The sequence below is a fragment of the Microtus oregoni genome, unplaced genomic scaffold, assembly GCF_018167655.1.
Source record: "Microtus oregoni isolate MIOR12 unplaced genomic scaffold, Mior012 000040F_ref0000088, whole genome shotgun sequence".
In the NCBI taxonomy this organism is placed as follows: domain Eukaryota; kingdom Metazoa; phylum Chordata; class Mammalia; order Rodentia; family Cricetidae; genus Microtus; species Microtus oregoni.
The window spans coordinates 17,661,269-17,711,797 of NW_024543207.1; the positions used below are offsets into that span (position 1 = coordinate 17,661,269).

The 50,529-nt window shown below is 41.7% G+C and overlaps 3 protein-coding genes and 1 long non-coding RNA gene across 6 annotated transcripts in view; 2 read left to right on the top strand and 2 right to left on the bottom strand.

Annotated features, from left to right (window-relative positions):
- Window positions 1-5,125, top strand: part of LOC121433589 (zinc finger protein 58-like) — a 10,720-nt gene extending 5,595 nt beyond the window's left edge. For both annotated transcript variants that reach the window (XM_041632072.1, XM_041632073.1), the window contains exons 3-4: window positions 362-457; window positions 3,543-5,125. In XM_041632072.1, coding sequence (XP_041488006.1) covers window positions 362-457; window positions 3,543-4,960 — 1,514 coding nt within the window. In that variant the 3' untranslated portion in view covers window positions 4,961-5,125. The remainder of the gene's footprint in view (window positions 1-361; window positions 458-3,542) is intronic.
- Window positions 5,126-18,766: 13,641 nt separating this feature from the next.
- On the top strand, window positions 18,767-30,907 carry LOC121433597 (zinc finger protein 58-like). Of its 2 annotated transcripts, none has more exons than XM_041632084.1 (4): window positions 18,767-18,858; window positions 25,145-25,271; window positions 26,504-26,599; window positions 28,607-30,907. In XM_041632084.1, the coding sequence occupies exons 2-4, from the start codon at window positions 25,148-25,150 to the stop codon at window positions 29,773-29,775; spliced, it is 1,389 nt and encodes a 462-aa protein (XP_041488018.1). In that variant the 5' UTR covers window positions 18,767-18,858; window positions 25,145-25,147; the 3' UTR covers window positions 29,776-30,907. The 2 variants fall into 2 exon arrangements, with proteins under 2 accessions (XP_041488018.1, XP_041488017.1); XM_041632083.1 differs by having other exon boundaries at window positions 18,841-18,877.
- Window positions 30,908-35,651: 4,744 nt separating this feature from the next.
- On the bottom strand, window positions 35,652-38,407 carry LOC121433628 (zinc finger protein 85-like). Its single transcript, XM_041632099.1, has one exon. The coding sequence runs from the start codon at window positions 38,405-38,407 to the stop codon at window positions 37,193-37,195; it is 1,215 nt and encodes a 404-aa protein (XP_041488033.1). The 3' UTR covers window positions 35,652-37,192.
- A 5,826-nt stretch (window positions 38,408-44,233) lies between these two features.
- LOC121433602 lies at window positions 44,234-48,942 on the bottom strand. The gene is made up of 3 exons (XR_005972337.1): window positions 48,831-48,942; window positions 45,000-45,126; window positions 44,234-44,323 (listed from the first exon to the last, which is right to left on the bottom strand). It is a non-coding gene; the product is annotated as an uncharacterized LOC121433602 (long non-coding RNA).
- Between the last annotated feature and the right edge of the window lie 1,587 nt (window positions 48,943-50,529).

The following is a 50,529-nucleotide window of genomic DNA, read 5'->3' on the forward strand; positions in this document are numbered from 1 at the left end:
AAGATCCCTTACTGTTCTCCGCATTGATTCTCCATGATCAAAGTACATCTAGAAAGCAAATATTCATTCTAAAGTTTACCCTACATGCAGTGAAAAGTATTCATCCTAATGTCTACCCCAGATATAGTGACTCTGCAAAATTCCTACAAATTTTAATCTTTTCCCCTTTCAATGAGACTCAAAATCTGGAAATTGTACATTCCTTCGTGTGCTGTAGTGGTCCTGGGAGGAAACGTGTATGGAACTGATTGTCTGTAGTCATTTATTTCATATCTCTTTCCTTATAGAATGTACTGGAAGGGCCATGTCAGTTTCCAGTACAAGAACACTCCAACAATCTTGTTCCCTTTTCTACAAACAGGTCTTGTCCTCTCTAAGCCACACCTGGTGACATTTCTGGAGCAAACACAAGGACCTGGGGATGGGAAGATACAAGCAACAGCCACTGTGCACCCAGGTGTGTAGGAATGAGATGGTTCAGGGAGCTAAAAAGCAGGTTTTCCCATGTGTGTTGAAAGAAGGTGTTGTTGTGGAGATAATCTCTCCGTCACGTCTTTGTTATCAAAGGAAGATGTCTCAGACATTCATGGTGGTTTAGTTCTCCTAAGCTTTGTAATTCCCCCATCGTGGGCTGTGTATGTTTTTCTGCAAATCTCCAAGGTTTTTTATTTTTTAAATCTACATTGTAATGAAGACTCAGGGAAATGCTGTTCTATGCAGAAGACTCATGTATTTGCTGGGCTTGTGAGCAGACTCATGCCAGAAAGATGTCTAAACCAAAGTGAGAATGATTGAGTTTTTAAAGTCAAACCCACAATTCCATCAAACAGAGGCAGGCAGTGACAGAGGCTGGACAGTATCAGTTCTGTTGATTAGAACACGTTGGGGGTGCGGAGCAATTGGATAAAATTCAGACAAGCACGAGTCAATTTGGACAGTCCGTTCCCTGCTTAACTTTGACAACACGTACAGAGGATTGTATAATTGAAGGCTGTATAAATTTTTCTCTCCCTCTAATATTGTCTCTGTACATGAATTACATTTGTACTGACTATGACTATAAACACAATTTTGGGAAGACTAAGTATGTTTAATCTCTCAGTAGGTGACTCAATAACTCTTAGTTCTCAATTGTCTTCGTTCTAACATCTTACTGTAAATTAGTGAATTTTATCAGATTAGGATATGCTAAATGGAAATAACTTATCTCTGTTAAAAATTTCAGCCCTAGAATTTCCAGTTACTGAACTGAAGCTGTCTTATACTGAAATAAACTTTAAATATGAATACAGTCCGTGGAGGCTCTGGGAACTTCACTCTCCCCAGCTCTTTATATCGTCGCTGCATAAAAGCTAAATCAGTGCCCCTGACCTACGTTCAGAAGCTTGATAAATCAGAAGGAATACAGTTAGAGGAGATGAGGAAGCCTGGCCTTTTTAAGGGAAACCTGTAAGAATAAAAAGATGGACAATTAGTTGTTCTTGTCATGACTCAGTTTCTCCAAGTGGGTGCAGTTTAACAAAGTTAACAAAGACATAAGTGACTAGATAGTATTCTTTAATTCAGTGTTTTTCTTCAACATGAATAAAACTTTATAACCTTAGGGATGATAAATTTCGATCACTAAGTATATTATCTTTAAGTCTCCTCTCCATAACTGTCTTACACAGACAGGCCTAAAGTGACTTCCTTCAAGCTTTAAAGGTTTTGCCTTTTATTTATATAATTAATCTAAATAATTTAACCCATTTATCAGAGATATAACCTCAGTTATATCTTCGGTATCTTTTTAAATGATTTCACTGATCCACACAGTCCCTTTGGGAATTTCAATAACAGACTCTGTACTATTTTCTAAACATCAGAAAAAATGCACGCCTTTCTAAATGTCTAGGTGTGAAACCATTGTAAAAAACTAAGTTCACATATTTCTTTCAAGTCACTTACACTCATGTTGAGGAAAGTGATTCCCATCAGAGTTCTTAGTCTTTGATGAAGATATTTTCTAAATTGTTCTTTATCATACATTCAGTAATAAGGATTTAGAATGTATGCCCTTTGTAGAAATATATTTGAAGATTAAAACTGTCTGTAGCCAGGAGGATCTAAGCTTTCAAACTTTTGTGGGTTCAAAATTTTTCTTTACTTTGCAGTTTGATTTTTTTTGTATTATTTTGGAGGTGTGTATAGCCTAATATCATTTGTTATACATTCCCTATATATTTTGGTGGATGGATAAAACACATTGATAAAGCACAGGGTGAAGGACAGTGTAGGATTATAAAGTATCCATGATCTCTGCTTTGTGAATTTCTACTTCATGGGTAAACACAAGTCTCCTGTTTTCATACATTGTTCATTGTCTCTCTCACTTAGGGCCTAATATCTGTTCATTCTTGTAAATGAATAAATCTTACAAATACATAAATTTATTGCTTGGGCATGGTGGTCTACTCCACTGGTCCCAGAACTTGCAGCCAGAGGAAGATGAATCTCTGAGTTTGAGCCAGCCTGGTTTAGAAAATCAGTTCCAGGATAACAAGATCTACACAGAGAAACCTTATGTTGAAAAAGCAAATTTAAACAAAAGAGGAAATAACTCATTTTTTTCATCTATTAGTTGACAAATATATTGTCTCAGCAAAACTACTCTAATTCACAGGTGAGCCTGAAGCTTTTTTTTCTTTTTATCATGACTTGATATGTTTCAGATATATATTTTCCTGTCCTCCAAATAAAACATAAAATCTTGTCCTGAATTTTTGAGCTATATTATTTCATCTTGTGGACTGTGGTGCCTGTACCACCTGGAACCAGAGTTGGCAAGGGCCTAGGGATTAAAGAACACCAGCAACATGGGTCACTCTTGAAGCAAGAATGCCAATTTTATTAAGTTCCAAGGCAGCTTATATAGTGCCCTCCTTGACTAGTAGCCACACCCTAGCTCTCAGGATTTTCACTGCAAGTCCACCGGAAACCACATCCTTGTTATCAGGAACTCATGAGGGTTCTGTGCTCAGAGCAGCTATAAGCATAAAAAAACAAGATGTTTACCTCCAGCAGCCAAAAGGTCATAGAAAGTTCAGGGTTTGTGGGTCTGCAGCTCTCAGCAGTGGACTTTTTGTACAGCATATCCTTTCAAAATAAAACTCTATGTGGATGATAAAAATTTTGTATTTTGATGATGACTCAGAATCACACAATCACAATTAACTTTGTTTAAGGCTTGAATACTTTATAATTTCATAAACAGATAATATCTCTATTGTTTAATAGGCTTATTTATGCTAGTAAAATGCTCTTACAACTTAGTTAGCAATTTTGCCTGTGCTCTATTTTGTTGTGCCTATTATCCTACTATGAGTATAAATTATTTCTAGCTACGATATTTTATCCTTCATCCTCACTGCCTATTGGTTTGAAATATACTGTAGTTTGTCACTGCTGTTTCAATATGTATGAATAAATCTCTCCATATAAAAGTACTGTAAGTATGATGAATATTTCCTAGCTTTTCTTCATATCTCAACTTTGCTTAACAGGAACAACATCCAATGTTGATTATAACTCACTACATAGTCACTGCCAGAGACTTCATACAAGGGAGAAACCCTACAAGTGTGAAGAATGTGGTAAGGCCCTTAGTTCTTATAAAGCACTTTCCATACACCAGAGACTTCACACTGGAGGAAAACCCTACACGTGTAAAGAATGTCACAAGGCCTTCAATACTCACTCATCACTTTTTATACACCAGAAAGATCATACTGATGAAAAAACCTACAAGTGTGGAGAATGTGGCAGATCATTTTACTATCTTTCAATGCTGAAACAACATCAAAGGATTCATTCTGGGGAGAAACCCTACAAGTGTGAAGAATGTAGCAAATCCTTTTGCTATCCCTCATTCCTTAAGCAACATCAAAGAACTCATTGTGGAGAAAATCCCTACAAATGTGAAGATTGTGGAAGAAGTTTTTCTTGTTCTCTACGACTTCAGGTGCATCAAATAATTCATTCTGGAGAAAAAACATACAAGTGTGAAGAATGTCACAAAGCCTTTCGTTATCACTCATCCTATTGGAGACACATGAAAGTTCATCTTGCAGAGAAGTCATACCAGTGTGAACTGAATGGAAAAGGATTTACTAAGCCTGCCTTTCTCTTTGGGAACAAGGCAGCTCATACTGCAGAGAAAGCCTACAAGTGTGAAGAGTGTGGCAAGTATTTTTGTTCATCTTCATCCCTTAGACGACATCAAACAATCCATTCTGAAGACAATCCCTACAAGTGTGCAGAGTGTGGCAAAAAGTTTTCCTACTTTGCACACCTTCAAGAACATCAGACAGTTCATACTGGAGAGAAACCATACAAGTGTGAGGAGTGTGGCAAATGTTTTTCCTCATCTTCATCCCTTAGACGACATCAAACAATCCATTCTGAAGACAGTCCCTATAAGTGTGTAGAATGTGGCAAATGGTTTTCCTGTTCCAGGAGTCTTCGGGAACATCATGCAATTCATACTGGAGAGAAACCATACAAATGTGAAGAATGTCACAAAACCTTTCGTAAATACTCAACCTTTTGGAAACACAAGAGAGTTCATACTGCAGAGAAATCCTACGAGTGTAAAAAGTGTGGGAGCTGTTTTTTCTCATCTTCAACCCTCAGACGGCATCAGGCAGTTCACTCGGAAGACTATCCCTACAAGTGTGAAGAGTGTGGCAGCTGTTTTTACTCATCCTTGTTCTTCAGACGCCATCAAATAATCCATTCTGAAGACAGTCCTTATAAATGCGGAGAATGTGGAAAACGCTTTTCCTGTTCCAGGAGTCTTCGGGGACATCAAGCAATTCACACTGGAGAGAAACCTTACAAGTGTGAACAGTGTCATGAAGCCTTTCGTAATAGCTCATCCCTTTGGAGACACAAGAAAGTTCATACTGCAGAGAAATCATAGCATTGTGAAGAGTGTGGCAAATGGTTTTCTTCCTTTTCATGCCTTAGATGACATCAAACACTCCATTCTGAAGCTAACCCCTCCAAGTGTGCTGAGTGTGGAAATGCTTTTCTACTTTACACACCTTCAAGAACTTCAGACAGCACACTGGAGAGAAACCATCAAGGGTGAAGAGCTGGTAAATGATTTTACTCATCTTCATCCCTTAGGCAACAAAGAGAGAGAGAGAGAGAGAGAGAGAGAGAGAGAGAGAGAATTCATTCTGAGCACAGTCTCTAAAAGTATGGGGAATGTGGCAAAGACTGTTAATCTTTATAAGCTTATTGGACACATGATAGTTCATACTGGAGAGAAATCCTACAAATGTCTTAAAAGTTTACCCTTCTTCAGCCCATAAAACGCATCAAATGAATCATTCTGACTAGAAATTCTGTGAGGGCCGGGAGAAACAAGGGCAGAAAGAGGAGTCATGAGGAGAGGCCAGCCAGCCAACAAGGAAGCAGGATGTGTAGAAAATGAGATAATAAGCCATGAGCCACATGACAAAGCATAGATAAGGAATATGGGTTGATTTAAAAGCAAGAGTTCTGGGGGACTATCTCCTAATTCCCAGCGGGTCTGATGACCTGGAACGGGTGTGTAAAGTCAGCTCAGTGACAAAACTCTGACCTTCTGTTTCAAACAAGTGGCCCAGAGAGCCTGCACCATTTTTATTTTTACAGTTTCAATAGTTTGCCTAAACATTTTTTCAATCTTATTTATTCTCTTAAGTTTCTAATAATAATTACAATACCTGCCAACTTTTTCCCTCACCTCATTCCCTTTCCAGCCCCAACCTTCCCACTGCTAATCATTACCTATATGATTCATAGCTTTAATATTAGAAGCACAAGCGATCTAGCAAACAACAGAGGACGTTTTCTAACTAGGCACACATACTGATAGAACAGTGTGTTTAGCTGGCTGCATTTGTGGTTACAGAAAGATAATTTTGCCCCTAGCGGTTATGTTTCACTCTGGTCAAATCTATACTCATCATAATCAACTCATCAGCTGAGGTTGGACCAATTCGTTCTTCATTCTGTACTCTAATATCTCCTATAGGGAATATACCAGGAGTTTTCCTATCATCTTGTAAGCTACATAACTAAAAAGCTTACTCTTTATAGCTGGCACCGCTTATCTCTTATTCTCATGTGTTTCTCCTCCCAACTTTCTACAGTATTGGCACAGCTATTAAAGATGAGAGCATTGTGGGTTTCTGTGATTCTGCCTCATTCCCTGTTCCTAGACTGCTCCATTAACCCTTGATATCATCTATTTATTAACATTTCTCTAAGATTCTTGTGGTTAAAATCATTCTATCTACAACAGTTATGCAAATTTGTAATATTGTCCTGAACTCCTGTGACGCTTTCAGGATAGTCACAAGGTGCATTTAACATCCTGTTCTTAAGAAGCCTGAATTCATGTTCACACCTGAAACATCAAAGACTTTAGGGGCTAACTCAAATGCACTCTGTATTTTTAACAACATCCCTTCTGGTTCACCCAGAGGAGAGTCTTCAGGGGGAAGGTTTTCCTTTTGTAAATAGCCATTTCATCCATAGCTCTAAGAAAGTGAAGCTCAAATTAACCAGCAATAATTTGTATAAAAGAAGCAAGAAGAGTGCTCCTGGGGTCATAGCCATGGGCCTTGCCAAAAATGGGTCAGATTCTCGAGCGCCTTGCAACAAGCAGAGTTTGTTCAGGCTGTTCTCAGGAACCCCCAAGAAATCCACATGGCTCCCAGCATCTTTTTTGTTTTTAAATTGAAGTTCATGAACATCACGAAGGACTATGAGACAGGCAAGTCTTAATTTATGCAGAGGACTGGAAAGAGAATGATTAAAATAAAAAATAAACCAAGAGCAACAACCAAATTAATGATAAATGTCCAAAAATGTTTTATAGTTAAAAAGAGGTAATTGAATTTAAAAAAATCATTTCCCAAATCATACATTACTTGAAAACAGGAGAGAAAATCTCAAGTTTATTGTGCCTATTTTAATGTTTCCTTGAATCCCATATCAACAGAAGATAGGGAAGATTTATACATTACTTGAGAAAATACTTCCTTAGTCCTCAAGGGAGCTAAAGGTGCTGGGGCAGTTCTAAAAATATTAGCAGTAGTTGGACTTACCAAGATAAGATACATAATGGAGTATTTTCTCTGAATTTGTCAAATGCTAATGGATTCACATTGTTAATGTGATTACTGCCTATATATATATATATTTGTGTATAGTTATTGTACTTATTGTATATAGTTTTTCTATGTTAAATAAAACCTTTGCTTTTTGTTTAGACGAAAATGTAAAAGTGTTCTATATATTGTTTGTGTCCTGACAAATAAAGCTCACCTTGAGATCAGGGGGTTGAGCTAGCCACTATTTAACCACAGAGGCCAGGCAGTGGTACATAGACCTTTGATCCCATCACTTAGGATCCTATGTCTTTGATCCTAACACATGGGAGACTCATGCCTTTGACCTCAGCACTTGAGAGGCACATGCCTTTAATCCCAGCACTAGGGAAGTGGTGACAGGAATATAAGGCCTGTGGTGGTGTGGGAATTCCTTCTATATATGTGTTGCTTTTTTAGGTAATGAATAAAGAAGCTGCTTTGGCCCATGATAGGGCAGAATAGAGCTAGGTGGGAAAACTAAACAGAATGCTGGGAGAAAGTTGGATGAGTCATTGAGATGCTATGTAGCCACCAAAGGAGAAAGACATGAGCAGGCAGCCAGAATCTTGCTGGTAGGCCACAAGCCTCATAGTAAAATAGAAAATAATAGAAATGGGTTAATTTAAAATGTAAGAGCTTTCTAGGAATACATTAGAGTCATTGGCCAAGCAGTGTTGTAATTAATAGGGTTTGTGTTTGAATATTTCAGGTCAGGGTGGCTGGGAATGAATGAGCAACCTCTGACAACACAGTAGAGACTGGATCTTAGGCCCATTCATTGTGAGGTTTCACAGAGACAGGACCATCCCCCCTATTTTCAGTCTTAGGATTTGGTGAGACAGGATTCCCCCATTCAGTGTAAGGATCACCCCCTTTCGGTCTGGGGATTCGGAGAGGTAAGAAGTGTGGCCGCTCTTTTGCCTCTCTGATCTTTCAGCTTTTGCCCTGATATCTGACTCCAGGTTTTTCTTGATAGGATCACGTTTCACACCGTGACAAGTTTGGGGAGAAAAGGCTTTAATTGGCAGAGGGTCCCACAATGCTTTTCATCATCCAAGGGAGTCAGAACAGGAGTCCAAACTGGGTAGGAACTTGGAGGCCAGAACTGCTGTAGAGAGTGGGGGTGCTGCTGACTGGTTTGTTCTCTGAGAGTGCTCGGGCGGCTTTCTTACGGCATGCCAGATGGACTGGGCCATCCCACATCAATCATTAAGAAGTTGCCCTGTAGTCTTGTCTACAACCAGATCTTAGAGAAACATTCTCCCAAATTGAGGTTCCCATCTCTTAAATGACTGTAGCCTGCTTCAGGTTGACATAAAACTAGCCATCATGGCTTTTAACAAGACTGGCCATGACAGCTCGCTGGACTGACCTCTGAATGAAAAGTTTACTAGCGGTCTGCGAGCTGCCCAACCAGCACGGAGGCCTGATCTTTCGGCGCCAGGAGACCCGGCATTGGGGTGAGTTTCTGGCCCACGGCGCCAGCCTGGGACGGGGAGCTCGGGGGTTTCTTGGCCCCCTGTCCTGCTTGGGCTCTCTGCAGGGCCTCTACTCCCCGGGTGCTGCCTCTTTCTTCCTGGCCCACCCAGCTTCCGTCCAGAGCCCTCCCCACTTCGCCCCCACTGCCCTCTTTTGGCGCGTGGCATCACCCAGCGCAGCCTATCTGGGCGCTGGGTCCGAGTACCCGGGGCTCCCAGGCGGGCAGCAGTTCCTTTGTTTCTGTGGCCTGCCTGCACCAAGCGGGGTAGGCGCTTTGTCTGCGAGCTGCCCAACCAGCACGGAGGCCTGATCTTTCGGCGCCAGGAGACCCAGCATTGGGGTGAGTTTCTGGCCCACGGCGCCAGCCTGGGACGGGGAGCTCGGGGGTTTCTTGGCCCCCTGTCCTGCTTGGGCTCTCTGCTGCCTCTTTCTTCCTGGCCCACCCAGCTTCCGTCCAGAGCCCTCCCCACTTCGCCCCCACTGCCCTCTTTTGGCGCGTGGCATCGCCCAGCGCAGCCTATCTGGGCGCTGGGTCCGAGTACCCGGGGCTCCCGGGCGGGCAGCAGTTCCTTTGTTTCTGTGGCCTGCCTGCACCAAGCGGGGTAGGCGCTTTGTCTGCGAGCTGCCCAACCAGCACGGAGGCCTGATCTTTCGGCGCCAGGAGACCCAGCATTGGGCGGGGTAGGCGCTTTGTCTGCGAGCTGCCCAACCAGCACGGAGGCCTGATCTTTCGGCGCCAGGAGACCCAGCATTGGGGAGACCCAGCATTGGGAGAGCCAACATTGGGGAGAGACAGCGTTTGGAAGGCAAGGAGACCTAATCCGGTAAAAGAAGATCCATAGGGAGCATTTGAAAGAAGAGATGGGCCGACGTCAAGGCAAGAATTCGCCCAACAAGCTGAAAAGCAACATGAAGCTACCAGAAACAAGCGACCTCTCAACGGGAGGACAAGAACCCCTTAATCAAGAGGAAGGAGAAAAGATTGACTTCATGAAAGTGATTGACACCCTTAAACAGCATGTAAAAAACGCCCTTATAGAAATGGATGAGAAATATAACAGAAAGTTTGAAGAATTGAATAAATCAGTGAATGATACCCTAGAAAACCAAGGAAAAACAATCAAACAGATAATGGAAACAGTTCAAGACCTGAAAACTGAAATAGAGGCAAAGAAGAAAACACAAACAGAGGGCCGTCTGGACATGGAAAATCTAGGTAAACGAATAGAGACTACAGAAACAAGCATAACCAGCAGAATACAAGAGATAGAAGAAAGACTCTCGGATTCTGAAGATACCATAGAGAAAATAAACACACTGATCAAAGAAAACAGCAAGTCCAACAAACTCTCATCACAAAACATTCAGGAAATATGGGACACAATAAAAAGACCAAACCTAAGAATAATAGGAGTAGAAGAAGGAGAAGAAGGGCAGCTCAATGGTCCAGAAAATCTATTTAATAAAATTATAGAAGAAAACTTTCCCAACCTAAGGAAAGATTTTCCTATGAAGGTGCAAGAAGCATACAGAACACCGAATAGGCTGGATCAAAAAAAAACATCCCCTCGCCATATAATTATCAAAACACAAAGCATACAGAATAAGGAAAGAATATTAAGAGCTGCAAAGGAAAAAGGCCAAATTACTTATAAAGGTAAACCTATCAGACTTACACCTGACTTCTCCATGGAAACCATGAAAGCCAGAAGGTCCTGGATAGATGTACTGCAGAAACTGAGAGACCATGGGTGCAAGCCCAGATTACTATACCCAGCCAAGCTTTCATTCACTATAAATGGAGAAAATAAAATTTTCCAGGATAAAAACAAATTTAAACAATACGCAGCCACAAATCCAGCCTTACAGAAAGTAATTGAAGGAAAATCACTAACCAAGGAGTCCAACAATGACCACAATAACTCAGACATCTAGAGACCCTTCACCAACACAAAACAAAGAAGGGAAACACACAAACTCTACGACTAAAAAAAAATGACCGGAGTTAACAACCACTGGTCATTAATATCACTTAATGTCAATGGACTCAACTCACCTATAAAAAGGCACAGGCTAAGAGATTGGATAAGAAAACAGGATCCAACATTCTGCTGTTTACAAGAAACACACCTCAACCACAAAGACAGGCACCTACTCAGAGTAAAGGGCTGGGAAAAGGCCTATCAAGCAAATGGACCTAAGAAACAGGCAGGTGTGGCCATACTAATCTCTAACAAAGTTGACTTTAAACTTAAATCAATCAGAAGAGATGGAGAGGGGCATTTTATACTCATAACAGGAACAGTTCATCAGGATGAAGTCTCAATCCTGAACATCTATGCCCCTAATATAAAAGCACCCACGTACATAAAAGAAACATTGCTAAAATTCAAGGCAGCCATCAAACCGCACACACTAATAGTAGGAGACTTCAACACTCCTCTCTCACCAATGGACAGGTCAATCAGACAGGAACCTAACAGAGAAATAAGAGAATTAGTGGAGGTAATGAATCAAATGGACTTAACAGACATCTATAGAACATTCCATCCAAATAGGAAAGAATATACCTTCTTCTCTGCAGCTCATGGAACCTTCTCGAAAATCGACCACATAGTCGGTAACAAAGCAAACATCCACAGTTACAAAAAAATATTAGTAACCACCTGTGTCTTATCAGATCACCATGGATTAAAGTTAGAATTCAACAATAATGCTACCCCCAGAAAGCATACAAAGTCATGGAAACTGAACAGTCAACTATTGAACCATAGCTGGATTAAGGAAGAAATAAAGAAAGAAATTAAAGTCTTCCTGGAATTCAATGAAAATAAAGAAACAACATACTCAAACTTATGGGACACTATGAAAGCAGTCCTAAGAGGAAAGTTCATAGCACTAAGTGCCCACTTAAAGAAAACAGAGAAAGCTCACATTGGAGACTTAACAGCCCACCTGAAAGCTCTAGAAAAAAAAGAAGCAGACTCACCTAGGAGGAGTAGAAGACTGGAAATAATCAAAATGAGGGCTGAAATCAACAAAATAGAAACACAGAAAACAATACAAAAAATCAATGAAACAAAAAGCTGGTTCCTGGAGAAAATCAACAAGATTGACAAACCACTATCCAAGCTAATCAAACGGCAGAGAGAGAATTTGCAAATTAATAAGATCAGAAATGAAAAGGGGGACATAACCACAGACACAGAGGAAATTCAGAGAATCATTAGATCTTACTACAAAAGCCTATATGCCACAAAATTGGAAAATGTAAAGGAAATGGATACTTTTTTAGATAAATATCATATACCAAAGTTAAATCAGGACCTGGTGAACAATCTAAATAGACCTGTTAGTCGCGAAGAATTAGAAGAGGTTATCAAAAACCTCCCTACCAAAAAAAGCCCAGGACCAGATGGTTTCAATGCGGAATTCTACCAGATCTTCCAAGAAGATCTAATACCTATACTCCTTAATGTATTCCACAAGATAGAAACAGAAGGGTCATTACCAAACTCCTTTTATGAAGCCACAATTACTCTGATACCAAAACCACTCAAAGACTCAACCAGGAAAGAGAACTACAGGCCAATCTCACTCATGAATATCGACGCAAAAATCCTCAACAAAATACTGGCAAATCGAATCCAAGAACACATCCGAAAAATTATCCATTATGATCAAGTAGGCTTCATTCCTGAGATGCAGGGCTGGTTCAACATACGAAAATCTATCAATGTAATCCAGCATATAAATAAACTGAAAGAAAAAAACCATATGATCATTTCATTAGATGCTGAAAAAGCATTTGACAAAATTCAACATCCATTTATGTTAAAAGTCTTGGAGAGATTAGGGATACAAGGGTCATACCTAAATATAATAAAAGCTATATACAGCAAGCCGACAGCTAACATCAAATTAAACGGAGAGAAACTCAAAGCCATCCCACTTAACTCAGGAACACGGCAAGGCTGTCCACTCTCGCCATACCTCTTCAATATAGTGCTTGAAGTTCTAGCAATAGCAATAAGACAACATAATGGAATCAAGGGGATTCGAATTGGAAAGGAAGAAGTTAAACTTTCGTTATTTGCAGATGATATGATAGTGTACATAAGCGACCCCAAAAACTCCACCAAAGAACTCCTACAGCTGATAAACAGCTTTAGTAATGTGGCAGGATACAAGATCAACTCCAAAAAATCAGTCGCCCTCTTATACACAAAGGATATGGAAGCAGAGAGGGAAATCAGAGAAGCTTCACCATTCACAATAGCCAAAAACAGCATAAAATATCTTGGGGTACATCTAACCAAGGAAGTGAAAGATCTATTTGACAAGAACTTTAAGGCATTGAAGAAAGAAATTGAAGAGGATACCAAAAAATGGATGGACCTCCCTTGCTCTTGGATTGGGAGGATCAACATAGTAAAAATGGCAATTCTACCAAAGGCTATTTATAGATTCAATGCAATCCCCATCAAGATCCCATCAAAATTCTTCACAGATCTGGAGAGGACAATAATCAACTTTATATGGAAAAACAAAAAACCCAGGATAGCCAAAACAATCCTATACAATAAAGGATCTTCTGGAGGCATTACCATCCCTGACTTCAAACTCTATTACAGAGCTACAGTAATGAAAACAGTGTGGTACTGGCATAAAAACAGAGAAGTCGACCAATGGAATCGTATAGAAGACCCGGATTTTATCCCACAAACCTATGAACACCTGATTTTCGATAAAGGAGCTAAAAGTATAAAATGGAAGAAAGAAAGCATCTTCAACAAATGGTGCTGGCACAACTGGATGTCATCTTGTAGAAGAATGAAAATAGACCCTTATCTATCACCGTGCACAAAACTCAAGTCCAAATGGATTAAAGACCTCAATATCAGCCCGAACACACTGAACCTGATAGAAGAGAAAGTGGGAAGTACCCTACAGGAGCTGGGCACAGGAGATCGCTTCCTATGTATAACCCCAGAAGCACAGACATTAAGGGCAACATTGAATAAATGGGACCTACTTAAACTGAGAAGCTTCTGTAAAGCAAAGGACATAGTCAATAAGACACAAAGGCAACCTACTGATTGGGAGAAGATCTTCACCAACCCCACAACAGACAAAAATCTGATCTCCAAAATATATAAAGAACTCAAGAAACTAGACTTTAAAATGCTAATTAACCCAATTAAAAAATGGGGCACTGAACTGAACAGAGAATTCTCAGCAGAGGAAGTTCAAATGGCCAAAAGACACTTAAAGTCGTGCTCAACTTCCTTAGCAATCAGGGAAATGCAAATCAAAACAACTTTGAGATATCATCTTACACCTGTCAGAATGGCTAAAGTCAAAAACACCAAGGATAACCTTTGCTGGAGAGGCTGTGGAGGAACGGGTACCCTCATCCATTGCTGGTGGGAATGCCATCTTGTGCAACCACTGTGGAAGTCAGTGTTTCGGTTTCTCAGGAAATTCGGGATCAACTTACCCCTGGACCCAGCAATACCACTCCTGGGAATATACCCAAGAGATGCTCTATCATATGACAAAAGCATTTGTTCAACTATGTTCATAGCAGTATTATTTGTAATATCCAGAACCTGGAAACAACCTAGATGCCCTTCAATGGAAGAATGGATGAAGAAAGTATGGAATATATACACGCTAGAGTACTACGCTGCGGTAAAAAACAATGACTTCTCGAATTTTGCAGGCAAATGGATGGAAATAGAAAACACTATCCTGAGTGAGGTGTCCGAGACCCAAAAAGATGAACATGGGATGTACTCGTTCATAATTGGTTTCTAGCCATAAATTAGGGCCACGGAGTCTACAATAGGTGAACCTAAAGAAGCTAAGTAAGAAGGTGAACCCAAGGAAAAACATATAGTTATCCTCTTGGCTAAGGGAAGTAGACCCAATTGCCGGGGAGAAAATTAGGATCTTGGGGGTGGGGTGGGATGGGGGTAAGGGGAGATGGGGAGAGAAAAGGTAGAAGGGAAGGAGGGGGGATTTGGGGAATCAGGAGAATTGGGATAAAGGAAAGGTGGATAGGGGAGCACGGAACCACAATTCTTAGTTAAGGGAACCACTTTAGGGTGAGCAAGAGATTTGACCCTAGAGGGGCTCCCAAGTGCCCAACATGAGGTTCCCAGTTAGTTCCTTGGGTAGCTGAGGATTGGGAACCTGAAATGACCCTATCCGAGAGCAATACTGACGAATATCTTGCATATCATCATAGAACCTTCATCTGGTGATGGATGGAGACAGAGACAGAGACCCACACTGGAGCACTGGACTGAGCTCCCAAGGTCCCAATGAGGAGCAGAAGGAGGGAGAACATGAGCAAAGAAGTCGGGACCACGAGGCGTGCACCCACCCACTGAGACAGTGGAGCTGATCTACTGGGAGCTCACCAAGGCCAGCTGGACTGTGACCGAAAAAGCATGGGATAAAACCGGACTCTCTGAACATGGCGAACAATGAGGGCTGATGAGACGCCAAGGACAATGGCACGGGGTTTTGATCCTACTTAATGTGCTGGCTTTGTGGAAGCCTAGCCAGTTTGGATGTTCACCTTCCTAGATATGGACGGAGGGGGGAGGACCTAGGACTTACCACAGGGCAGGGAACCTGGACTGCTCTGTGGACTGGAGAGGGAGGGGGAGAGGAGTGGGGGGAGGGGTACAAGGGTGGGAGGAGGGGGAGAAGGGTGGGAGGAGGGGGAGGGAAATGGGAGGCTGGGAGGAGGTGGAAACTTGTTTTTTGTTTATGTTTTTTTCTTCTTTTCTTAATAAAAAAAATTATTAAAAAAAAAAAAAGTTTACTAGCCCTGGCCTAATGGTCAGGCCCTGTATAATTAACTGGTTGTTAAATTTTGACAATTGAAAGATAGCCTGAGTAGAAATGGTTTCAAGGGCAAGAAACTACACCTCCATTGAAATCGGAGATTTTAAAGTAAATAAAACAAATAGGGAATAAAATGGCGTAGGAGAGGCTAGGTTAGTCTGACACCGTACCTCCTCCACTCTGGAAACTTCATTCAAGTAAATTGCATCTCCGTTGTTCATAAAAAGGATTCTTCAGCACTGGAAGAGGACCTCAATCAGTGATTCTCAGCCTGTGGGTTGGGACCCCTTTGGCTAACCTCTATCTTCAAAAATATTTACATTACAATTTATAACAGTAGCAAAGTTACAATTATGAAGCAGCACCTCTCCACGCCCCCCTGGAAATAGGTAGAGAATAACTCACAGACTCACAGTTAGTCAGAGTGCAGAGAATAATAGCCTGTGGAGGCCCTAATCCAAAGGTGACACCTACATCACACATTGTAAGGGAGTCCCTTACACACTTCTAACTCCAAAAGTCAAGGACGCATGAGGGAGAAGTGGAAAGAACGTCCAAGTCAGATGTAGTGAGTATCTGCTAGAAACGTCAGTACCAGCTCACGCACGGACATGCTGTGGCTAATACTACCTGGACAACCCTTACACAAGCTAAACCCAGCCTTGCAACAAGCATGGCTGCATAAGGGTCTCGTTATGTCTCACCCTGAGTGGAGAAGCAATGGCTCCTGAGGGAAAGAGTCAATCTGAGAGTCTTCCAGGGTCCAGTTGGCTGCCCTTCACCCCCACACATGGAGGGGGCACTAAGTGGAATGAAGGAACTAAGAAAGAAGCTCACAAAGTTGGCAGAGTCACGTAGCTTTTTTGTTTTTATTTTGGTTTTTGGTTTTTTTGAGACAGGGTTTCTCTGTAGCCTTGGAGCTTGTCCTGGAACTAGCTCTTGTAGACCAGGCTGGTCTCAAACTCAGAGATCCGCTTGCCTCTGCCTCCTGAGTGCTGGGATTAAGGGCGTGCGCCGTTTTAAGGGTAAGAAGTAATAGGTTAAGGGATGTGGAGATTTGAGTAAAACATGTAATATTCACCGCAGACTGAGAGACCAGCTCCCAGATTTGCTCGAGGGTAGTAAATATTCCTCAGAGTAGCGAGGGCTTAGGAAAACTTTCTTGTGTCTCTAAAAATGTCTTTAAGAAGAAATCCAGTCTCATATGCTCTGAAGGTAATTTTCTTTATTACTGCAACCTGAAAAATACTCTCACACAGGATGAAAAAACTCTAGCTTATATAAGAGCTGCATATATTTCTTAAACAACAGCAGAGGAAGTGCCAGTCTATAAACACATAAGAAATCACATTTTTTTTTTTCTTTCAGGCTTGAAAAAGTCACACTGATCATAGCCAGGGCAATGTTTGGGTGTGAGCCAGATACCCTGAGTTTAGTATGTAAAGCAGGCAGGAAAGCACCAGGCTTCCTCATCAGAGGGGCTCCCTGGAAGCCATACACTGAGCTGAAGGCATTCAACTTTCCCGAGTTCTTACCCAGAGTCCACTCAGATGTTCAGTACTGCTGACGTTTCTCCTTTGAATCGTGTGTGCTCCTATTCTAATCCCTCATCCACACTTCTGCCTGCCATCTCAGTAGTAAACTCACTGACTCATGAAGATAGAGATGTTAGTGGAATCTTGGCTCTCTCTGTTAGATGCCAATATCATTCTAAACCACACTGACTTTAAAGTAATAGACAATGTAAAATCTCCAGGAACTGTATGAGAGATTCACTCGAATATCGGGAATCCTGGCACTTTGTACAGAGCGTACATTAATTTGCTCTGAGCCAAGAGCACATCCATGGACGTCTCTGTCTTGCGGAAGTGGAATTTCATTGGAAAGGCAGAGGCCCATTGTAGCGGCTTGGTGCTCAAAACTATACTTCTAGGAAAGCCCCCAAAAGAAGGAAAATGTGCTATGGGGCCGGACACTGTCCCAAGATGGAAGTGGAACCTGACAGCACTGCCACACCAAGGTCGGATGTGCAGTGCCATGTGCCGCACTGTTAAAGAACCGTAAAGAGAACCGCTCCGCCATATCACTGGTCAGATGTTCAGTGTCCCTCCTAACAGTCCCCGTGGGGTCACACTTCATGGAACATGCCTGTGACAGCTAAGTGGAATTGGAACTGAAGCATATACCCATGGCAGAAATATAGAAAATTCTAGACTGGGGCTGTCCGCGTCTCAGTCCCGAGTCCGTGATCCAGGACCAGGGTCCCTTCACTTGGAAGGTGAGCACGAGCTCCTAGTGCATCGGGTGGTGAATATTGATCTGACTTTGTGAACAACAGTGGAGACTATGGTAAAATTCTAGTAGCGCTCTCACAAAAACGAAATTGCTTACATAGATTATTAGTTGAAATTTTCAAGGGACAGAAGGACAGGTGGCAAATTCCTGAGATGGATTATGGGAGATCTTTGCAAGTAATTGTCAGCGAGTCAGACGTTTAACTTTGTTCAGTGGTTATTCCGGCTCTTTCCCTCACCAGTCCTCTACGCTGCAGAGATAGCAATGTTCACACAACACTGTTTTACAACTGTGGAGTCAGATCCATGGAAGGCTCACACAGAGTGTCAGCACAGAGGAATGAGGATTATTTATTTGTTTATTTGTGGGGCTGCATATTAAGTCAAAGTCGACATTATACTCAACTGCTTCAACCCGTGTTTGTTTCATTCTGTTTTGCGTTGCCATTTCCTTTTTACTTAGATACAAGGTCTCTTTGAATTTTTCAGTCCAGCCTTCTTCCCAGGTCCATTTGTCCCGTAACCGCTGAGCAGCAAGGAGCACGGTCAGACATACCACGGCTGGCTTCAAAATCATCTTTAAAAGATACTTCTCAGTCTCACAATAGTGTATTGCTTCGTTATTTTAAAGTAAAACTGAGTCAACGTGATATTTAAACGCTCTAGTAATATTAAAATCATAATATATGGACCAGAAAACTCACAAGGCGAATATTACTGTCAAAGACTCGACTCACATTCACAATCTCGTGTTGAGGATCTGGAGATGAACACCAGCGTCATTGCACATAGCGGTCCTGCTCACTGTGCTTCTTCCTTCCACCCTCTACGGCAGGCAGCCAGACACACGTCCAAGACCTTAAAACTCTCCCAGCCTGGGTTCCGGGGATTCTTTCGCACAGACTTCTGGGAAATGTAGTTTGCAGCGCTGTAACACCACTGGGAGCAGTCCAGGAAACCCCTTTCCGGCTTTTGGTCTCTTACAAGTGCGTCTTCCCCAAAGTTGGGCGACAGTCCGGTCCTATTGTGGTTTCCAGGTGCGTCTCTGTCATGAAGGTTGGTCCAGGGTGCAGCGCTGCCTTAGGCTCACTGCGGAGTGTGGGTCCGTCTTGGAGGGAGCTGACCTGGGCTGGGTAAGAGGGCGGGAGAAGCTGCCTTGGAGGTGCTGTGCTCAACTGGCTGGGTCACCTGAGGTTGCAGGTCAGGGCTGGGATGAGGGCGATAGGGACTGTTCCCTGAGCAATGGTTTCCTTGGGTTGCTGCATGCAGCCCCAGTCCGCCTTGGGCTTCTGGGACAGAAGAGCTGCACGGAGTAGATGACAGTACTGGGTCCCGGATCAAGCTAAGGATGGTCAGCTGACTGCCTGTTCCTGAGGGGGAGCTGGGAGCTCACTTCACTGTGCAGCTTTGGTGGGGAAGCCTGCTTCACTTCTGACCCATTCTCACAGGGATGCTGTCAGATTTCTCAGTATCTGCAGAGCAAAGGGATTTCTGGTCCTTCCTGCCCTCTTTAACTGGCCTAGGGTACTGATTGTGTTCTTTTTGTCAGCCAGTTAAAGAATTAAAAGAGGAAAAATCTGAGGCAAAACAAAAGTCTCAGTTGGGAAATTCTGGAACACAGCAGACACATCTGCCAGGACCAGCTGCTATAGAAAGCTGTGACTAGAGTGGAGAGAACACACGTACAGCCCACACACAGAGGGCCCTCTGCAGGAAGAAGGAACTGGAGACGCTGACTCCAGGCTGCACATTGAGGTCTGGGTTCCCTTAAAGCCTTGAAAGCTCCCCCATCCCTCATGTAAGGCGGACTAACTGTGAAAACGACAGGATGTCTGCTTGGCCCACAATGGTTCTGTCAACGTCTTGATGTGGCCTTGAGCTTGTTGAGCTGGTCCAGAAGCAGGGTCCCTAGGAACAGGTGAAAAGCTCTCATGGTCTTGTGTTACAGTGCCAGGCTTTTGTGTCAGGTTAGCAGGTGAGGAGAACTCCCAGACCTGTGTGTATTCCTGGGATTTTAGTAACCAGACCTGTGATAGAAAAGAAACGTCAGTCTCCTCTGAGGCACATCCCTGTCATCTCTGCGTTTGTGAGGGGGAGGCAGGGCCCTCTGGTCCTCCCCTGCTTCACAGCAAATTCAAGGCCTGTGTAGGCTACTTGAGTCTGTGACAGAAAACATCTGAACATATTTCATAGATATGATACTTTGTATGGCTCATTTCTTGTTTCTTACAGTGAACACCAGGGCAAATCCATATAATCCCCCACTTTGCCGACTTAAGAGCTATTTCTCCTTAACTTCTGTTAACCTATTCTGGGTGTAATTTAAATATTTTTACTAACATACTTTTGTTAAAGACATTAAATTTTGGTGTTCAGACAATCATTTGTGTTTACTCTATGAAGAAGAATTCTCTTTGCTTTGCTTGAAGATTCCTATGTGCAGTGAATGTTCATTCTTTTTGCATATTAATCTGTGTTAGTTGCTGTCATGACCTGATGCAGCTTTCTTCTGGTTTTCTCTGGTTTCTTACAGTTTGCTTCTTTCAGTTCATTCTGAGACTCGGCTGCTATGATTTCATTCCTGGGTCTTTTTCTGCAGCTGCAGCTGGGATGTCTTCCCCTGTCCTTACAGCAGAGGTTGCACTGTGAGCAGATGCTTCTTACAGTTAGCCAGAACAAAACCACTTCCTGCACTGTCCTTCACATGGGGCACTGCATATCCATCCAGTAAAGCAAACTGCTAAAGGCGGGTCCTGCTCTTCCACAGGTCCAGTCCAGTTCCCCTTGCTGACAGTCCTGTGTCTTTCCTGCCAGGCTTCTTTCACTGTGCTCTGTGTCAGTGTGAGGGAAGGAGTTACCTGTGTTTACAGCTCATGTGTAACCGTGCTGTGTTAGACATGTCATCTCTGGGAAACCCTGGAGTGGAGGTGCTGGGTGATGACATTCAGTTCCTGCCAATTGATCTATGTGATTATGTCAGAGGCCATGAAGAGAACTTGCAAATGACCTGAGCAGGGTTAAACACATGCAAGGAATAAACCTGAGCAGCACAGATTTTCATCACGTTGTCAGTTCGGGTTATAGGAGAGTCTGCCATGGTGTCCTCCATAGTCGTTATCAAATGCAGCGACATATTTTGAGTTGAAAGGTGCATGTGGTTGCATGGCTACCTTCTTCAATATCTGCTTTCTGTTGTTCTCTCCATTCTGCAGTCTCTATATGAAATTAAGTCAGGTCTATGAGAGTGCATGGCCCAAATCTGTATTGGACATACTCCACACAGTGTTGCTTTAAGAAGACTCAGAAACAATGTATGAACTATTAAAATCCACAAATATATCTAGACATCTAATGTAAGATGCAAAGTGATAATCTTTTGAAATTAAAATTATAATTATTGCAATTAGTGTTTCCAAAGCAGATACTGCATTTGGCCTTCCATATTTTTTCATGGTTTATTTCACTTTCTGAGTCATGCGGGGGGCTTAAAGCAAAACTAAATGGCTCTTTCATTCCTCACTTACGGTATAGAGCTGAGACAAAGACCCAGGAACTGTTCCTTCATGATGTATGTAGTGTGTATTTTAAGCCTTGTGGCATGTAATCAGTAGTTAGGTTGTTTTGATTGGTGGTTCACTACTGTTAGGATCCTGACCATAAATCCAGTCTTCTCAGTGCATCTGGCTTTGACTTCCCACCAATCTGCTAGTCTTCAGTCTTGTCTGACTCTCTGAAAAGATATCTCTGAGGGACACCGGCAGGAGATGAAAGAGTTCTTAACATATCTACCCTGTCCATTCTGTTGTTCTAGGCTTGAATCTAAGAGGAGCCTCCACTCATGTGGAGTATATTGACCTCCCAATAATAGTGCGAATATGTAGCAATGTTAATGAATGACAGTTTGGCCAACACAGGTGAGACATTTGCATTTCTTCCCCATAGAAAGTTCATTTCACCAGGCTGAAATTCCCTTGAAACAGTTGCCATTAATTGTATTGGCTAAGATTTTTCTTAAATGCTATCGTGTTTCCAGACACACTGCCCTCCACCTACAGCATCTCATAGATTGGCTTCATGACAGCCGATATGCCTCTCATGTGGAATAGGGGGAGCCAGGCCTGGGCGACTTAGGGAGTGGTCCTTGCAGTTAGTTCTTCCTTGAGGACCTGCTCTATTTCTCTCACAGAAACATGTTTGCATCTGCACTCAGCTCTTGGCTCTTTCAACTCCCCGTGGCGATCCCTTGCTCTTGGTTATCATACAGTTAGAATGGGTGGCATCCGTGATTTCCTCCCCTTTCTTTGCAAAGGCAGGAATGTGCTCTGGTAGGAATGAGACACAAGACACAGAGGATTGGAGCTGGGCCTGACCCCAAGGTCTCCTGCCTAAGGGTGAGCTTTAGTCCTGCTTAGCTGTTATGCCCGTGAACCACATCCATGAGCAGTATGACATTGAATCCCTAAAGGTGCCCCTGTGTCTCCCACATCTCGGCATTAGCAGCAGTTGTCTCTGATGACTTCTTAGTTCTTAAGTTACAGAGGAGAACATATTGGAGCACTAAAGCATCACAGTTGCTAACTGCATTCCAGATGCTTTTCCTTAGACCTACACGGAAGTGTAGCTGTCACTGCCTGTTAAAGACACTGCTCACTGCAGCACAGAGAGCATTACAGAAAACTAAAACGTTCAAATCTAGAAAACTATTGTCTTGTGATGCCCTGACCCAGTAGATACACCACATCACAATTCCTGTGCAGAAGGCTCAGGGAATATCTCTGGAGAAGGGTCATATTGATTATGAGAGTCAGGAGCTCCGGAACTCTGTTGTGAGGTTGTGCCTTCCAGAAAGGGAAGGGAAGCTGCACCCATGACACCCCAACAATATGATTGCTTGAACAAGCCCTGAACAGTGGCATTGGCTCTCGATCCTATGCAGGGCACAATCTGCTGGCTAACAGAGAAGTATAGGCACATAAGAATCACTAAGAGAGGGAGAATTAGTCTCCCACAGCGATAAGCCCACTCACTATTCACCCAGTAACAAGTGATCTGTCCTCAAAACATGCGCACAAGTAACACTGAACAGAATTGGCCATTCATATTGATATAGCTATGTGTATGTGTGTGTATATATATAGTGTGTGTGTGTGCGCGCTCTGTGTAACAATAATAATTAGAGAACAATACTTCATACATTCAAGATGGACTGTTGGGGGACATGAGAGAAGTTGCAGTGAGGAGGCAGAAGGGAAAATGATGCACTTATATAGTTTAATTCAATAATTTTCAGGGAAAATAAAGTCTTGTCAACTGTGACAATGTTGGTGACACTAGAAATTATTTTCAGGCAGACAAGCCTAAATAATATATGATCTCATCGATATGTTAACTATAAAAAACTGTATCTCACACAAGTTGGAGACTTATTAGTTGTTCATCAATAAACCAAGGCTTGGGGACTTTCTAAGAAAGTGGGTGCTGTGGAACAGTGAGATAGGAGAAGCCCCAGGTACTGTTGCCCTGACTACGGGTGTGTGTGAGCGTTATGTAGTGCACTTTTCAGGAGCGTTGAAGATTGCGTTTGAGGAGGTGACCATACCGTAACTGAGAAAAACAATCCAAATCCTACCTATGAATTTACTAGACAATAACACGTCAATGCATGTATTGCCGATTATTTTAGTGCGTCAGTAAAAAGGTAAAATAAGGGATGACTATTTTTATAGGTCATTCTGGGACTTTACTCAATAAGATATTAACAACATAAATTCTTAATTTAGAAAATTTGAAATGTGAGAATAGCATCAGTTGTATTTCTCAGCTATGCACACTGATGCTCAGGTGTCATATGTGCAAAAACTTGCTTTATGAATACCACAAACCCCCTTCATCTGTACCTGTCAGAGAAAAGGTAGAAAGGGAAAATGATGAGAAGATCCAGTGGCGTGTATTCTATTTTAAATGCTCAGTTGTTGGTCCTTCTCTTGCAGTTTAGAAAACAAAGTTCAACAACTTAGATGGTATTTAGTCCAGGAGGTCTTCCTTATTATTCTACCTTTTGCCTGCTCTTCTCATGTCCCATGTCCCTGTCATCTGCATCATTACTGAACTCTGCAGAAATCCTGAGCCCACAGCACAGCCAGAGCTGCTGCAGCAGACGCTGTATTTTCATTCCACTTCACTGTCATGATTGTGCGCATGAACTGTTGAGAAATCCCTTCTCCCTCACCATGACTTTCTCCTGTGAGGAATACATACGTGTGTGGTGTGTAGCAGCACATAGCACTACATGCATGTGCTGTGGGTGCATTCATTTTGCATTTCATCTGTCTCAAATAGATCATGTCCAACTGAGCTTATAGGATCTTTTTCCTTGTCTTTCCTTTTGATGGTTAGTGTGAGATCATGTGACCACTTCAGACATGTCTGAGGAATATTACTACCTATGTAAGAGACATTTCTAGCTCTCTTTCATCCTGGGATAAATCTGCAGACGTGTGATATCTGTGTTAGGGTTTCTGTTGTTGTCATAAAGACCATGATGAAAGACATCTTAGATAAGAACGAGTTTTGCTGTGGGATAACCTTTTGTACACTGTAAAGATTTATCACTTGAATTGGTATAATAAAGTATTGAATGGCCAGTAGTCAGGCAGAAAGTATAGGCAGGATGACCAAAATAAGGATGATGGGAAGGAGAAGGGTGGAGGCTGAGGAGCCGCCAGTAGACGCAGAGGGAGCAGGAGATGTGTCATGCTGCTAAAGGTACCGCCATGTGGCAAAAGGTAAATATGGAATGTGGGTTAAATTAAAATGTGAGTGCTAATTAGTAATAAGCCTGAGCTGTCGGCTGATCACTTATAATTCATATTCAGCCTCTAAGTTGGTTCTGTAGACTGGGCGGTTGGGACAGGAAATGTCTATTTACAAGGTTTATTTTAGACTCCAACTTCAGGTCACAGTCCATCTCTGAGGACAGTCAAGGCAGGAACCTGAGGCAAGTACTGGAGCAGAGGCCACAGAAGAACACTGCTTACTGACTTGCCATGCCTGCTCCCCTGTACCATAAAGGACTGTGCTCAGGGTGGGCACCACCCCTAGTGGACTGTGCTGTCTCATCAATCACTAGTTAAGAAAATGTCCCTGAAACTTGACTACAGGACAGTCTTAAGGAGGCATTTTCTCTATTGTTTCTCTCTTCTCAAATGGCCCATGTCAAGTTGACAGGAGAAGTATCCATCCCAATGACTCTTGATATTTATATTATAATTAATGATTTTAATTAATTTAAAGTGTGATATCATTTATTTGTCTGTATTTCAGGAAATGCTGTCCTTCTGGGATGTGGCCATTGATTTCTCTCCAGAAGAGTGGGAATGCCTGCAGCCTGCTCAGTGGAATCTGTACAGGGATGTGATGTTGGAGAATTACAGCCACCTTGAATTCCTGGGTGAGCATCTCCTCTATTCTTATTTCACCTCAATGTGTAACTTATTCACTTTGTATGGTATCTCATGGAAGCATTTCAACAGTGATTTTCACATCCTTCGATTTCAGAAAAATTAGGGAGGTTGCTCCATAGCTAAAAGCATTCCACTGTAGAGGCATTTCATTTGTATTTTAATAAATAAAACTTGCCTGAAGACTAGAAAAGCAAAGCAGCCAGCCACTGGCTCTTACCTTGATGTCAGTCTGAAAATGGTGATCCTGCCTCCAGGAAACCTCAGAATGAGACCAAGAGCTGTCTCCCTGTTTTATAATCTTCTCTCATTCTGGGATTAAGGGCATGCACCACTACTTCCTGGTTTCTATGGCAATCTAGTGTAGCCACTGGGATTAAAGGTGTGTGTCATTGTTGCCTCGTCTGTAAGGTGGGCCAGTGTGGCTGTCTTACTTTTCTGATCTTCAGGCAAGATTTATTTATTAAAATAAAAATGAAATGCCACTGCATTCCAATATTTGAACTGTCAGCGTTGAATGTGTATTTCATCCAGCAATCACTCTGGTGGGACTGTTAGAAATTCAGTGGTATGAACTGTATTTCATCCAGCAGTCACTCTGGTGGGACTGTTAGAGATTCAGTGGTGTGAATTGTATTTCATCCAGCAGTCACTGTAGTGGGACTGTTAGAGATTCAGTGGTGTGAATTGTATTTCATACAGCAGTCACTGTGGTGAGATTGTTAGAGATTCAGTGGTGTGAATGTGTGTTTCATCCAGCAGTTACTCTGGTGGGACTGTTAGAAATTCAGTGGTGCGAACTGTATTTCATCCAGCAGTCACTCTGGTGGGATTGTTAGAGATTCAGTGGTGTGAATGTGTGTTTCATCCAGCAGTCACTGTAGTGGGATTGTTAGAGATTCAGTGGTGTGAATGTGTGTTTCATCCAGCAGTCACTCTGGTGGGATTGTTAGAGATTCAGTGGTGTGAAGCATGGAACACACTTCTTAATGAAAGTGTTTCACAACTCAGATTTAATGGTGTTCCTTTTCAATGAGACTCAGAATCTGGACATTGTACATTCCTTCATGTGCTGTAGTGGTCCTGGCAGGAAACATGTAAGGAGCTGACAGTCTGCAGTAATTTCTTTCATCATCTCTTTTCTTATAAACAGTGTACTGGAAGGGCCATGTCAGTTCTCAGTAGAAGAACACTTAATCTTGTTCCCTTTTCATGCAAACAGGTCTTGCCAGTTCTAAGCCCTTCCTGGTGACATTTCTGGAGCAAAGACAAGGGCCTTGGGATGTAAAGATACAAGCAGCAGCCCCCGTGCATTCAGGTGGGTAGGGAAGAGGGGGTCAGGGGCAGCATTGAAGTCTAAATATTTCAACAAAAAGGCAGGCTTTCGCATGTGCATTGAAACCTATGTTGTTGTGGAGATAATTCTTTTTTTTTTTTTTTTTTTTTTTTTTTTTGCTTTTTCGAGACAGGGTTTCTCTGTGGCTTTGGAGCCTGTCCTGGAACTAGCTCTGTAGACCATGCTGGTCTCGAACTCACAGAGATCCACCTGGCTCTGCCTCCCGAGTGCTGGGATTGAAGGCGTGCGCCACCATCGCCCAGCGTGGAGATAATTCTTTTGGTCTCTCCTTGGTTTTGTTGTCAAAGGACATCTCTCAGACGTTTGTGAGGTTTTCAGACTCTGAAGCTTTGTAACTCCCCAGTGACGAGCTGTGTATTTCCAGAGACTTTCGTGGTTTTTTGTTTTTGTTGGTGTTGAGTCTACACTGTAACGTTAACAATGCCTGAACGCCTGTACACTGTCCTACAGTCTGAGGTGTGGAGGAGCCGTTGTAGTCCAGTCGGTCCACACAGAAGTTTCTTTTTGATCACTCACACCCATTTTAATGAGTGGTGTCTCATCAGAGTTCTTTGTGAGTGATGAGAGTTTTCTAAAGTTTTTCCTGTTACATTGTCAACAGTAAGGATTTAAAATGCATGCCATGTGGATATATATTCAAAGAATAAAACTGTCTGCAACTAGAAGAATGGGTTTAGTAGCTCATCAATAAGCTTTCAGAATTTTCTGGGTTTGCAGTTTTTTTGTTTTTATTTTTTTACTTTGTAATCTGCTACGCTGTTTTGTTACTTAGAAGTGTGTGTTGCGTCTAATTATTTGTTTTCTGTACTCTATGGATTTTGGTAGGAGGATGAAGCACATTGATCAAACACACCAGGACAGTGTAAGATAAAAATATCTAGTGCTCTGGTTGTGAACTTTCTTTTCCCAGGGAAACAAGGATTTGTCTCTCTCCACTCACTGCTATGTGGTTATTTAGTCTTATAAATGAATGGATCTTAAAAAGAGGTAATTTTGTTACCAGACCTGGTGTCCCGCTCCATTATCCCAGCACGTGGGAGTCAGAGCCAGGTGGATCTCTGAGTTCAAGGTTAGCCTCATCTACATAACAATTTCCATGATAGGCATGGGTACACAGAGAAACCCTGTCTCAAAAAAACCAAAACCAAGCCAGGCGATGGTGGCTCACGCCTTTAATCCCAGCACTCGGGAGGCAAAGGCAGGCAGATCTCTGCAGCCTGGACTACAAGAGCTCGTTCCAGGACAGGCTCCAAAGCCACAGAGAAACCTTGTCTCGAAAAAACCAAAAAAAAAAAAAAAAAAAACCAAAGAAATAGGTAATTTTATTACCTGTTCATTGACAAAATCCTCAACAAATTTCTGTTCTCCACCAGTGAACCTGAAGTTTTCTGTTGATATCTTTCAGGTGTTTATTTTCTAGACGTCAATAATAAAACATAAAATATTGTCATAAATCTTTAGGCTATATTATTTAATCTTGTTGTGGACAGTCTACGAGTATGCAATATATCTTTTGTATCTTCCAAAATAAAACTCTATACTTACAATAAAAAACAATTGTATGTTTTGATGTTGATCCAGTCTCACACAATCACAGTTAGCTTTCTCTTTTCCAGGCCTGGCTACTTTATAATTTCATGGATGTTTAGGCATTTAACATCTATATTGATTAATGGGCTTATTTCTGTTAGTAAAATACCCTTACAACGTATGTAGCTATTTAACTTTGAATAATATGGCATATGTCTATGTCCTGTTTGCTTGTTCTCTTACTTCAGTAGAAGTATAGACTGTTCCACCTACTCTGTTTTGTGAATTATGCTCAGTGTTGGTAAGTGTTAAAATATACTATAGTTTCTCGTTGATGCTTCAATATGTAAATGTAGATATCTCTAATTTAAATATAAGTCATGTAAGTATGAAGAATATTTCCTAGCTTTTGTTCATATCTCAACTTTTGCTCAACAGGAACAATACCCAATGATTGTAACAATTACAACAGGGCCATTGATTGTAAGTCACTCCTTATTCAACGCCAGAGAATTCATACAGGGGAGAAACCCTACAAATGTGAAGAATGTGGTAAGGCCCTTAGTTCTTATAAAACCCTTTCCATACACCAGAGACTTCACACTGGACAAAAACCCTACACGTGTAAAGAATGTCACAAGGCTTTCAATACTCGCTCATCACTTTTTATACACCAGAAAAATCATACTGATGAAAAAACCTACAAGTGTGAAGAATGTGGCAAATCCTTTTACTATCCTTCAATGCTGAAACAGCATCAGAGAATTCATTCTGGAGAGAAACCCTACAAGTGTGAAGAATGTGGCAAATCCTTTTGCTATCCCTCATTCCTTAAGCAACATCAAAGAACTCATTGTGGAGAAAATCCCTACAAGAATGAAGAATGTGGCAAAAGATTTTCCAGTTCTGCACGCTTTCGGGAGTATCAAACAATTCACACTGCAGAGGAACCCTACAAGTGTGAAGAATGTCACAAAGTCTTTCGTTATCACTCTGCTCTTAGGGTACATAAGACAGTTCACACTGGAGAGAAAGCCTACAAGTGTGAAGAGTGTGGCAAAGGTTTTTCCTCACCTTCATGCCTTAGACGACATCAAACAATTCACTCTGAAGACAATCCCTACAAGTGTGAAGTGTGTGGCAGATGTTTTTGCTCGTCTTCTTCCCTTAGACGACATCAAACATTCCATTCTGAAGATAATCCCTATAAGTGTGTAGAGTGTGGCAAAAGGTTTTCCTGTTCTGCAAGCCTTCAGGAACATCAAACAATTCACACTGGAGAAAAACCGTACCAGTGTGAAGAATGTCACAAAGCCTTTCGTTATCACTCAGCTCTTAGGAGACACAAGAGAGTTCATACTAGAGAGAAGTCCTACCGGTGTGAAGAGTGTGGCAAATGTTTCTCCTCCTCTTCATGCCTTGGACGACATCAAGCAATTCACACTGCAGACAACCCCTATAAGTGTGTGCAGTGTGGCAAGGTTTTTGTCAATCTTTATAGCCTTACTCGACACATGATAGTTCATACGGGAGAGAAATCCTACAAATGTCTTAAAAAATTTACTTCTTCAGACCTTAAGACACATCAAGTGACTTATTCTGAATAAAACTCTGTGAGTGCGTGGGGTGTGATAAAATCTTTGCTAATCATTTAGATCTTATCCAACTCTAACGAATTCATAGTGGAGAATATTAGGTTAATCATTTTGAATATCGACATGAGCATCTAATTTCCAGGAGCACAAATGTTAAGCATGTCATCAGACGACAGTACAGACTTCCCTTTGCTGTGATCTCCACACCAGTTTGTTCAAGCAGTGTGTTTGAAACTTGCCTTGATGAGTTTCTTTCTTCTGTATCTATAAATGTGCCATGAAACTGTTACCATGTCATAACTTTGTCTGTCAGGTGCCCTAAATCTGAGATGTGGGCTGTGCTGTGGCAGAGTTACTGTTATGTTTCCCGGGGAGGTGGGGGGGTCACACAAGCTCCTGTAATAACGTCTCCCCAGGGTGTGTAAGAATCTCCATAGACCCATATTTCTCACTAAGTTGGAATCTGGTGAGATGGTCTACACTGATGCCGATCTGGGCTGAATGGGCATTTCCATTTGTCTTCCCAGGAAATGCTAGCAGACCACATTATCAATCATATTTGATTCTAGGATAAAGAATTCCTTATTTTCTTTAAGTTGCTAACACCATTTCTCATGTGACTCCAACTGTCATGTCAAAGAAACCTTGACCCATATTGAAATAAGGACCAGAGTCAATTGCACTCACTCAGCAGAAAGGATGCATTTGATTACTGGCTAAGGGATCATCAAGTACGAGACACTGTAGGTGCAGATCTTACTTTGCTGTTGGTGCAGACCCGAAAAGTCACCTCAGTCTTGAGTTTACTAAGTTACTGTAAACTGTTATGGGCAATTAAAACCTTGAAGATAATAGGAACTCACCTTCTGAATGAATAAATGTCTGTAGTGTGCCCAGAATTGTGTTTCTAGTGATGCTAAGTCCAGATGAAATTTATTTACAGATATGAGATTGGAAGAAGAGGCTAATTTATGTCTCTCATTCTATAGCCTTCTGCTTATGCTACTGTATATTCCAAAACATGTACCTCGAAACAAATTTAAACATAGTTTGTTTAATATGACATACAATTAAAAACCAAGTATAATTATACTTTAAAAACTCCTGCTGTGAGAAATAGAATGCTAGTCCTTTTACAATACTCTTAGATGACAGCGCCCCAGGCTCGAGCAGCACCATCCCCTTGTAACGGCCACAGGCCCTACCAGAGCAATTTACATGTTCACCCCGTGACATCACAAGGATGTAAGACTGTCTGCTGCTTCTATCTCTCCTGCTATGTCTGCTTGAGTAACCAGGCCCTGCAGGGTGTTAAGCTTGGTCAAATGATGGGCTGCCTCAAGATAAATAATTCTACGGGCCCAGTATCTGCCCTTCATAAAAGTCAAAGAGTTGAAAGGCACTAAAAGAAGTGGTACATGAAGGAACTTAGGCCTTGTCGGGCCATCCTGGCTATACTGCGTCTGCTCTGGAGCCTCTACAGGGAAATCAATTTGTGATGTTGCCCACACACAGAAGACAATTGTTTTCTATAGTGTAAAGGCAGAAACATAAGCAAGAGTAGTCGTCAGGCTCGTTGGGGCAGAAAGCCCAGCAGATCACAGTCATAGGGCAAAGGAATCTCAAGGACAGAGGGAATATCCTCCCACAGTTAGAGGAAGAAGACTTGGGGACCTACTAGAAAGAGCTGACATTAGGGACCAGAGTGGCTTCTCTAGCTGGAGAGCCACACCGCTAAGGAGCCCTCCAGCATAGCAAAAGGGGTCCCACACCCCACAGCCACTGTGAGTTGGGCCTGGCATCCCTGGCTGCTCAGTCTGCTGGATGATTGAGGTTTCAGAAGGATAACCAGAGACTTTAAAAGGTTTAGCAAAGCCTTGTGACCTCATGCCTAGAGGTATCTGGGATAACTGAGTGCATACTGGCATCAGTTAGAGTCGAAGGGACATAGAGAGCGGATTTCTTTTCCTAGGAAGAGATGAACGTGGAACTCCGAGGCTGCCAGAGGAGAGGTTATTGTGTATAGGAAGGTATTTGGTTGCCAAATTTCAATAAGATTATTTGATACTTCTAATATCTTTGTATTTTATAAATCATTTCTGTGTCCTGATTTTGAGAAGCTGAGGTAAGTTCGAGGCAGATGCCCTGACTTTCAAAATTCTCTCACGTGAGAATTTCAGTATTAGAGAAGGAACGGAAAGTGAACATACAACAGACCAAACCTGCAGACGGAATTCCAACAGTGGATGATAGGTGAGCTGTCATTACACACACCAGTTGGAGCCAGGAGCTGTGTCCCTCCCGTTGGGATGGGAGCAGGGGCGGCAAGCATGAGCTCACAGCAGTGTATATGAACCTGAGTTTGTGAAAAACCAGGTGGATCCTGATAAGATCCTGGTAGGGCTCACACTAAAGCTGAATTTTTTATATATGTTAACATCTGAGTTTTACAAAGGACTTAATGGTGGGTGGGAACTCCTGCGATGGCCAATGGGAGTTCTTTGTCAATAAACGTTATGGTGTTATGTTTAACTTTCTTCAGGGCTTTATATTCGCTCTGTGCCCCTGACCATATACTTCAGTATTTGGGTTCCAAAGTTCTCACAAAAACTATTTTTCAAGCTGCAGAGTCTGTTCATGTATGACCCACACAGAGGTTCAATACAGAGGAACCAGGATTATTTTTTTTTCTAGTAATGCATATTAAAACAAAGTCTACATTACAGTCGAGTGCGTTAACGTTGGCTCACTACTGAAGTAACGAAAACAGCAAGTGTCAGGTACAAATTCAAGAAGAATGGTGGCGGGGGTGGGGGTGGGGGGAACGCGGGGATCACATACTACATACTAGGCTTCCAAGAAGATGCTTGCACAGAATTTTGGGATATGTAGTCCGTGTGCTTGTGACATCACAAGAAGCCCTCCAGGAAATTCCAATTGAGCTTTTGTTTTGCTACAGGTGCGTTTTGCTCAAAGATGGGCGAGAGCCCCCTGCTGTGCTTTCCAGTTGCATCTCTGACACAGAGGTTGTCCTGACCCTACTGGGATCTTATTGCGCTTGAATGTGCCAGTGAGATTATATGGCTCGAACCCAGCAACAAAAGGAGCCCTTTGGGGGCTATAGGACTAGGTTTAGGGTCCTCTCTGTCATTCTGGCCATAAGCATCCAACCCATCTCATGATCTGTGTATAGGCCCATATTTTTACATGGTATGGCGACCACAATCTCAGGTCACAGTTTGCACCTGCTGCACAGACAGGCTGTCTCCAGGGTCAGGATATACTGGTGTTGTTCTGCTCCTTCGTTGTAATTTGGAGGATGCCTGAGGTAGAGATGCTAGTTCGGCCTACGTGACAGAGCTGGCATACAGAGCAGGAAGTTGGGACGAAGAGAGGGCATAGAAAGATGTGAACATGACTAATGTCATTCACCTGGTTACCTAGGAAACAAAATATTAATAAATTTACCCTCAATTTATGTTTTGGTATAAAGGCTGTTTGGAGTATAAACACATAAAATTTCCAGGATGTAAACTCAGGATTTCATGAGGGATCACTAAAAAAATCCCTCCCGACAAAGCCATGTGAGTTGTGTCAATATTTCCCATGTCTCCTCGGCTGGTCCAAAAATTAATTTATGGTTTGGGCTAACTAAACGCTGAATATTTACCTCCTGAAGAGGCCAAATTGGATGCCAAGATTCTGGTGCAATTATTGTGACATCTGCGCCTGTTCTATAAGATCTTCAATGACAATATCATTTGTTTGTACCTTTAATTTTGGTCTTTTTTCATTTATAAAGTCTGAAAAAAATATTTGATTTATCATTTCTCCTTAAATATTTCTTCTCTCCTCTATAGCTTTTATATCATCGAAAGCAGTATGGTTTCTGATAATAGACACTAGGTTCTTTAACTGCACTGGGAAGCTGTTTCCTCCATGGCTATAGGAATGACTGAACCAAATTTGACATGGGGACCTGAGAGAGACCCCTCAAGGAGTTTCCCAATGACAAAGGGTTACCTTGACTGTCCCTTGATGACCTACATTCATTTGTCCAACATCTGCCTTTGTCACACCTTCTGCATAATCCAGAAGGAAGGGACATTCTGTTTGAATTATGCTTAGAAAAAATTGTTTCTTGGAATACTTTGTTTACAATCCCTTTTTAGGTGATTGTGGTTACCGTAATTGAAATACTTGAGAGTTTAATTTTTTTTCAAACCTCTGGAAATCACCTCTTATCCATACATCATTGTGGTCATGAGATTCAATATTGATTGTATCTCAGATTTATTCCTTCAAGGGTGCTGATCTTGCCTTTACCAGCCCAATTACCCTTTTGCATTGTGCATTATCATTTCAGGTAATGAAAAGCCAGAGTTTCAATTATTATTTGTCTAGCTTCTGAATTTGTTATTATTCTATTTACTAATGAAGTCAGTCTTTGTAAGAAATCCATAAAGGCTTCCTTTGGGCCTGTATAACTTTAGTAAATGACTCAATTTTCTTTCCTACTTCTCCATTTCTATCCCAAGCATTCAAAGCTGCTGTGTGGCTTAAATCCAGGGTGTGGTCATCCTATAGAGATTATTTTTGTAAATCGGCATAATCTCCCTTTTCAAGAAATTGGACGCCGGGCGGTGTTGGCGCACGCCTTTAATCCCAGCACTCGGGAGGCAGAGGCAGGCGGATCTCTGTGAGTTCGAGACCAGCCTGGTCTACAGAGCTAGTTCCAGGACAGGCTCCAAAGCCACAGAGAAACCCTGTCTCGAAAAAACCAAAAAAAAAAAAAAAAAAAAAAGAAATTGGTCTAGGGAGGTTTCCATACCTCTAGCAGTACTTCATTGCTCAATGGTCTTAGCCTCATCTTCCCAAAAGATCTTCCATTGTAATTGAGGGCTAGGCTCCAAGACTGCTTTAACCAAGTCTTTGTAGTCTTTCGGGATAATTGTACTACAAGTTGACCATGAGTTTAACATTTGCTTCACAAAAAGTAAATACATGCCATATCAAACTATCACTTCCTTGAATCTCCTTAAAGGTAACATTTCCACAGGAGTCCAATTAACTCTTACACAGCCATAGGGATGTCTTTTGGCAGTTGTTCTTGTAAGATGACTGGAAAAATTAAAGTTGGTTGTTTGAAAACTTCAGGCTGTTCCTCTCTAATCTTTTTTTTTTAAATATTTATTTATTATGGATACAATATTCTGTTTGCATATATGCCTACAGGCTAGAAGAGGGCACCAGACCCCATTGCAGATGGTTGTGAGCCACCATGTGGTTGCTGGGAATCGAACTCGGGTCCTTTGGAAGAGCATGCAATGCTCTTAACCGCTGAGCCATCTCTCCAGCCCTGTTCCTCTCTAATCTTACAATGCAACACTGAAATCTTTTCTCCATGAAATCCCTCTGTCTGATCGGAATATCTCTCTATTATGTTTTATTAAGTTTTTCTAAAACTTGTATCTTAGCACTCATATTAACCAACTTCTTTAGTGATAACATAAAAATGATAAAACTGATAATATTTATAATTGACATTACATAAGTCCCATCAAAATTAGTTTTCCTCTCATTTAATTGTTCTATTTTCAAACCATTCAGCTTATTATCATACAGAGACCTAAGTCCCTCCACTGTAGTAGTGGTTCCCATTTTTTAATGTGGGAAAAAAACTTCCTCTCTTTTTAAAACTAATCCCTCCTTTAAGAATTCCCAATCACCACCTATTTACTTCTCCCTACACAGTCATCTCAGTTTGTCTGTCTGTCCAGACTTCCAGACCTCTCTGGTTAGCTAGTGGATGTCTCCACATCCTGATCTTCAGGCAAGCTTCATTTGTTAGAGTATAAACAAGATATCACCACACCTATGTTCAGGAATCAATGAGTTTATTACTGAGATTGCAGACAGAAGTATGGATGAGGGATTAGAATAGGAACACACTTTAGTAACATTTATTTTATAACTGTGGGTGCCCTTGTATTTGGGGTATAGATGTTCCGAACTGAGACTTCATCTTGATGGATTTTTCCTGTGATGAATATGAATGTCCTCCATCTCTTTCGAATAATTTCAGTTTGAAGCCCATTTTGTTAGCTATTAGGATAGCTACACCATCTTGTTTTTCAGGCCCATTTGATTGGAAAGTCTTTTCCTAATCCATTACTGTGAAGTAATGTCTGTCTTGGAAGTTGAGTTGTGTTTATTGTATGCAGCAGAATGGGTCCCATTTTCATATCCATTCTATTAACCTTTGTCTAAGTGAATTGAGTCCATTAGATATTAAGAGATATTAATGATCAGTGATTGTTAATTCCTCCTATTTTTGGTTTTGTTGGTGGTGATGTGTGTGTGTGTGTGTGTGTGTTTCCATTCTTTGGGGTTTGTTGGTGTTAGGTTATCTGTTGCCTGTGTTTTTTGTGGGTACAGCTAACCTCCTTTGATTGGTGTATTCCTTCTAGTACTTTCTGTGGGACTAGATTTGTAGATAAGTATTGTTTAAAGCTGATTTTATCATGGAATATCTTGTTTTCTCCATCTATGGTGATTAAAAGCTTTGCTGTGCATTGTAGTCTGGACTGGCATCCATGGTCTCTTAATGTCTGCAGAATATCTATCGAGGACCTTCTGACTTTCAGGGTTTCCATTGAGAAGCTGGGTGTAATCCTGATAGGCCTTTGTATGTTACTTGGCCTTTTTCCTTTACAGCTCTGTCTCTGTCCTTTATTTACCAGTAAGGATTCCAGAGCCAGACGCTGGGTGGACACCTGCTAGCTCAGAGAGGCGGAGCTTTTTACACACCAAGGGGATGTTACAGGAGCTCAGATGACTCCACTGGGAAAAACAACAGTAACTATGCCACAGCCCAGATCTCAGATTCTGGGTGACCAAAGGACAAAGCTAGGACATGGGAAAGGTTTCATGGAGCATTTATGGTTACAGAAGATAGAGATTCATTCATTAAGGCAAGTTTCAAACACATTGCTTGAACAAACTGTTGTGAGCAAAGAGAAGTCTCTGCTGTTCTCTGATGACATTCTTAGCATTTGAGTTGTTCTATGTTAGATGTTCATATTGACATCCAAAATGATTAACTTAATATTCTCCACCATGGATTCATTGGAGTTGGGTAAGATCTGAATTGTTAGCAAAGATTTTTACTACACTTTACACAATCATGGAGTAATTGTGAATCATTTGATGTGTTTTAAGGGTTGATGAAGTAAACTTTTAAGGCATTTGTAGGATTTCTCTTCTGTATGAACTATATCATGTGTTGAGTAAGGCTATAAAGATTCGCAAAGTCTTTGCTACATTCCCCACACTTTTACGAATTGTCTTCAGAATGAATTTTTGTTTTTGTTTTATGTCGTCTAAGTGTGGAAGATGAGGAAAACCTTCTGTCACAGTCTTTACACTTCTAGAGGTTCTCTCCAGTATGAAGTCTCTTGTGTTTCCTAAAGGAGGTGTGATAACGAAAGGCTTTGTGACATTCCTCACACTTGTAGGGTTTCTTTCCAGTATGAATTGATTGATGTTCCTGAAAATCCCTAGAACAGTAATACCGTTTGCCACACTCTGCACACTTGTAGGGATTGTCTTCAGAATGGATTGTTTGATGTCGCCTAAGGGTTGAACATGTGGAAAAACATTTGCCACACTCCTCACACTTATATGGCTTCTCTCCAGTGTGGATTCTCTGATGTTGATGAAGGAGTGAAAAGTAGGAAAACCTTTTGCCACACACTTCACACTTGTATGGATTGTCTTCACAGTGAATTGGTTGATGTCGCCTAAGGGATAAACGTTTGGTAAAATATTTGCCACACTCCTCACACTTGTATGGCTTCTCTCCAGTGTGGACTCTCTGGTGTTGATGAAAGTGTGCAAAGTAGGAGAACCTTTTGCCACACTCTGCACACGAGTAGGGACGACTGTCTTCAGAATGGATGATTTGATGTTTTTTAAGGGATGAACCAGAGTAAAAATACTTGCCACACTCTGCACATGTGTACGTTTTCTCTGCAGTATGAGCTGCCTTGTCCTCAAAGAGGAAGGCAGGCCTAGTAAATCCTTTCCCTCGCACTTTCCGCCTGCGGAGTTTCTCTCCAGTGTGAACTGCCTTGTGGTTCTTAAGGGATGAGTGATAAAGAAACGTCTGCTGACACTCTTCACACTGGTATGGTTTCCCTCCACAAGGAGTGCTTTGATGCTTTTTCAGTAAGGAAGGGTCATAAAAAGCCCTGCCACATTCTTTACACTTGTAGGGTTTCTCCCCAGAATGAATTCTCTGATGTTGCTTCAGCATTGAAAGATAGTAAAATGATCTGCCACAGTCTTCACACTTGTAGGTTTTTTCATCAGTGTGATCTTTCTGGTGTATAAAAAGTGATGAGCGAGTACAGAAGGCCTTGTGACATTCTTTACAGGTGAAGGGTTTTTCTCCAGTGTGAAGTCTCTGGTGTATAGAAAGTGTTTTATAAGAACTAAGGGCCTTACCACAGTCTTCACACTTGTAGCGTTTCTCCCTTCTATGAATTCTCCGGTGTTGAATGTGTAGTGAGTTACAGTCAATGGCCTTATTGTAAATGTGATACTCACTGAGTCTTGTTCCTGTTGAGCCAAGTTGAGACATGAACAAAGGCTAGAAAATATTCTTCATGCTTTATCTATTTAAAAGGAAACATTTACTCAAACATATTGAAGCATCAGTGATAAACTGTAGCAGGAATTCTAATTGTTCTCAACAATAAAAACTTGGAGTCAGCTATTGGGGATGCAAGCTGAAGGGTCAGAGAAGCAGAACGGCCAGCCACTAGAGTCCTTACCTCTACTAATGCCCAGACAAAGGGCATTAGACAAAATGTTCCTAGATTGCCTCCTCAGACTTCATCCTGAGACTCGCAGCTCCTCAGTCTGCAATGAGCTCCTGTAGCCTCCTGTCTTATATTCCTCTCTTGGTCCAGCCATATCTCTTCTTATCTCCACCTGCTTAGTGTTTGGATTAATGGTGTATGGCTCCCAAATACTGGGATTGAAGGTGTGAGCCACCACTGCTTGGCTCTGTTTCTCTTTTAGACTGAATCAATTTTATGTAGCCTTGAACTAAAAGAGATCCATCTGCCTCTGTTTCCCAAGTGCTAGCATTAATGGTCTATGCCACCACTACCTAGCCTCTATGGCTAACTAGTGTGGCTAGCTCTACACCCTGATTTTAAGGCAAGCTTCATTTGTTAGATTATAAACAAAATATCACCACAAGAAACTACAGTATATTTTAAAATCTCTAGGCACTAAGTATAAATGATAAAATATTGGAGGTAGAAATAATCTATCCTTCTACTAGAATAAGAGCATATCCAAATAGAACATAGACATAATGGCATATTATTCGAAGTTTAATAGCAAAGTAATTTGTAAGGGCATTGGGCATTTTACTGACAGAAATAAACCCATTAAACAATAAAGGTATTCTATGTCCGGACATCATGAATTTATAAATTAGCCAATCCGGGAAAGGAGATAGTTAATTGTGGCTGTGTGAATGTCAGCACCATCTAAATACAAACTTTATCTCCACATATAATTTTATTTTGAAAGGCACAAAAGATAAGTTGTACAAGAAGTAGATGGTTCAAGAAAAGATTAAATTTATAGATCAAAAAGTCAGGTCAGTATTTTTATGTTTTTTTGGACAACAAGAAAGTATATACCTCAAACATATCAAGTCACAATTTAAAAAAAAACTTCAAGCCGGGCGGTGGTGGTGCACGCTTTTAATCCCAGCACTCAGGAGGCAGAGGCAGGCGGATCTCTGTGAGTTCGAGACTAGCCTGCTCTACAAGAGCTAGTTCCAGGACAGGCTCCAAAACCACAGAGAAACCCTGTCTCGAAAAAACAAAAAACAACAACAACAACAAAAAACAAACAAACAAACAAAAAAAAACTTCAAGTTCACCTGTGTATTACACAAATTTTGCTAAGACAGCATATTTGTCAATGAGTAGATTAAAAATTACTTATTTCCTTTTTTGTTTTTGCTGTTTGAAGACAAGGTTTCTCCATGTCCTGGAGCTCACAATCTAGACCAGGCTGGTCACAAATTTAGGGATTCACCTACCTCTGCCTCCCAAATGCTGGGATCAGTGAAGAAAGCCATCATGCCAGACAATAAAATTACATATTTCTAAGAAAAAACAGCTATTGTGCACTAAACAGAGAAACAATGAACAAGGCATGAAAACAAGAAGCTTGTGTTTACCAATAAAGTGGAAATGTACAGAGCACAATTCATAGTTTATAATCTTACACTGTTATTATGGACTTTATCAATGTGTCCTATCTATTCCCAGAACAAATTGTTTGAGTCAATGGAACTAAACGTTTAGATTTTAGGCTCCCAGCCTGTGTCTGGTATGATGTAATTGTGGGCTTGGCTTTGTAAACCCAATTAAACTAGGATTAGACAGTCCTGGGATGACCAATGTATTTCCTTCCTGACACAAACCCAACCTTTTCCTGATCCTCCAATGGGGCAGGTGTGGGTATTTTTGTCTGGTCCAGATTCTGGTAAAAATCCTGACAAAGACTCCTTCCCTGGGAATCCTTCTAAGAGTAAAGATGCTGACTGAAGATGTAACAGATAAAAATTTTCAGTTAAATCCACATCCTTTGTCATTTCTGTGGATGCTGAATGAATGATTTTGCATACTCCCCTCCCTTCCATTATGTTGTCTCAGCTATTGTTCTGTGCCTTATTTCTTGCTTTCCCTGATGACCCTTGTGGAACTGAGAGTCAGCCCATCTCTTAGCTCACTTTGGATTCAAGATAGCTGGAAGCTGTGAGTTCCTCTGTCCTTCTGTCTGTCCTCTATGAGCAGTGCCAATATCGTTTCTCAGGCTGTATTAGTGGGCCTGGGAATCTCTCCATGTCTACTACTCTATAACCTCCTCATCCCTGGCGCTGAGCTCCCCTTATAGCATTCTTTATGATGATACAAGCTACTTAATGTACGTCTTCAGTATTGTAGGTATGTAGGACACAAAAGAAAAGTCTGCCAAATTTTGCCAACACAAGGTGGGACAGCCTTTCAGAATATCCTGATTCACAGAAAAGTTGGTCAGATATGCTAGACTGAAGACAGAATCATCCACCTTGCAGAGGAACCTTGGTTGATTGTTCAGGCAGTCAGTTGTTTCCATCATTTCTCACATTATTTTGGAAGTCACTTGCTTGCACTTCCTGTTTACTCAGGTAATATTATTTCCTTGTCAAATCTCTGATGGAGTTGATAGTTACAGTTTTCCTTGTTACCAGATTCAGAAAAGAGATGCACTAAAGAAGTTTAAAGTGTATGGGGGAGAGAGTATTAAAAGATAATTTTAGTAATGAAAGTTTTAATAGAAAGTGAATTAGGTATATCATTTTGGAATCACAAAGACAGAATAGATAATAGAGTATTTTCTCTGAATTTGTCAATTGTTTATGGACATTGTTGATGTAATCATTGACTGTATATATTGTATATAGTTATTGTACTTATTGTATATATATTTTCTTATGTAAGTTATAACCTTTTTTATTTCAGACAAAAAGTGGGAAATGTGATATTTTGTTTGTGCTTTAACAAATAAAGCTTGCCTGGAGATCAGAGAGCAGAGCTAGCCACTAATTAACCAGAGTGACCAGACAGTAGTGGCACACACCTTTAATCCCAGACCTTGGGGGGAAGAAACAGAAAGTGATTTACCTGGGCAGAGAGAGATAAGGTAGATGGAGACAAGAGCTTGGTCCCTTTTAGTCTGAGGATTTGGTAGAAATAAGAAGTCTAATGGCTGGCTCATTTACTTCTTTGATCTTGCATCATTTACTCCCAATATCTGATTTGGGGTTTTTATTATGAAGATCAATTAGAATTCATGCTACATGCCCTTGCCTCAATGGATAACAGCATAGTATCCAAACTGGACCAGCAGGACACAAAAGAAAGTGACTGCCAAACTTTGCCAAGACAAGGAAGGATAGTCCTTAAAATTCCCTCCTTCTCAAAAATGCCTGGTAGAAGCCAGTTATAGTAGCATACACCTTTTGTTTTGTTTTGTTTTTGATTTTTCGAGACAGGGTTTCTCCGTAGCTTTTGGTTCCTGTCCTGGAACTAGCTCTTGCAGATCAGGCTGGTCTCGAACTCACAGAGATCCGCCTGCCTCTGCCTCCCGAGTGCTGGGATTAAAGGCGTGTGCCACCACCGCCCGGCAGTAGCATACACCTTTAATCCCAGAACTTGGAAGGCAGAAGCAGGTGGATCTCTGTAGGTTCAAGGCCAACCTGGTACACAGAGTAAGATCCAGGACAGCCAAAAGTACACAGAGAAACCCTATCTCAACAAACAAACAAACAAAAAACAAAAGAAAGTATTTTCAAGATTTCCTGAGTGTGGAGTGGGCACAAGGGGGAGGGTTTATTGGGAGAGGCGGAGGAAGGAAGGTGAGAGGGGGTTAAATCTATAGCTCAATAAAAAAGAATTTAAAAATCTTTAAAAAAATAAAGTTTAAAAAATAGTCTACTACTTTTACTAGTTTTTTAGGCCAAAGATGAATGCCCCAATGTTACAGAAGAACTTTGATTAACTGTCCAGGTAGCCAGATGTAACCGTTGTTAGGTAACATTTCACCCTTCTGGGTCTTTGATAGAATTTAAGACTAAATAATTAGACTTAAAGTTTTCCTTAGTTATGATAAAAAGAAAATTAGATTAAAAACCATTTTTGACTCACAAAGATAAAATAGATAATAAAATATTTCCTCTAAATTTGCCAAATAAAAAAAGAACTGGCCATTGTAACTATAATGATTACTTGACAACTGGTCTTGTTATATAAAGTTTTACTGTGTGAAAATTAAAACCTTCGGTTTTAGTTAAACAGAAAGGGGTAAATGCTGTGGAATAATCCTTCTGCACACTGTGAAGATGTGTTGCTTTCATTGTTAATAAAAAGCTGATTATCCCAAAGATAGGCAGGAATTTCAGGGCAGAGTGCTGGGAAGAGGAAGGGCTGAGGCAGAGGAGTAAAAAGGATGCAGAGAAAAGAAAAACATGCCATATGGAGAAAAGGTACCACCACATGGCACAGTGTAAAAAAGACATATAGGTTAATTTAAAATGCAAGCACTAGTTAATAATAACCCTTAGCTATCAGCTGAATATTTATAATTAATATTGAGTCTCTTGAGTAGTTATTTGGGAATGGCTGGTGGGACAAAGCTGATCATGGTCCCAACAAAAAGCTTTGTGCACACTCCTCAGCACTGCTTCCATTACAAATCTGCAAGCCAATGAAAATAAACACTTGCAAGAGTTTGAGAATCAACAGAAGACCTCGAAAGAAGGGAACACAAGACCTCTGTCCAATTGAACTCAAGGTAATATTAGCCATGATGCTTCCTATAGGGCTAACAAAAGTGGTTATCCTGACAAGATATGAAACAAAACATTTTACTAGCTCTGACATATCTGAGAATATTGGGTTTATACACAAAAGTCTTTAATTTCTTTCACAACTTGTGACTAGAATATATCCAAATAACAATAAGAAGCCGAGTGGTGGAGGTGTATGCCTTTAACTCCACAAGTGGGAGGCAGAGGCAGGTGGTTCTCTGTGAGGTGGAGGCCAGCCTGGAATAGAGAGCTAGTTCCAGGACAGTTAGAAATATACAGAGAAACCTTGTCTTGGAAAATAAAAACCAAAACCAAACAAAACAAAAGCAGACATAACATATGATAAACATATTAACTTGAAAAAAAAATATATATCCCCCAAAATGGAGAATTACAACTCACTAACTGCCATAAAAGAGGCACATAATCACTGTGCCCAGACTGGTTTGATGGGTGTCCCTGAAACAACAGTGTAAGACCTTGTAGGTCATCCTGTCCTACTCTTCCTAGGTCTAATGACCAGGTAATGCTGAAGTAACTGGTAGTAAAAAGGTTTTTTAAAAAAACAACCAAACAGCTTCTGTTAAGTTATTGTACTTAATGGCCCTCTGTCACTGCCTGCCTCTCTATGATGGAATTGTAGGTTCAGCTTTATAAACCCAATCATGCTCACTTTGGTAAAGACATGAGTCTGCTCTCAGCCTCTGCAAATAAATCACTCTCAGTCTGACCAGCACTGAGTTCTTCCCTGAGTCTTACACGACAATGGGGAATCAACAAAAAGAAAAACCTTGGAGGTCACTTTAAATAAAAGCACACCTTGCTTTTGGGGCGATACAAAGCTTAAGAGACTTAAACCATCATAAGCGTCTGAGAGGTGTGCTTTGACAACAAAGACCTGAAGGAGAGACCTAAAGAATGCTTCCCATGGTATCATGTTTCAAGGCACATGGCAAAGCCTCACTTTCTGTTGGATACTTGGACCTCAACTCTGCCACTAAACCCCTCAGTCCCACACACCTGGGTGCACGTTAGCTGCTGCTTGTCTCTTTCCGCTTGAAGGCCCTTGTCTTTGCTCCAGAAATGTCACCAGGTGTGGTTTAGAAACAGCAAGACCTGATTATAGAAAAAGGAAACCAGACTGTTTGAGTGTCCTTCTACTGGGAATTGGCATGCCCCTTCCAATACACCATTTATAAGGAAAGAGGTGAAGTAATAAATGGTTACAGATAATCAGATTCTAAAATGTTCTCTGACAAGATCAGTACAATACATAAATTAATTTATAACATCCAGATTCTGAGTTTCATTTAATGGAAACAAGTAATAAAGCAGAATTCTGTAACACTTTAACTAAAAAGTATGCTCCGTGTGTCATGCCATTGAATTTTTAACAGTACCACTAGACTAAAGGGAACAGCTCTCCAACACAGAAAGGCTAGACACAAAAAGAGAAAAGTGAAATGGATTTTTTAGTAATTTAATTTAATTTTTTTTTGCTGTTTTGCCTGCATGTATGTCTTTGTAAGGATGTCACATCTTAGAATTATAGACAGTAATAAGCTGCCATGCTAGGAATTGAACTCTGGTCCTCTAAAAGAGCAGTCAGTGCTCTTAACTACTGAGCAATCTCTCCAGTCCCAAAGTGATACTAAACACAGAAATCTCCCTAATTTTCTGAAATCGAGGGATAGGACTCCCACTGTTGAAATGTTCTCAAGAGATAATGTACAGAAGGAGGAAGCTACATGTTGATGGTGAACTAAGAAGTCACTATAGAGGAGATGCTCACCCAGGAACTCAAGGTGGCTATAATTCTCCAGCATCACATCCCTGTACAGATTCCACTGAGCAGGCTCCAGACATTCCCTCTCTTCTGGAGAGAACTCGATGGCCACATCAGAGAAGGACAGCATTTCCTGAAATAAAGATCAGTGAATGATATCACACTTTAATTAAAACCATGAATAATAGAAATACTAAGATACATTGGGCTGGATAGTTTTCCTGTGAACTGAACACTAGCTGGGGCCATTTGAGAAGAGAAAAGCATAATTGAGAAAATGTCTCCCTAAGACTGTCTTGTAGGGAGGCCTATAGCATTTTCTTAACTAATGATTGCTAGAACACAGCACAGCCCACTATGGGCGGTGCCACTCCCCTGAGCACGCAGTTCTATCCAGTATAGGGATGCTCGCTGGGCAAGTGGCCTCGGCTCCAATTCTTGCCTCAGGTTCCTGCCTTGACTTCCCTCAGTGATGACCTGTTATCTGAGGGTGTAGTCCAAAATAAATGCTTTCTTCTCTGAGCTGTATTTTGTCATGGTCTTTATCACAACAATAGAAACCCTAACACAGGTATCATGTGTCTGTGGACACAAATCTAGATTTTTCCCAGGATGAAAGACAGTTAGAAATGCTTCTTACATTGGGTATTAATGTTCCTCAGACACATCTGAAGTGGTCACATGATCTCACACTGGACCCGCCGGAAGGAAAGACAAGGTAAACAATCCCATAAGCCCAGCTGGACATGATACATTACAGACACAAATATAAAATGAATGCATTCACAGCACATGCACTTAGTCCCATGTGCTACTGCACACCACACACATATGTATTCCTCACAGGAGAAAGTCACGGTGAGGGAGAAGGGATTTCTCAACAGTTCATGCGCACAATCATGACAGTGAAGTGGAATGAAAATACAGAGTCTGCTGCAGCAGCTCTGGCTGTGCTGTGGGCTCAGGATTTCTACAGAGTTCAGTAATGATGCAGATGACAGGGACACGGAACATGAGAAGAGCAGGCAAGGGGAGGAACTCACAGACTAAATATCATTTAAGTATCTGATCATATGGGAAAATGGGCAAAAATAAGACTAACAACACTGCTTGATATTTAGAATAGAATACACATCACTTGATGTTTTTGTCATTTTCCCTCCCTATCTTTTCTCTGGCAGGTACTAAAGTGGGCTGCGGTATTCCTAAGCATGTTTGTACACACGACACCTGAGCATCAGTGTGCATAGCTGAGACATAGAATTGCTGATGCTATTTTCACATTTCAAAATTTCCTAATTTTAGAATTTATGCTCTTTATATTTTATTGAGTAAAGTCCCAGGATGATCTATAAAAAAGTCACACATTAGTTTTCCTTTATATCAATACAGAAAATGCCAGCAGTTTATGTAATAATGAGATATTTTGGAATAATTTCATGGTTAAGATCCTGTCTCTCAATTTTGAATGGTCACTTCAAACACTATCTTCCAGGTTTGTAAAATGTACTCTTCAAGCTAGGTGGTGGTGGCGCACGCCTTTAATCCCAGCACTTGGGAGGCAGAGGCAGGCAGAGCTGCTTCTAGGACAGGTAGGGCTATCACACAGAGAAACACTGTCTCAGAAAACCAAAAAGAGGATGTGTGTGTATATATGTGCGTGTGCGTGCGTTTGTGTGTGTGTGTGTATGATATACCCCCCTATCTCCTCAATGCAACTTCTCTCATGTCCCCCAACAGTCTGTCTCAAATATATGGTATATTCTTCTCTAATTATTATTGTTACACACGTGCACAGACACAGCACAAAAATATAGGTCTCTCTCTCTCTCTCTCTCTATATATATATATATATATATGCACATACACACACACACTACACATAAGTGCAAAAATATGAATGGCCTATTCTGTTCACTGTTGCCTGTATGTATGTTTTGGGGATTGACCACTTGTTACTGGATGAACAGTGAGTGGGCTCAGCCCTGGGGAAGACTAATTCTCCTCTCTTAGCAGTCCTTATGTGCCTATACTTCTCTGTTAGCCAGCAGACTGCCCCCTGCAGGGGATCTTGTGCCACTGCCATTGTTCAGGGCTTGTTCAGGCAGTCTTATTATTGGGGTGTCATGGGTGCAGCTTCCCTTCCCTTTCTGGAAGGCACAACCTCACGACAGACTTCCTGGACCCCAAGCTCTCATGATCAATATGGACCCTCTGCAGATATATTCCCTGACCTTCTGCACAGGAATTGTGATGTGGTGTATCTACTGGGTCAGGGCATCACGAGACAATAGTTCTCTGGATCTGAACGTTTTAGTTTTCTGTAATGCTCTCTGTGCTGCAGTGAGCAGTGTCTTTAACAGGCAGTGACAGCTACACTTCCGTGTAGGTCTAGGGAAAAGCATCTGGAATGCAGTTATCAACTGTGATGCTTTAGTGTTCCAGTATGCTCTCCTCTGTAACTTAAGAACTAAGAAGTCATCAGAGACAACTGCTGCTAATGCCGAGATGTGGGAGACACAGGGGCACCTTTAGGGACGAGGCCGCACTGCTCATAGTTGTGTTTCACAGATACAACAGCTAAGCAGGGCTATTTATTGCTTCTCTCCCTTGCAAAGCACCTTCCAGCAGTAAGAAAATTCACTCTTAGGCAGGAGGAGACCTTCAGGTCAGCTCCGGCTCCAATCCCGAGTCTTGTCTCTGAAGGCCAATGTGCTTTCACCATTGGGAAGAGGGAGAAACTTAACATCACAAAACTTTAGGGACAACTGAAATATAGCCTCCAGAAAAAAAAAATGATGACATAGAAAATGTCTTTAACTAAAGGGCGGAGCTGAACAGCAAAGAGGCCTGCAGATGTTCAAGAACCAGGCAGAATGAAGCAATTTGGTGAATAGAGTACCCAGTGATTTCTCAAGGGAACAGAAGCTGAACTATTTTAGAAGCTTCTTCGTAGCTAGTACAGAATGTTACCACCTTTAGAAGAAGTGAGTGAAAAAAATAGATCCCACTCTTTAAACCAGGGCAGTGGTTCTCAACGTGTGGGTCATGACCCTTTGGAAAACCTTCATCTCCAAACTTCTTCACATCAAATGACTTAGCAAAATTAGTTACGAAGCAGCAAGAGCAAAGGGACAGGAGTGCTGGACACGGACAACCATTGTGGGACAAGCAGACATCCCCCTGTTTTACAGTTAGTCTATCCTACATTACAGATGGAAGCCCTATCAAGGGTTAGTAAACCCAGCCCCCAAGGTAAAGTTGCAGTTCCGTTTCCTGTTCGGCATTCTGCTTTGCACCGGGTCCCTCACTCCACGCATCTGCAGCCTGTGTGCTCTCTCTCACCCTAGCCAAAGCTTTTCTACAGCAGCTGATTCTGGCAGTCTGCATTTCAGAATTTCCCACCAGCGACCTGTTGCGCCAAAGGTTTTTCATCTGTGAATTCTTTAACTGGCAGAGAAAATGGACATAATCAAGACCTCAAGACCGTTACACTAGTCTGGCTACAGAGTACAGAAAGGACCAGAAACCCGTTTGCTCTAAAAAATAATGAGAAATCCGACAGCATCCATACGAGAATGGGTCAGAAGTGAAGCAGGCTTCCCCACCAAAGCTGCTCAGTGAGCTCCCAGCTCCCCCTCCGGAGCAGGCAGTCAGCTGACCATCCTTAGCCTGCAACCCTGGACCCAGCACTATCATCTACTCCGCGCTCCCAGGCTGCTCTCCTGTCCCAGAAGCCTAAGGCGGGCTCAGGCTGCACGTGGCGTCCTAAAGAAACCATCACTCAGGGCACAGTCCCTGCCGCCCTCATCCCAGTCAGTTGAGCACAGCACCTACAAGGCTGCTTCTCCCTGAGCTTCTTCAGCCAGCCTGGGTCCGCTCCCTCCAAGACGGCCGCGCATCCCGCACAGAGCCTCAGGCTGCGCTGCACCCTGGACCAACCTCCGTGTCAGAGACGCAACGGGAATGCACAGCAGGCGGGACTCTCGCACAACTTTGGGGCACGCGTACAAGTAGAGACCTAGAGTGTGGGGTTTCCTGGAAGGCAGTTTGGGACGTCACAGTTGCGGGGACTACATTTCCCAGAAATCTGCGCGAAAGATAAATGACCCATAGGAAGAATGAAATTATAAACAAAAGATTACGGACGGGGGGGGGGAGAAGAAGAAGCAGAAATAAAAAATACAGCATGTGGGGAGGGGCTCATTAAGGAATATGGAGACACATTTTCGTAAGGCAAAATCGCAATCATATCACAGGCTTTTTGTGTGTGTGTGTTTGTTTTTTCGAGACAGGGTTTCTCTGTGGCTTTGGAGCCTGTCCTGGAACTAGCTCTTGTAGACCAGGCTGGTCTCGAACTCACAGAGATCCGCCTGCCTCTGCCTCCCGAGTGCTGGGATTAAAGGCGTGCGCCACCATCGCCCGGCTTACAGGCTATTTTTGTAACACAAACTGTGCAGACATCATGGATCATAAACTCACAACAGGTTGAAACACTTTTAGCAAGGTACATTAGGCTTAGGAAACAGAACCTTGTTCTTGTTAGGTATGGAGACTTACTAACAATGTCTAAAAGTGTGATCTGACTAACACTGTATAAAATGTGGTTTCCTAACAACAATGTGACTACTGTTTGGGTTCCAAGCAGCTGTGGAGAGTCGGTCTGGTGCTCACCCCCAGATCCAGAGCAAGACATGTGTAAACGTGAGTCAAGACTTTGACAGAAATATTGGGCTCACAGGTCACTTCTGGTCCATATGTTCTGATTTCAGTCTTACTATGGCCTTAAAAAATCACGTTGAGGGCTGGAGAGATGGCTCAGTGGTTAAGAGCATTGCCTGTTCTTCCAAAGGTCCTGAGTTCAATTCCCGGCAACCACATGGTGGCTCACAACCATCTCTAATGAGGTCTGGTGCCCTCTTCTGGCCTACATACAGACAGAATAGTGAATACATAATAAATAAATATTTTTAAAAAAATCACGTTGAGCTGTGTGGTGGCGGCATATGCCTTTAATCCCAGCACTTGGGAGGCAGAGGAAGGAGAGTCTCTGTGAGTTCGAGCACAGCCTCATCTACAACAGCTAGTTCCAGGTCAGGCCCCAAAACTACAGAGAAACCCTGTCTCAAAAACTACCCACCCCCACCCACCCCCCAAAAAAAGAAAGAAAAAAATCATGTTGAATTTTGTAGAAGCCCCTTTTCAAAATCTAATGGGATGATCATGTGGCATTTTTCTTTCAGTTTATTTATATTGTAGATTACATTGACAAATTCTCCTATGTTGAACCATTCCTCCATCTCTGGGCTAAAGCCTGTTTAGTCACGGTGGATGATTTTTTTATGTCTGTTGTTGATTCTGTTTGCCAGTGGTTAATTCAGAATTTGTGCATCAGTGTTCATGAGGGAAATTGGACTGTAATTCTCTTTGTTAGTAGAGTCTTTGTGTGGTTCAGGTATTGTAACCTGTAACTGTAGACCTGTAAAAAGAATTTGGCAATGTTCCTTCTGATTCTATTATTTGGAAAAATATGTGT

Excerpts from the sequence above, each read along its gene's own strand:
- LOC121433597 (XM_041632083.1), top strand. Across the intron at positions 25,272-26,503 it reads CAGCCACCTTGAATTCCTGG|GTCTTGCCAGTTCTAAGCCC; the intron begins GTGAGCATCTCC and ends TCATGCAAACAG. Across the intron at positions 26,600-28,606 it reads AGCAGCCCCCGTGCATTCAG|GAACAATACCCAATGATTGT; the intron begins GTGGGTAGGGAA and ends TTTGCTCAACAG.
- LOC121433628 (XM_041632099.1), bottom strand. The coding sequence starts at position 38,407 with ATGTCTCAACTTGGCTCAACAGGAACAAGACTCAGTGAGTATCACATT.